Source organism: Colobus angolensis, unplaced genomic scaffold (genome assembly GCF_000951035.1).
Source record: "Colobus angolensis palliatus isolate OR3802 unplaced genomic scaffold, Cang.pa_1.0 Scaffold13, whole genome shotgun sequence".
Taxonomy (NCBI): domain Eukaryota; kingdom Metazoa; phylum Chordata; class Mammalia; order Primates; family Cercopithecidae; genus Colobus; species Colobus angolensis.
The window spans coordinates 4,992,813-5,052,278 of NW_012114252.1; the positions used below are offsets into that span (position 1 = coordinate 4,992,813).

The 59,466-nt window shown below is 41.5% G+C and overlaps 1 protein-coding gene and 1 non-coding gene across 3 annotated transcripts in view; both read right to left on the reverse strand.

Moving 5' to 3' along the window:
* Nucleotides 1-25,812: 25,812 nt before the first annotated feature.
* TRNAF-GAA lies at nt 25,813-25,885 on the reverse strand. The gene has a single exon. It is a non-coding gene; the product is annotated as a tRNA-Phe (tRNA).
* A 24,848-nt stretch (nt 25,886-50,733) lies between these two features.
* TGDS (TDP-glucose 4,6-dehydratase) overlaps nt 50,734-59,466 on the reverse strand; it is a 26,061-nt gene continuing 17,328 nt past the window's right edge. For both annotated transcript variants that reach the window (XM_011933789.1, XM_011933790.1), the window contains exons 6-12: nt 58,456-58,554; nt 57,277-57,336; nt 55,792-55,835; nt 55,045-55,210; nt 54,414-54,472; nt 53,354-53,451; nt 50,734-51,559 (exon numbers count right to left, since the gene is read on the reverse strand). In XM_011933789.1, the coding sequence (XP_011789179.1) occupies nt 51,489-51,559; nt 53,354-53,451; nt 54,414-54,472; nt 55,045-55,210; nt 55,792-55,835; nt 57,277-57,336; nt 58,456-58,554 (597 nt within the window). In that variant the 3' untranslated portion in view covers nt 50,734-51,488. The remainder of the gene's footprint in view (nt 51,560-53,353; nt 53,452-54,413; nt 54,473-55,044; nt 55,211-55,791; nt 55,836-57,276; nt 57,337-58,455; nt 58,555-59,466) is intronic.

A 59,466-nucleotide genomic window follows, 5' to 3' on the forward strand; every position in this document is an offset into this window, starting at 1 on the left:
GTTTCATTGACTATCTCAGTACCTAACACCTTTTGTAGTGAGCTGAGATCCGGCCACTGCACTCCAGCCTGGGCGACAGAGTGAGCCTCCAAAAAAAAAAAAAAAAAAACTTTAGTAATTTCAATTGCTGCTTTTGTTGTTGTTGTTAACAGCTTTATTAAGATATAATTCACAAACCATAAGATTCACTCATTTTAAGTATACAATTTGATGGCTTTTAGTATGTTCAAAGAGTTGTGCAACCATCACCACAATTTTAGAACATTTGTATTATTATAAAAAGTAGCCCTGTACCTAATACCTAACATGTCCCAATCCCTCCATTCCTCCTAGCCATAAACTTTCTGTGTCTATCGATTTACCTGTTCTGGACATTTCATATCAACGGACCCATATAATACATAGTCTCTTAGGACGAGCTTTTTTCACTTAGCCCAGTGTCTTCAAGTCTCACCTATGTTGTAGCATGTATCAAGACTTATTGCTTTTATTGATGAATTATATCCTATTGTATAGTGTGATCATTAATACTGTCAACTTGATTGGATTGAAGGATGCAAAGTATTGATCCTAGGTGTGTCTGTGAGGGTGCTGCCAAAGGAGATTAACATTTGAGTCACTGGGCTGGGAAAGGCAGACCCACCCTTAATCTGACTGAGAACAATCTAATCAGCTGCCAGCGTGGCTAGAATATAAGCAGGCAGAAAAATGTGAAAGGAGAGACTGGCTTAGCCTCCCAGCCTATATCTTTCTCCCATGCTGGATGCTTCTTACTCTCAAACATCAGACTCCAAGTTCTTCAGTTTTGGAACTCAGACTGGCTCTCTTTGCTCCTCAGCCTGCAGATGACTTATTGTAGGACCTTGTGCTCATGTGAGTTAATACCAAATTCCCCTCAATATTATATATATATAAATTAAATTCTGTCCCTCTAGAGAACCCTAATAAATATGGGTATAGTACATTTTGCTTAACCATTGCTATTATTTTTGGATTAATTTTGAATTCGATGCTAAGTTATTAAAAAACAGTAAGATGTAGTCCCAACTTTCATCCCTGTGGAGCTGCTTTGAAGCCTACAGGGTATGTTGACATACACAATTTCATTTGAACACCATAAATCCTCCCCTTAGGAAGATTCACAGTGCCTTCTTACCTTTCCCTGGGGGGTGGACTTCAATTGTCCTCCATGCCCCTCTCCTGTGGTATACAAGCCCTGAGTCTGGGGGGTAGTAGTACCGCTATCCACCATCTAGTCTTGCGGTTACCTGAGTCACAGACGTGGCCTTTGTACGTAAGTCCCTATTCAATGTTTCTGTCTAAGAAACAATCTCTTTCTTTGGCCTCTCAGCTTCCTCAGACTTTGGGATAGGTTTGCACAGACCTACTCACCGTGGAACAGTGTTCTGACTTCATATCTCCCTGGCTAAATCTCTACTCAAAGTTTTACAACTATGCCATTCCTAAGCAGCACCATTCTGATCAGAGACACCCTTGCCCTGCCCTAATGGGGGAGAAATGAGACTCTCATCCTGTATTTACAACCCCAGGTAAGCCCCCAACACCTTTCTTAAAATGTACACAATAACGTGCTTAAATTCCCCTGCTCTCTGGACTGGAAAGAAATGACCTAAAATTCTGAGGACTCCTTTTTTTTTTTTTTTTTTTACCATTTTGTATTTCCCCCAAGCCCAAATCTAAGTAATTTGCTAACAATAACCATGCTTGCACCCAGCTGAGTGCAAACGTATATATGACATCTGGAAACTACTTTGGGAGAGGAAGAAGAAAAAAGGGATTTGCAGTTCATCTGTGAACTTGAATTCAGCAAAATGAGCTAATACCTCCCCTTTTATATCAGGACAAGATGATCTCCATCCAAACTGTTTTATTCCAAAAAAAGCTTTGGTTGCAACTCAAGCCCATCTATGACCGGGGCGTAGAATATAACAATACATTCTAGGTAGCTCCACTTCTCTCAGAAGCTGTGGTAAACCCAAAGCAAGCTCCTGACAGGTGCAGGAAACTCAGTGGGCTGTGGCACCTTCAGAATGGCTGAAGAATGAAAAGCAGCACTGACAAGGATGCCAGGGAGCAGGCTGTGGTTACCGCCTTACGTCTGCTCAAGATGCCCTGCACGTGGCTACAGGGCATCCTGGGCCCAGGACAGCCTATGACCATCGCCACAGGCCGCCTGCCTATAGCCATCCTGGGCCAGCCCAGACCCTCCCTGGCGGTAATCCTCTCTGCCACTGGCCTGGAGACCCTTTAGATAGGCGGGCTCAGAATCCTGTGCGAGGAGGTGGGAAAGTGTGAGCAGAGCCAGTGACCAGGTGCTGGCTGCTTTGTGATTCTCCTTCCGTGAAAAGAGAGATTCTGTTGCATTTTGTGCTCATGTGCAGAGGGGCTTGCTGTCTTCCCCCAGAATTAATAGGGTCTTTTCTTGGTTCAGCCTTAGGGGTTGTTTCTGGATAACCCCAGTAGGATTTTGTTGTGGGTTGAATTGTGCCTGCGTGCCCCCAAATTTCAGATGTTGAAGTCCTAAGTCCCAGTACCTAAGAATGTGACCCTCCTTAGAAATAGGGTTTCAAATGTAACCAGTTAAGATGAGGTCACGAGGGTGGGCCCTAATCCAATATGATCAGTACCCATTCTATTAATCAAAGGGGAAGTTTAGATACAGATATGAACACAGAGAGAATACCATGTGAAGATGAAGACCGATCAGGTAACGCGTCTACACTCCAAGAAACACCACAGCTTGCTAGGAAAGTAGCAAAAGATAGGGGAACGGATTCTTCCTGACATCCCTGAGAAGAAACCAGCCCCTGAGATCTTGGTCTTAGACTTTGAGCCTCCAGCACTGTGAGGTGATACATTTCTTTTCTGGTTTTTGTTTGTTTGTTTGTTTTGAAATGGAGTTTCCCTCTTGTTGCCCAAGCTAGAGTGCAATGGCGCAATCTCGGCTCACTGCAACTTCCATCTCCTGGGTTTAAGTGATTCTTCTGCTTCAGCCTCCCGAGTAGCTGGGATTACAGGCACGCACCAGCATGCCGGGCTAAGTTTTTGTATTTTTAGTAGAGATGGGTTTCACCACGTTGGTCAGGCTGGTTTCAAACTCCTGACCTCAGGTGATCCACCTGCCTCAGCCTCCCAACGTGCTGGAATTACAGGCCTGAGGCACCGCGCCTGGCCAAGGTGATACATTTCTGATGTTTAGGCCACTCGGTTTATGGCATTTTGCTATGGCAGCCCTGGCAAACAAATACAGGCTCCATCCCTTGGTGTAGGAATTACTTCCCACCTTTCTTCTGTCTTTCCCTCACATCACAGAGACACCCTGTCTCCGTCATTGCAGCCTTATCACAGGGGGAGGGGGTGCTCCCTTTGCCTTTTAGGAGTTTGTGCCTCAGTGGATTGTGTCATATTAAATGCAACTCTTGAGGCCTCTGCACAGCTAAGATTACTGAAAAGATTTTCTTTTAATAAATTTTCTCAGCTGTGCATGGTGGCTCGTGCCTATAATCCCAGCCCTGTGGGAGGCCAAGGTAGGAAGGGGAAGATCGCTTTAGTCCAGTAGTTTGATACCAGCCTGGGCAACATAGTGAGACTCTGTCTCTACAAAAAGTAAAAAATTAGCCAGGCATGGTGGTGCCATGAATCTTTCTACTAGGAGTTTGCGTCTGCTAGATAACCACACAAATGTTTGGTTTGGCTGCATAAACATGTTGCTTCTGTAAACTGCTCTTCATTTGAGCCCAAAGGCCATGATGATTATAGCTACAAATTGGTCAGCACTACTTCATTCAAAGTTCAATTTGATGAAGACACTGAATTCTGGCCACATGTGCTGTCTTTAGGGCTTTTGACTCATGGGGCATGATTATCTATAGCAAGCTGACATAACTATGGGGCATATGGCTCCTGGGTCCCAGCTGTGAGTGCTATCATGGCAACAGCCAAATCAGCACTTACTGTATGCCCACTCATTTGGTTAACACACATTTACTGAGTCAGTACTGGAGTCAGGCCCTGTGGGATGCCCTGGAGCTGCAGTGATGAATAATGCACAATTCCTGTCTTTGAGCAATTGAGAACCAGATCAAAGACATTAAAAAGCCAGCACAAAGAATTTCCCGGCTGGGCCTGATGGCTCAAGCCTGTAATCCAAGCACTTTGGGAGGCCAAGGCGGGTGGATCACGAGGTCAGGAGATCAAGACCATCCTGGCTAACACTGTGAAACCCTGTCTGTACTAAAAATACAAAAAGAAATTAGCCGGGCGTGGTGGTGGGTGCCTGTAGTCCCAGCTACTCCAGGGGCTGAGGCAGGAGAATGGTGTGAACCTGGGAGGCGGAGCTTGCAGTGAGCGGAGATAGCGCCACTGCACTCCAGCCTGGGTGACAGAGCGAGACTCCATCTCAAAAAAAAAAAAAAAAATTTCCCAAACTGTGTTTGAGTAACACGGATATTCTAAGATATTAAAAGGCAATTCTGAGGCCAAGGTGAAAGGATTGCTTGAGTCTGGAGTTCAAGACCAGCCTGGGCAACATAGCAAGACCCCTTTCTCTACAAAACATTAAAAAATTAGCTGGGCACAGTGGCATGCACTTGTAGCTACTCAGGAGGCTGAGGTGGGAGGATTGCTTGAGGCTAGGAGTTCAGTGAGCTATGATTGCACCACTGCTCTCTGGCCCAGGTTAACAGAGCAAGACCTAGTCTTAAAAATAAATAATTAGGGGCGCTTCCAAGATGGCCAAATAGGAACAGCTCCAGTCTGCAGCTCCCAGCGAGATTGATGCAAAAAAACGGGTAATTTCTGCATTTCCAACTGAGGTACCTGGTCTATCTCATTGGAACTGGTTGGACAGTGGCTGCAGCCCATGGAGGGCAGGCTGAAGCACGGCCGGGCATCGCCTCACCTGGGAAGCACAAGGGGCAGGGGATTTCCCCTTCCTAGCCAAGGGAAGCCGTGACAGACTGTACTTGGAGAAACGGTACACTTCTGACCAAATACTGCACTTTTCCCACAGTCTTAGCAACCCGCAGACCAGAAGATACCCTCCCATGTTGGTGGGTGCCACGCCCATGGAGCCTTGCCCACTGCTAGCACAGCAGTCTGAGATCCACCTGCGACACTGCCGCTTGACTGGGGGAGGGGCGTCTGCCATTCCTGAGGCTTGAGTAGCTCACAGTGTAAACAAAGAGGCCAGGAAGCACGAACTGGGTGGAGCCCACTGCAGCTAAGCAAGGCCTACTGCCTCTATGGATTCCACGTCGGCGGGGAGGGCATAGTAGAACAAAAGGCAGCAAACAGCTTCTGCAGACTTAAATGTCCCTGTCTTACAGCTCTGAAGACAGCAGTGGTTCTCTCAGCATGGCGTTCGAGCTCCAAGAACAGAAAGACTGGCTCCTCAAGCAGGTCCCTGACCCCACTGTAGCCTGACTGGGAAACACCTCCCAGTAGGGGCCGAAAGACACCTCAAGCAGGTGGGTGCCCCTCTGGGACAAAGCTTCCAGAGGAAGGATCAGGCAGCAATATTTGCTGTTCTGCAGCCTCTGCTGGTGATACCCAGGCAAACAGAGTCTGGAATGGACCTCCAGCAAACTCCAACATACCTGCAGCTTAGGGGTCTGACTGTTAGAAGGAAAACTAACAAACAGAAAGGAATAGTATCAACATCCACAAAAAGGACATCCACAACAAAACCCCATCTGTAGGTCACCAACATCAAAGACCAAAGGTACATAAAACCACAAAGATGGGGAGAAACCAAGCAGAAAAGCTGAAAATTCCAAAGAACAGGGCGCTCTTCTCCTCCAAAGGATCACAGCTCCTCGCCAGCAAGGAAACAAAACTGGACAAAGAATGAATTTGACAAGGTGACAGAAGTAGGCTTCAGAAGGTTGGTAATAACAAACTTCTCCGAGCTAAAGGAGCATGTTCTAACCCACCACAAAGAAGCTAAAAACCTTGAAAAAGGGTTTGAATGGCTAACTAGAATAAACAGTGTAGAGAAGACCAAAAATGACATGATGAAGCTGAAAACCGTGGCACAAGAAGTTCATGACGCATGCACAAGCTTGAGTAGCCGATTCAATCAAGTGGAAGAAAGGATATCAGTGATTGAAGATCAAATTAATGAAATCAAGTGAGAAGACAAGATTAGAGAAAAAAGAATGAAACAAACAAAGCCTCCAAGAAATATGGGTCTATGTGAAAAGACCAAATCTACATTTGACTGGTGTACCTGAAAGTGACAGGGAGAATGGAACCAAGCTGGAAAACACTTCCCAGGATATCATCCAGGAGAACTTCCCTAACCTAGCAAAGCAGGCCAACATTCAAATTCAGGAAATAGAGAGAACACCACAAAGATACTCCTTGAGAAGGGCAACCCCAAGATACATAATTGTCAGATTCACCAAGGTTGAAATGAAGGAAAAAATGTTAAGGGCAGCCAGAGAGAAAGGTCAGGTTACCCACAAAGGGAAGCCCATCAGACTAACAGTGGCTCTCTCGGCAGAAACCCTACAAGGCAGAAGAGAGTGGGGGCCAATATTCAACATTCTTAGAGAAAACAATTTTCAACCCAGAATCTCATATCCAGCCAAACTAAGCTTCACAACTGAAGGAGAAATAAAATCCTTTACAAATAAGCAAATGCTGAGAGATTTTGTCACCACCAGACCTGCCTTACAAGAGCTCCTGAAGGAAGCACTAAACATAGAAAGGAACAATGAGTACCAGCCACTACAAAAACAGGGCACATTGTAAAGACTATCGACACTATGAAGAAACTGCATCAATTAATGGGCAAAATAACCAGCTATCATCATAATGACAGTATCAAATTTACACATAACAATGTTAACCTTAAATGTAAAGGGGCTAAATTCTCCAATTAAAAGACACAGACTGGCAAATTGGATAAAGAGTCAAGACCCATCAGTGTGCTGTATTCAGGAGACCCATCTCACATGCAGAGACACACATAGGCTCAAAATAAAGGGATGGAGGAAGATCTACCAAGCAAATGGAAAGCAAGAAAAAGCAGGGTTTGCAATCCTAGTCTGTGATAAAACAGACTTTAAACCAACAAACATCAAAAGAGACAAAGAAGGCCACTACATAATGGCAAAGGGATCAATTCACCAAGAAGAGCTAACTATGCTAAATATATATGTACCCAATACAGGAGCACCCAGATTCATAAACCAAGTCCTTAGAGACCTACAAAGAGACTTAGACTCCCATACAATAATAATAGGAGACTTTAACACTCCACTGTCAATATTAGACAGATCAATGAAACAGAATGTTAACAAGGATATCCAGGACTTGAACTCAGCTCTGGACCAAGTGGACCTAATGGACATCTACGGAACTCTACACCCCAATCAACAGAATATACATTCTTCTCAGCACCACATTGCACTTATTCTAAAATTGACCACATAATTGGTAGTAAAACACTCCTCAGCAAATGTAAAAGAACAGAAATCACAACAAACTGTCTCTCAGACCACAGGGCAATCAAATTAGAACTTAGGATTAATAAACTCACTCAAAACTGCACAACTGCATGAAAACTGAACAACCTGCTTCTGAATGACTACTGGGTAAATAACAAAATGAAGGCAGAAATAAAGATGTTCTTTGAAACCAATGAGAACCAAGAAACAACATACCAGAATCTCTGAGACACATTTAAAGCAGTGTGTAGGGAAAAATTTATAGCACTAAATGCCCACAAGAGAAAGCAGGAAAGATCTAAAATCAAAACCCTAACATCACAATTAAAAGAACTAGAGAAGCAAGAGCAAACAAAGTCAAAAGCTAGCAGAAGACAAGAAATAACTAAGAACAGAGCAGAACTGAAGGAGATAGAGACACAAAAAACCCTTCAAAAAATCAATGAATCCAGGAGCTGGTTTTTTGAAAAGATCAACAAAACTGATAGATTGCTAGCAAGATTAATAAAGAAGAAAAGAGAGAAGAATCAAGTAGATGCAATAAAAATGATAAAGGGGATATCACCACAGAAATACAAACTACCATCAGAGAATACTATAAACATCTCTACGCAAATAAACTGGAAAATCTAGAAAAAATGGATAAATTCCTAGATGCATACAGCCTCCCAAGACTAAACCAGGAAGAAGCTGAATCTCTGAATAGACCAATAACAGGTTCTGAAATGGAGGCAATAAATAATAGCCTACCAACCAAAAAAAGTCCAGGACCAGATTCACAGCTGAATTCTACCAGAGGTACAAAGAGGAGCTGGTAGCATTCCTTCTGAAACTATTCCAATCAATAGAAAAAGAGGGAATCCTCCCTAACTCATTTTATGAGTCATCCTGATACCAAAGACTGGTAAGACACCACAAAAAAAGAGAATTTTAGGCCAATATCCGTGAGGAACATCGATGCAAAAATCCTCAATAAAATACTGGCAAACTGAATCCAGCAGCACATCAAAAAGCTTATCCACCATGATCAAGTTGGCTTCATCCCTGGGATGCAAGTCTGGTTCAACATATGCAAATCAATAAACGTAATCCATCACATAAACAGAACTAACGATAAAAACCACATGATTATCTCAATAGATGCAGAAAAGGCCTTCAACAAAATTCAGCAGCCCTTCATGCTAAAAACTCTCAATAAACTAGGTACTGATGGAGCTATTTATGACAAACCCACAGCCAATATCATACAGAATGGGTAAAAACTGGAAGCATTCCCTTTGAAAACCAGCACAAGACAAGGATGCCCTCTTTCACCACTCCTATTCAACATAGTGTTGGAAGTTCTGTCTAGGGCAATCAGACAAGAGAAATAAATAAAGGGTATCCAATTAGGAAAACAGGAAGTTAAACTGTCTCTGTTTGCAGATGACATGATTGTATGTTTAGAAAACCCCATTGTCTCAGCCCAAAATCTCCTTAAGCTGATAAGCAACTTCAGCAAAGTCTCAATATACAAAATTAATGTGCAAAAATCACAAGCATTCCTATACACCAATAATAGACAAACAAAGAGCCAAGTCATGAGTGATCTCCCATTCACAATTACTACAAAGAGAATAAAATACCTAGGAATCCAACTTACAAGGGATGTGAAGGACCTCTTCAAGGAGAACTACAAACCACTGCTCAACAGAAGAAAAGAGGACACAAACAAATGGAAGAACATTCTATGCTCATAGATAGGAAGAATCAATATTGTGAAAATGGCCATACTGCCCAGGGTAATTTATAGATTCAATGCTATTCCCATCAAGCTACCATGGACTTTCTTCACAGAATTGGAAAAAAACAACTTTAAAGTTCATATGGAACCAAAAAAGAGCCCACATCTTTTCATGTATATACACTTTGAGTGTAGGTTGACTGATCAAAGGTGTTACATTTACTACACCTGTGATGCATCCTCTATGATTTCCAATGGAATAAGATCAAGACAATTGTTACAGAACAAGTTGGCTGTAGCCTCTGTCTACATTCACAATTTTTCCATATATATATTATTCATAGACATATAATTATATATTAAATATAAATTTATATAATAAATTAAATAACCTATTAATTTATCTCTATTAGTCACCCCATTGTGTCCAAATCTCTCTCTTACTTTTACAAAGAGAAAGTAATCAAGTAAGTTTCCCTTGAAATCAAACCCTGATGTCTCCTCAAAGGGAGAACTGCTAAGTTTTCAGGTCAAGTTGAATGGAACATACAATGAGTCAGGGGGCTGAGCCCTCATTACAGCTAAATGATGTGTTTGAGCTGATGATTTCATTTTATTAAGTTTTTCCAAGGCATTCAACTTAATTTTCTTAGACCACCAATTATTTATTTGTCTTTTGCTTTTCACACTTATATAGTAATAAGTACAACTGGCACAAACAGATGTGGGAACAAGAGCAGTTTTTGGCCAAGTATACAAGTCAACTACTGGGAGCAGAAGCCTGCTGGGATACTAGAGAGTGGCCATGGGCTTTCAGTGGACCCTGATCCTAAGTCGGTTTGTTTGAAAGAAAAAATGGAAAGCACAGGCTAATCAAGTTTCTGCTCTACTGCCATCAGCTGCTCTGGGCAGGGAGCGAGCTCTTCCAAGAACAATCTGAAGCAACATCCGAAAGTTGCTAAAGTACCTGCTAGGGAGGGTGGGTGTAGCTAACTTAAACACTGTTGTTTGAATGCAGGAGGAAAATTTGAAGGCAAAAGATAATTTCACCAACATCACACGTGAGAGTTGCTATTAGCTGTAACATCTGTCTTTCCCCAGTGCCATCCAAATAAATGTAGTTGGTTTGTTTTAGAGACAAGGTCTTGCTATGTGACCCAGGCTGGTCTCAAGCTGTTAGGTTCAAGTGATCCTCCCACTTCAGTCTCCCAAATAGCTGGGATTACAGGCAAGTGCCACTGCACCTGGCCCAAATAAATGTTGAATAAATATTCTGCAAACATCACTTTGAAGGTACTGCAGCCCACTTGATTAGGCTGCCTGGAATGTTCAAACATCTGGCCTTACTTAAGAAATTTGTTTTCAGCTTGTTAATATATATAATTTAGAACATATACTATATACCTGTTTTCATGCAGACTATTTTATATGTCCACATGTCCTCAGTGGTATGTACCACAGAGTTTCAGGGTATATGGCATGTTTGACTAAATGATGGAAGAGGTTCAAGACTAGTCAGCTGCATGAGTTGAATTGCAAAGGAACATTAGGCCTTTGGCTAAATAAGGAAGAAGCATTATTGCTATAAGTATCAGGGCAATAATATGGAGAAATGACATGGAAATAGTGTCTGTCACTCCACTCAGCCCAATGGAATGAGGCTCTGCCAGAAACTGAAGGATAGTTTTCATTCAAATCTGTCAGATAAGGATGCTTCAAGAGCTACCAGCAGCTCTCCTACGCAGATATGCAGAGCACAACACTCAGCACCCCTGTAGGCATTAATGTAGGTAGTGCCTGGAAACTACCTCATAGATAGAACCCATCAGGCCAAGCAAGAAATGAGGGAAGCTGGTAGACCAGAAGTCCAATTGTGATGCTCGCAATCTGAGATTTATTTGTGAAAATACATGCAACATTCCTGGACAGGTGCAAATGGGAATCTTTCTAGTTGCAGAGGTCCTCAATAAATAGTTGGAGCAAAAGCCAGAAAATTCTGAGCTATGGCCAGTACTGTGATTTCATCTATACCCTCAGGTTGGTAGGGCACAGTGAATTGCAAACAAACACTATTAATGTATTGGTGCTTGTAAATGGTGTAGCCCCTCCTAGGTTGCCCTCTTCCAGGAAGAATGCCTCCTGCCACTCATAGAGGCTCTATGGTTAACTAAAGTCAATCTAGCTCCTCATCAGGCATCTTAAAGAGATGTTCGCAAGAAATAGCCTAACCCCTAACACCACAGAAAAGAGTGCTTGTGCTTCCAAATGATCTCAAGAACTAGCTCAGAAGCCAGTAAATGACACAAAATCTTTCCAGATTTAGAAAAATTTAGCCCCTTATTTAAGGCCCAGGAGACAAAAGGATGTGTTCAGAAATGTGGCTGCAACCAGGAGCCAATGGTCGATACAGTCTAGGACTCAAGGTTGATAGGTCTGACCCTCAAGGATGCCATGTACCAATCGTGGACCCTGATCACAAGGATGTCATGTGATGATTTAACATTGACATTGGACAGAGTAAATATTCTGGGAGCAGCCAGGGCCTGTGATGCCTCCAAGAAGCTGCTCTTCAAAGGGGACCTCCCAAACATCCCTGCTAAAGACCAACCCAGTGTAACCTAGTGATGTAGTTTGAATGTTTGTTCCCTCCAAATATCATGTTTAAATGTGGTTCCCAGTGTTGGAGGTGGGGCCTGCTGGGAGGTGTTTGTGTTGTGGGGTGGATCCCTCATGAATGGGTTGGTGCCCTCCCCATGGTCATGAGTTAATCCTCATTCTATGAGTTCACGTGGGAGCTGGTTGTTAAAAAGGGTCTGATACCTCCTCCTCTCTCTTGCTCCCTCTCCCACTATGTAACACATCTGCCTCTGTGTCACCCTCTGCCATGAATAAAAGCTTCGTGGCTGGGTGTGGTGACTCACACTTGTAATCCCAGAACTTTGGGAGGCCAAGATGGGTGGATCACCTGAGGTCAGGAGTTCAAGACCAGCCTGGCCAACATCGTGAAACCCCTTCTCTACTAAAAATACAAAAATTAGCAGAGGTGTAGTTGTGGGAGTTTGTAATCCCAGCTACTCAGGAGACTGAGGCAGGAGAATTGCTTGAACCCGGGAGGCAGAGGTTGCAGTGAGCCAAGATTGCACCACTGCACTCCACCCTGGGCAACAGAGCGAGACTTCATCTCAAAAAAAAAAAAAAAGCTTCCTGACACTTCACCAGAAGCTGAACAGTTGTGGGTGCCATGTTTATACAGCCTGCAGAACCATGAGCCAAATAAATCTCTTTTCTTCATAAATTTCCCAGTGTCAGATGTTCCTTTATAGCAATGCAAAAACAAGCTAACATACCTGGTAACTGTGTAAGAATAACTGAATTGGTAATTGGCGGATCAGGTAAAATGTTTTCATTATTAGGACATGTCTCTATTTGTGCTAGACTGTTAGTTTCTTTATATTTCTCTGAACACATAATCTTTAGTTCAATCTCTCAGTTACTTCTGGAAGGTTTTCCAAATCCCATTTCTCTAGAAAGTTCTTTAAACCTTCCATTTAAAAATAGCAGTCAGAACATCTAGTAACTTGAAAGATGGGGAGAATGCTGTTGTTGCTAAGGTATTTTTTGAATGTCAGCCACTTAATGTGTGACTAAAACCCTGGTTCATGGGATTACAACCTAAATTAACCCCAGTTAGCGTCCTGGCAGATGGCTGTTCCTAACTGCCTCAACTTGTCTCTGTCTCTGTTAGACTAAGACAATCCCATGATCTTTTTGAAGCACTAACAAAGAGTTATACCTTCCTGCTCTCCTGTGCTGCCATGTTGAAGAAGATGTAGAGCCTTTTTTATTGTTTTCTACAAATTATGCAATTGAGAAAAAAAATGCAGAGAAATCAAAAAGAAAACACTGAAAATCATCCATAATCTTAAATTAACCATACAACCTTTTTAGTCCTGAAATAGTTGCTTACTGTTAAATCAATAGATGTTAACAAGCAATTCTTGAGAATCTAAAATGTTTCTGGCACAGGGCTAGGTGATATAAGATGTGGAAAAGGAATAAGAACCTCAGTGTAGGCTCTCAGAAGAGCTGATTCTCATGTTAGGAAATATAATAAAAACAAGTACAGCCATTATGATGCAGTGGTGGGCCACCACTGGCAGGATGAGAAAAGAGGAGATGTACTATTATTCATTCAACAAAAATGCATTGAGCACCTACTGAGTTTTCTGCTAGTCATGTGAATCCTGACCTTAAGGAGATAATAGCAGCCAGTCAGAAAATCAGACCAATAAAATATACAACCATAAAATGATAGCCAGATTATTGTATGGATAAGGTATAGGGAGTACAGGATGGAAGCAACAGCTAAGTTTTCTTAGGCAGCCAAGATGAGATGATGCTGAAAGTGACTCCTGAAAGAAGGGAGGAGCTTGTAGAGAGTGATTACTGAGCCTGCAGGACCTGCCTGACTACACACCAAGCACTCTTCAAGAATTATCTCATTTAATTCTCACACCAGCCCGATAAAATAAGGATTTTTATTTTTCTCCATTCTACAGACAGGGAGACTGAAACCAAGAAGAGTTATGGAACTTCTGGATATTACACAGGCAGCGGGTGAGCCTGGAGCTCTGGCCCAGGCAGCCTGCCTCCAGCGGCTGTGCTTCCCACCACCCCTCCCCGCCAAGCCGTATGCATACACGTAGCCCCAATACCTTGGTATTAGCCTTCTCCCCTGCCTCCTGTATACCACATTTCCCCTTCTTCATCTGTTGTAGTGAAAAAAGCAAATGGATTTGGTGCATTATCCGTCTTTGCTACAATATAAGAGTTCAAGGGTATAAACCATAGACCATTGTGATGAACCCTGAACTTGGATTTTTAGGTTCGTTCAGGTTATGGGCTGTCCAGTGCCCATCACGAATATGATTGAGCACTCAGACTGAAAAAGAATGAAGTTGCATTCAGGCTCTCTTGTTGCAGTTTCTCTCTTTGCCTGGGATGAAGATCATTTTCAGAAGCTTCCCCATCCTAACATGTTAGATCAACTGTCTGGGCTACTCAGCTGCTTCTCCTCCCTCACTCTCAGGATTTGTCTGCTTCTACCCAGAAGGTTTGGCTCTCCCTGTTGTCCTTGCCCTTTTCCTTTTGTTCTGAGAGCCCAGCACTACTCTAGCCTCTAGGGGTTATCAGCCCACACCCCTCTAGCTATTCCAGGTCACACAACCTCCTTCAGTCCCAACCACCACCAGGCGACACATTAACACCTGCATTTCCAAAGAACTCCAATAGACATTTATGACCTTTTACAAAATTCTTAGCCCCCAGCTTTTTTACTAGAATACGAAAATTCTTCTTCCTAAAATCAAACCCACCTCTTGAGGGGCAGTAGAATTTTGCCATGAGGAAGAACACACACGTTCAACACAGAGAAGGAAAGCTGGGACAGGATCACATGCCCAGAGCATAGCAGACTGCAAGCTCTCAGGATGGTCAGAGTGGAAAGAGCTGGATATTAGTTTAAACCATGGAAAACTTTTCATGAAGACTCAAAACCTGAGAGAACTTGAAAGATGAAGCGTCACCTTAAGGTGACGCTAAGGGAATAAGATATGAAATAAATAGGCATCTGAGTGCATTTTTCTATGAGCAATTTACCAACCTATTATTAGAAAATGCTTAAAAGAGGAATGTTTCTTCTGTGTTACTGTACACCTGGATTTCATTCCTGCATACTCAAAGCTAAACGTGCACAACAAATCAGCTCTTCCTTTTGTAAACGAAATAAAACCAAATTTTGCTGGTTTTATTTATTTTACAAATAACAGAATTATTGTTCATAAAATAATTATTATAAAATAATTGTTCCTGGGATAAGAGATCAGACCATTCAAATAGAGATATAATTTATGGATGTAATATTAAATTACTTTCCAATATTATCTTTAGAATTTGAATCAATTAGGAAACATAAACATGATTGCTATTGCGTGAGGCTGCCTCTGAATACAAAATATGGTTTAAAAGCTCAGTTCAGGTTTAGAATCGGTGAGAAAAAAAAAAAAGAAGAAGAAAGGAAAAGTATGGTGTTGGCAGCATTAAAAGGAGAAGTAATTTGCATCTTTAGGTAAAAGCTTTACAATGGTGTGCATAATAATGACACTGTTTGTTTGAAATGTGATATATATGTATATATGTGTTATATATACATATATGTGATATATACATATATGTGATGTATATCACATATATATAAAAATGTGTGCATAGACACACAACAATAACTTATGAACAAATATACTAAAAGCCAGTAACAAAGTTTGCCTCTGCAGAGGGGAACTTAGAGCTAAAGGAAAGACTGTTTTTCATTGTATACTTCCTTTTCTGATTGAATTTTCCACCATGTACCTCAATTATCAATTCTAAAAAAAAAAAATTATTTAATATAAAACATTGTTTCAAATTTCCAGCTTTAAAATGTGAGAATACATTCTCTGAGGTGGAAGAAAAGAGATTGAAAAAGAAGATAGGATGAGAAGGAAGAAAGAAGGGACAAATTGTGGAATAGATGCTCTGCTCTGGGCACTAAGGGTTGCAGAAAGAGAATAAACCTTTGTTCACATTGTCCACGTGTTAGAAAGACGTATTCCTTGGGCCATTTAAGACACCACCTGAAAAGTAGAATCAATAATTACAGATGCTTTGTAAAGATGAGAAAGACTGTGGGGGGATCAAATTTCAAAGAGAGCTAAAACATGTAAGGAACTCAAAGAACTCAATAGCAAAAAAGCACATAATCTGATTTTAATATGGGCAAAAGATGTGAATAGACATTTCTCAAAAAAAGACAAATGCATGGCCAACAGGTACATGAAAAAAAGCTCAACATCAATAATCATCCAAGAAATGCAAATCAAAACCCAATGAGATATGATCTTACCCCAGTTAAAATGTCTTTTATCAAAAAGACAGATGCTGGTGAGGGTGTGGAGAAAGGAGAACCCTCGTACACTATTGGTGGGAATGTAAATTAGTACAACCATTGTGGAGGACGCTATGAAGGGTCCTCAAAAAACAAAACAAAACAAAAAAGGAATATCAGATGGTCCTGCAATCCCACTGCTAGATAAATATCCAAAAGAATGGAAATCAGTATATCTAATAGATGTCTGCACTCCCATGCTTATTGCAGCATTATCCACAATAGCTAAAATATAGACTCAATGTAAGAGTCCATCAACAGATGAATAGATAAAGCAAATGTGGTACTTACACACTAGTCAGCCATAAAAAAGGATGAGATCCTGTCATTTGCAACAACGTGAGTGGAACTGCAGGACATTATGTTAAGTGAAATATCACAGGCACAGAAAGACAAAGAACCCATGTTTGTACTCATATGTGGGAGCTAAAAAATTGATTCCATGGAGACAGAGAGTAGATTGATGGTTTCCTAAGGCTCAGAAGAGTAGCAGTGAAGTGGAGATAAAGAGGTGTTGTCTAATGGGCACAAAAATACAGTTAGATAGTAGGAATAAGATCTAGTGTTCAGGCCGGATGCAGTGGCTCAAGCCTGTAATTCCAGCACTTTGGGAGGCCGCGGCAGGTGGATCACCTGAGGTCAGGAGTTCGAGATCAGCTGACCAACATGCTGAAACCACACCTCTACTAAAAATACAAAAATTAGCTGGACGTGGCAGTGGGCACCTGTAATCCCAGCTACTTGGGAGACTGAGGCAGGAGAATCACTTGAACCCGAGAGGCAGAGGTTGCAATGAGTCAAGATCATGCCATTGCACTCCAGCCTGGGTGACAGGAGCGAAACTGTCTCAAAAAAAAGAAAAAAAAAAAAGATCTAGTGGTTGGTAGCATTATAAGGTGACTATAGTTAACAATAATTTATTGTATAGGTTGGTGCAAAAGTAATTGTGGTTTTTGCAATTTTAAAACCGCGATTACTTCTGCACCAACCTAATATATTTTGAAGCATTAAGAGGAGTGGATTTGAAATGTTCCCAACACAAAGAAATGATACATGTTTGAGGTGATGGATACCCCAACTACCCTGATTTGATCATTACACTTTGTACACTTGTATCAAAACATCACATGTACCCCATAAATACGTATGACCATTATGTATCCATAAAAAAATGTTTTTAATTCAAAGAGAACCACACAAACGTGGAAGGAAGGGGCTCTGCGCTGGCTACGCACAGGGGTCATGGAAGCGACTCCAGAGGCAGGACCAGGGATTTTAGGAAAACATCAGTCCCATCATTTGCCTTCATACAGGTAAATGTATATAGTACCTCAATACCCATTTCCTAGGTCATTTTATGGAGTCTACTTGCCTATCAAATTTCCCTCCAGGTAATCATGAAACTGACATGAAACAGACTGGCAGCATGTATGCTTCCCCTTTACCAGGACACATCATTTAAATGTCTGTGTTACCATACAAGCACTTCAAACATTAGCATGTCTCCACATCGACCAAGAATTCTCGGGCATTTCATCTCTTTTTTTGAGACAGGGTCTCACTGTGTTGCCCAGGCTGGAGTGCAGTGGTGCAATATTGGCTCATTGTAGCCTCCACCTCCCAGATTCAAGCAATTCTCCTGCTTCGGCCTCCCAAGTAGCTGGGACTACATGTGCATGCTACCACACCCAGCTAACGTTTGTATTTTTTTAGTTGAGTCAGGGTTTCACCATGTTGGCCAAGCTGGTCTCAAAGTCCTGACCTCAAGTGATCTGCCCGCCTTGGCCTCCCAAAGTGCTGGGATTACAGGTGTAAGGGATTACAGGGCCACCGCACCCGGCCCGTTCCATCTTTAAATGCCTATTCCCTTCACACAAGGCCACTGAGGATGGAATGGCAATTTTCTTTTCTTAATTATCATCACATACTGCCTCCTGCTTCATGGGTTCAATTCCCCACCTTTCCATTTGCCTGAGGCTCAATCGAAGGTCTCTGATTTTCACTTTTCTAACACTGAGTCTATCTTTAAGCAGATGTTTTGTTCTGGAACCAGCTCTGTGAAAAGCATTTAGGAAAACAAAAAGTTATTTACTTGCATGAAAGTTAAACAAGGGTGTCCAGGCTTTCAAAAGTCTAGCTTAACCACCAAACAAAAATAAACAGGAAACCCTGAAATAAACCCAAAAAACCAAAACACACCCACGTTCCCACACAAGAGTACCAATGTTGCCAAGTTCACAACTTCTCTGTTCATGGTGGGAAAACAGCAATTTTGTCACAGTAGCTTATTTACAAAGGATGTTTTCATACATTAGCTTTGAACTGGTCACGGAAAAAATTCTTTGACATAGAAAAAATAACTTTCAGGAAAGTCTCACAGCTTCATTTATTATGGGGCCTCTAACTGGACAGGGTGATCCTGTTGGGGATTTCTTTTGGTTTATCTCAGGATGCCAAGTGCTTTCTGTTTTTGCCTGACTAGGGCACATGATTGTGATGTGCACACGAACTCATCACAGCCACAGGGACAGATGCTGGTTTTGCTTCTAGTCATACTTAGTGTTAAGAGATAACAAGGTAATAGAATTCATCCAGTGAGGCCACCACCCTTTTTGTCTCTACCCCTGTACACACCTCATGCCAATCCACCCTATTCCTTCTCGAACCATCAGCAGCAGCAAGCACAAAGGAAAAAACAACTCAGAAGATTTTTCAAACATGCCAAAAGTTGGCTAGCAGTCCTGTTTGAACACAGATATGGCTATTGGACAGCAGTTGTCTAGCTCACCCAATCTTGGATGGATACTTTCCTGTAACACAACTAGGTCAAACGATCTAATCACCCTGACCGAATGGTTCCTGTCCTTCTCTAACAGAAATCTCTCCTGCCTTTATCTAAGTGCATTCCTTCTTGTGGTATCTTCCTAGAAATTATATACTACTGAAAAAATAGTAATTTGAAAATAGTAACCATCATTCTCAGCAAACTATTGCAAGAACAGAAAACCAAATACCACATGTTCTCATAGGTGGGAATTGAACAATGAGATCACTTGGACACAGGGAGGGGAACATCACATACCCGGTCCTATTGTGGGGAGTGGAGGGGGGTCAGGGATAGCATTGGGAGATATACCTAATGTAAATGACGAGTTAATGGGTGCAGCACACCAACATGGCACATGCATACATAACAAACCCGCACGTTGTGCACATGTACCCTAGAACTTAAAGTATAATAAAAAAATTCAAAAAATAATAATAATAATCAAATTACCCTTAGCTTCTTTTCTCTCGGCAAATCTAGTTCATATCCATTTATTGTTGTATTTTAAAATGAATCTCTCTGCTAATCATGTTGTCATTCTTTCTTAACCCTTTCCTTTTGTGTTAATCAAAACTGAACAAAATGGCCAGGTGCGGTGGCTCACGCCTGTAATTCCAGCACTTTGGGAGGCCAAGACAGGTGGATCACCTGAGGTCAGGAGTTTGAGACCAGCCTGACCAACATGGTGAAACCCCATCACTACTAAAAATACAAAAATTAGCCAGGCGTGGTGGTGGGTACCTGTGATCTCGGCTACTCAGGGGACTGAGGCAGGAGAATCGGTTTAACCCGGGAGGCGTAGGTTGCAGTGAGCCAAGATCACACCACTGCACTCTGGCCTGGGCAACAGAGCAAGAATCTGTCTCAAAAAAAAAATGGATCTCATTAATGCAATGTATGAAAGAAGAACTAATACTTTATACTCAGAGCTCATGTTTCATTTTAGTACATCTCAGAATTATGCTGATTTTTCACAACAGCATTCCTAGTAGCATGTATTTTTTTCTATTTATTTGTATTCAATTATGCCTCCTATCTCAAAGGATTATTGATGAGTTTAATGGGATTGTGTATGAAAAGTGCTTATCAGAATGCCTGGCACATAGACAACACTCCATAGATGGTGACTGTCATTATTCATTATTTTTGATTCTTTGGACTAGGGAGTCAGTGAAATATGTGGGGAAAGAGAGTTTGCTCAAGATGCACTGTAGGAAATATTTAGGTACTGAATAGCAAAATATTTGTGCTCCCTGCTTTAAGACAACTCATTATAGGAACACTGGAATTTACAGAGCTAAAGTGTGCATTTGGTGTCTGAGACGAAGAGCTTTTCCCTTGCTCAGACTGTCCAGCTTCATTTGCAGGGCTGTCTGCGGGCCCTCGCCTAAGCAGGGACTGCAGACGATCCTCCAAGATAATCCATTAGAAAAGGAAGCTAAACAATGTAATCCATTGTGACACTACATATGAAGGATGATTGTACAGGAACTGTATATTCCTGGAACCTGTAACAAATCCACACAGAAGTTTTATTTCTGGCCAAGGACTCAACATCAAATAAACCTGAGATATGACAAATAGTATAACAAAAGTAAACTATAAACCACCATCCATTTAAAAGAGGACAAGTATGATCCAAGACTAATGAAATGAGCATTAATGTATGTACACATTGATTACACAAAAGGCCTTAATGAATTATTAAATACTCATCTGGTTTTATTATGTATAAAAATTATAGCAGCTTCACTATATCACAGTTCCGACCTAAAACGAATATAGTATCTAAAACAATTAAGAAATAAACATTCGCTCAGCAATACATTTGTGTGTCATCTTAGAAACTCCCCAGACAAGGCATATGTCCCAGGTTTCTTTCTAAAAAGCTTTCCAAGGAAATTTGAGAAAAGATGCCTTTCTGCTCCCACCCCGATAAATTGCCTGAAGCAAGAGGAGACATTCACAACCTTTCTGCTGACAAAATAGCCGGGCTGAGCATTAATGCTTATAAATGTTTAATGATGATGGTGTTCTTTCCCACTGAGAGCATTTCTTTTCTAAAGTAAGGGGTGACCCTATTCTCCCACCCTTCACCCTTTATAGCCTCCTAAGTTATAAAGTGTGATCATGGCATCAGTTGGGTTCCCAGGAGACACCTGATGCTCAATCTTTCTCAGCCTTCACTCCTGGGAAGTGACAGTGTTTGACATCTATTAGAGCACATCACACTTCAGAAGATAATAAAAATGATCAGATTACATTTTTAAACTTTTGCTCTTCAGGTAAAATATATATTATAAAATTGAATATCCAAATAGGCCATGGTCAGACCATACATAAAAACAGAACTGTGACCATAACCTGCCCAGGAAACCAACCCCTCATCTACAATAAACAGTCCAGCAAGCACCTCTGCTAACGCCAGACTTTCAAGAAGTCTGGGAAATAACAATCTGGGAAGCTAAACAATAACTTTCATAATAATTAATCCCAAACGGCCAGGAATTGATCAATAACTGACAGCTTTCCTCATTTTTGTCCTCACTTCCAACTTAGGACCAACCACAAAAGGCTCCTTAAATAATCACACGGCTGCCGGTTCTCAGTTAGCCAACTCCAGATTCCCAGACCAACACCCTCCAATCGGGGTACACCTGAAGCCATCCCTTGTGTCTGCTGTAAAGCTCTTCCACTCCCCTGCCTGCCTTTGAGTCTCTCCCAAATGCCAGTGATGGTGGCTGACTCCCTTGCTATAACAAGCTCTGAATAAACAGCCTTTGCTTTCTCACGTGGTGGTCTTCCTTTATTTCATATATATAACCGGTGTGTGTATTTTTTTAATGCTGCCCACCTGCTTCCTGATCACTCCTCCCTGCCACAAGTCCTGAAAAGCCTTCTCAACCAAAAAATAGAGGCCTGCCTAACTCCCCCACTTCACCCTCCCCTCCTCACACTTCTAATGACAGGGATTCTCTCCTTGACAAATGCTAGCCAGGGTTCTCTGAGCCCCCTTCTAGACCAGGCCTCATCCCCCTCAGAGTGCCTGCTTGAGAAAGCCCAAGACTGCCAAAAAAATTCTATGCACCATCTGATGAAAGGCTCCTGGCACTTTCTCAGAGCACTTACTAAAAAGGACTTACAATTGTGACTCCGTCCTCTGTCCCTTTGAGATGGCTGTGTATCTCCTACAAAGGCAATCAAGGACCTAAAAACCATTCCTTTACAATGTAATCATCAGGAAGGATGGAGCCAGTGTCTCCCAGTCTCTGGAAGGACAGAATCCGAACTTTGATCATTGCCAGCTAGCAGACACAGCTGCCTAATCAGCATTTACATGCAGCAATCCTTTGTCAGTTTTCACCTTCCTGACTCTGCTGAAGTCCCACTGGTTTCTCTCCCTTATCCCTCATTGTCCCTTCAAAATGCCCAGTCACCTCTGTACAAATCAAAGTTGAGTTCAGTTCACGCTGGACTCTCTTCTCTATTGCGATAGTACATTATGATTACCATCTGTCGTTACCACGTTACATAGTGTCTGGTTTATCTTTGGTACTAACCAGGTGTGCGCCTCCATCCTTCCCCCACCCACACCAATAGCCAGTAGCTGGTCTTACTGTTTCAGTAGGGAGCTAGTCAGGCACGAGCAGGGCAGGAGAGCCCCTCTCCCCACCAAGGAATGTCAGGAGACCAACAGGTGGTGGGCAGGTGGTTGTTACACTGTTTCTCTAAAATAGTAATTGGTCGCAGCCAGCACTAGGGAAAGGCAGGCTCCAAACAGAAAAAACCTGAAACTGGTCAGCAGTTTCCTGGTAAGATCTCAGGAGTTGGGCGAGTAGGCTGAGGCATGCGCACTAAGAGGCAAAATGGCGGCTTTTAACTGGTACGTGACCTTCTAGGAACATTCAGCTGGTAAAGGAAGAATGCCTCAAGTGAGCATGGGTACAACGCCAGTAAACACACTCTGCATGCCCCCCTCCCATGCGCTAGCAGGCCATTGTGCATGCGACAGCCCACCCCAAGGGAAGAATTAGGGAAGAAGAGATGCAAGACCCTGGAAATGCCAATGTATAAAACCCTACATCAAAGGTCAAACAGGGCTCTTGATCTCTCGAGTGGCCCACTTAGCCCTCTTCCAAGTGTACTTTACTTCCTTTCATTCCTGCTTCTAAACTTTTTTTTTTTTTTTTAAAGAGATGGAGTCTCACTCGAGTCGCCCAGGCTGGAGTGCAGTGGCATAATCTCAGCTCACTGCAACTTCCGCCTCCCGGGTTCAATGGATTCTCCTGCCTCAGCCTCCCAAGTAGCTGGTATTATAGGCTTGCACCACCACACCCAGCTCATTTTTGTATTTTTAGTAGAGATGGGGTTTCACCATGTTGGCCAGGCTGGTCTCAAACTCCTGACCTCAAGTGATCCGCCTGCCTCGGACTCCCAAAGTGCTGGGATTACAGGCATGAGCCACCGTGCCTGACCCTGCTCTAAACTTTTTAAAAACTTTCACTCCCGCTGTAAAACTTGCATTCATCTCTCACTCTGCCTTATGCCCCTCAGTCGAATTTTTTCTTCTGAGGAGGCAAGAATTGAGGTTTCTGCAGACCTGCACAGATTCACCATCGCTAACACTATCTTGGGCAGAGTGCTCAGACCTCAGGTTGTCTGAAATGAAAGTCACTGTCACCCCAGAACCTGCAACCTTTCCCTACTCTTTAGAAATGTGATAGCTGGTGGCACTCCTGTTAAATCTTTCCCTACCTAAGAAATCTTGACCGGGCACTCTGGCTCATGCCTGTAATCCCAGCCCTTTGGGAGGCCAAGGCAGGTGGATTACTTGAGGTCAGAAGTTCAAGACTAGCCTGACCAACATAGCGAAAACCCATCTCTACTAAAAATACAGAAATTAGCTGGGCGTGGTGGTGGGTGCCTGTAATTCCAGCAACTCGGGAGGATGAGGCAGGAGACTCCCTTGAACCCGGAACACCACTGCACTCCAGCCTGGGCGTCAGAGTGAGACTCCATCTCAAAAATAAATAAACAAAACAACAACTAGTACTCTCTCTATATAAAAAAAATAGTACATATAATATACACTATATATAGCATATATACAATATATACTATATTTTTGTATTATATATATTTTATATGTATATATATATATCTTCTCTGGGTGAGGACCCACTGCTCCATAGAGCCTTTTCTGGTGAACCAGATAAAAACTTTTATTTCCCTCATGCAAGTACCTGTATGTTTATTCACACCTTTCTTATGTATCTCAACAACTTTTCACTTACGGTAACATTTAGGAGGTAGCAATGTTAGCTGCCTAACAGACATAGCTTATGTTTAATTCTTGCAACCCTGCAAAGGCTGTTATGTGTAAAATGGGGATAATAATATGTACTTCATAAAGTTGTTATGAAGAGCAAATATGCTGGCTCGTAGTGGGAGGTTAGGAATTAACGTCCAATTAGAGAATGAATGAATAAGGGAGAACACACAGTAGTTCATAAATATGAGTTTCCCTTCCCCCTCAAAACAGCAGAACCAGAAAATAAGCAAGACCCTAATGCATACATCTCACAATTGTCCTTCATCTGCTGTCCAGCAACCCGTCACCTCACTAAACTGACTATTCTATTTTCCAACGACACAAATATATATTTCTTATTTTTAAAATTTAGATCTACATCCCTGCAACTTCTCCCCTTGGGTCTTGGCTCAGTTCCCACCAGTCATACAAGATAACATCAGACTTCTGGGCCTCCATTTTCTTGACAGTACCACACCAGTTTGGCCTTGAGGTGGGCTCCCACAGGTAGCCGGGAAGTTGATGCCCCTGCATACCCACGCCCACCCACACGTGAAAACAAAAAATCTCAGAAATAGTAATTTCGAGCACGTGTCAAACTTGTATTTCAAGTGTGAAAAAGACAGCAAAAGGCAGCAAAAGGAAAAAGCTGGTTCACAGCAACAGTCTTGGGAAAGCAAGGGCTCTTTTAGAAATAGAAAGGAACGTCTAGAGTCGTGGCTTGTTTAAACACCCGCTGCCGGGCCCCACCGCCAGAGCTGCCTATCCAGGGCCGAGAACGTGCATTTCTAAGTAGTTCTCAGGCGGTGCTGATGCTGCGTACCTGGAGACCGCACTTTGAGAACCACCGGTGCAGACCCTGGCTAACGTTCTTTAGTCTGATGCGTCGGGGAGCTGTAAAGCTGCCATCCTTCACCGCTGGGCAAGTAACCTGGTGGCACCACCCCAGGGCCAGACCCAGGGCGGGCCTCCATGCGCCTCTAACCAGAAATAACCAGCACTGGGTTCCGTTCACCGGCAACGCCAGGTGGGGGCCATCTGACCACGCAGCAGTTTTGCTTTTTCTTCAAAGTCGGATACTTAGAAGGAATGCGATGAACTTGGGATGAAGGTGTTTTGCTGGCCCCGTGGACAGACCAGACCTCCTCCCATTGGAGCCTCGGTTGTCACACCAGCCCCCCAGGGGGCGCGCGTCCTGTCTCGCCACCGCGGCCTGGGTCGTTCGCGTCTCTGGGCGCCCAGGGTGGCTCTCGGTCCCGGCCCCAGGCTCCGCGGCGGGCAGGCGCGGCAGCCTCTCCGCGCGCCTCCAGGAAACGGCCCAGAAGCAGCTGTGCGGAGGGATCCTGCTCCAGGGGGTGGCTGGGAACGCCTGTTTCATTCCTCGTTCACCCTTCAAGTCTCAGTTTTTGCTTGGGCTTGAAGGAATGGGCCAGGGTATCGTGGACTGAGAGTCTTACAAAATTTGAGTTCTTGAAGTCAGGATTTAAAAGTAGCTGCCGAAACCCGGGATCGAACCAGGGACCTTTAGATCTTCAGTCTAACGCTCTCCCAACTGAGCTATTTCGGCGCGCTTGGGATTGTCTCCGGAGTAAACTATCACTGAGAGCTTTGCGTCCAATTGTCATGCTTGTCTTTTCTTGGTGATCATTTACAGCATTTCTTCCTTGTCCTGTTAAACGGTGTCGTCGGAATTCTTCCTCCTCACTGCTTCCACGCTGCCACTAGGCGCACTGCACACACGCCTTTTTCTTAGATCGCTCTCGGCGCGCGCAGCCGGCACAGCCCAGGAGCTGAGGCCGGGTCCCCATGGCGGCTCCTCGGGATGCTGGTTCGGTCCTCCTGGGGCTGGTCCCCGCGAGATCCGGAGCAGCGGAGTCGCCTCGGCGAGCTCTTGCCCAGGCCTGGTAGCCCCTTCCCGTCGATCCGCCCCTGCCTATGACTGTGCACGTTTGTCTCCTTGCTCTCCGAAAAGTTCCAGGCCCCAGGTGAGGAGCCGTGTAGGCCCAATACGATTGGATGTACGGGGCAGGAATCGTTAGACTGGCCTCTGGAGAGTAGTTTGCAGCCGGGGAAATGTCCACCTTCATCAGCACCTGTTTGCATGGAGCCTGACTGGCAAATAAATGCTTAGTGAGCTCACTAACGATGATTATTCAGTCAATGCTAGTTCCCACACGAGTCAACAAATGTTTCTGAAGAACCCACTACGTGCCAGGGGCAGACATTCTTTACTTCCCAAACATCTTACTTTTTCCATTTTTAATTTTTGTCTCCAATTAAATTGTAATCTCTTAAGGCAGGGATCTTACCCTGCTCTTTAGAGCTTTGCATTTAAGTGGAAGCTTCACAGCCAATTTGGATGGATGGATAGATAGGATAGATGGATGGATGGATGAATGGATGGATGGATGGATGGATGGATGGATGGATGGATGGATGGATGGATGGATGGATGGCTTCAAATGCGAAAGAGAAAAAATACAAAATTAGAAATGTTTGCAATCTCTATTTTCTCCACCAAGCCTCCTCTCTTATAAGAAAGAGAGTTTCTTTCTGGGTTCCTTTATTGTGCCAAATCCAAAAAAGAGCCGAGGCGTTGATGGTGGTTAGCATAGCTGCCTTTTAAATTCAAAAAAACCGAAGAGATTCCGATTTAACAGAAGTCAGCAGCTAAGGATGAGAGAGAGACCAAAGAGAACTTGGGGCTGGACCGAGTTCAGAGAAGGGTTTGGGGAGCTTGGAGTGGAAGAGGGAGAAATTTTGGGCAGCCGCCCTGTGAGGATCGTACATCTGAAAAGAGATGGGAAAAGAGGCCTTTAACAGGCTTTCTTGTGTGTTCTGAATGTAGCTACCTTTCCCATTCTCCTCAAAACACTGCAGGCCAGACGAATTATTTTCAATGACTCTTGGGCTGCCGGCTGGCTACTCCTTACTGGATTGAATCATGAGATAGTTCAGCTTCTTAAATTTTACAAAAGTTGTGTCTTTGGGTTAAAATCAAATCTAGGAAGTCTCAAAATATATGTTAGAGAGTGATGGCATAACACATCTACGGGCTGGGACATGGTGTTAATGTCTAGCTTTCTTGTCTTCTGGTCACACCTGCAAACCAGCCGCTTCATGCATTGTCACCTAGGAAATAAAATCCTGGGTAACTAGGAAAGTGGTAGATAAGTTTTGATGGGATTTAGTCTGGGCTGGGGATGGGTAGCAAAGGTCCAAGCAGGATCTAATGGAAAATGGAGGAACAGGGTAAGAGAGAGAGGAGAAGGAAGAGTGCAACCAATTAATGTGATGAGATCCCTTGGCAAATTGTGAGATAATAGACACTACATTTTCATAGTGATCATTTGTTTAGTAAAAGTTGATTTTAGAAAGGAAGTGTTGTGAGAGATGTCATGGATAAGCTGGATGTCCAGAACAGTCTTTGTTTATATATGTTGTCCCAGAACTCTCCGTGGTAGTAGCCTTTTCACTGTTAAACAGTTAAAAGTAAGGTCAGGCGCAGTGGCTTATGCCTGTAATCTCAGCACTTTGGGAGGCCTAGGCGGGTGGATCACTTGAGGTTAGGAGTTCAAGACCAGCCTGGCTAACACAGTAAAACCCCGTGTCTACTAAAAATACAAAAATTAGCCGGGCATGGTGGTGCGCACCTGTAATCCCAGCTACTTGGGAGGCTGAGGCAGGAGAATCAATTGAACCTGGGAGGTGGAGGTTGCAGTGAGCTGAGATTACGCCATTGCACTCCAGCCTGGGCGACAGAGTGAGACTTTCTGTCTCAAAACAAAACAACAACAAAAATAGTTAAAAGTGTTTTGGAATGTCTGGAAGATAAATAAACAATGTGATCACCTACTTGATAAACTTTGTGAAAGCCTCAGATTGATGCTCTCCAGGTTTCTTCCCAGGTTTTCCTGTTAGTGAAAAGATCTTCAACATCAACCCAATATTTATTGTTGCTGTTTTACAAAGGAGACTGAAAGTTTCTGGGACTTAGTGCCATGGTTCCACAACTGCAATGAAGAGCCCTGGGTGGCTGCAGTGAATCCACAGGGCACTGAAGAATATTTTACATTTTGAGAGTAACATAAGGATGCTTGGCATCTGTGGAACACTATGCAAACTACCCAGTAGTTCATTGTTTCGGCAAGAGATTACATTTCTATCAATGATGTCATCTCTTTCAGCATGATAAAAGGTATCCATGAATCAACAGGGAATATGAAATTAGGGTTGAGATGTCCAATCTGTTTCCAAGCTTAAGAAATTGTACACTGTCCAGGATACACACATCCCACCAGTAAGTTAACTAGTTAACTGTGGCAAGAATGAAATTAGGGAGTCTCTCTGAGCCTAGTCTGGCTTGGGAAGCTGCCCTTAAAAAAAAAAAAAAAAGGAATGACATGAAAATGTAACTTTTCTTTCAATTATATGTACAATATTTTTGAAGTAGCTATGAAGTTGTTGGACATAAATCCTTATTAAGTTGTTTGGACCTGTGTACTTAATAAAATAAATTGTTCGGCATTTCTTTTGGCCTGGGGGCATTGGAAAAAATTACCGAGATAGTAAGAGCTGTCTGTGAACAGAGAAAGTGAATAAAAATTATTATGAGTTTGGGGAAAACCTTGCTTTACTCAGCAAGATTGCAGTGGCAAGAAGAACTGTCAGAACATCCAAGGAGACCAAGCGCCACAGGCTAAATAAAGTGAAGTGAAAATCTGTGCACGCACATCATAGTAAGAAGAGACAGGTGGTAAAGAAGTTGGCATTCAAAATGAGGATAAAGATGTTGAAGAAGACTCTGTGTTGAAAAGAAACTGTGTAAGCTACAGTCCTGTTTTCCAAATGAGCTCGTGGATTTTGGCCAACTCCAGTCTAATTACCTATGATTAAAAAAAAACAACTAATTATGAGAACTAACTAGCAGATCTGAGAATAATAAAACTAAAGAGAGTATGTTGTGTATAGTTAAAACAGCTAATAAATTTTTGTGGGTTTTTTGTTGTTGTTGTTTGTTTGTTTTGAGGCGGGAGTCTTGCTCCATTTATTGCCCAGGCTGGTCTTGAACTCCTGGGCTCAAGGGATCTTCCCAGGTAGCTGGGATTACAGACATGCACAACTGTGCCCCACTTCTGATAAAATTTTAAATGGCTGTTAATTAATCTCTCCTTCAGTTTGCTCCTTGGGATTCCACAGTGCACATGCATACACACACACACACACACACACACACACACACACATATTTTTGGGGGCCTCTGATTTTAATCAATATTTCTCAAAAGTATTTTTAAAATGACGAGGGTATGTCAAAAGGACCTAGGAACCAGTTTGAAGGGACTCCTACTGGCCAACACTGGGACAATCTGAGCATCAAAATAAATAAGAATATTAATGAATTATTTACCCTTTGAATAAAATAAAAGTCCTTTAGTACAATAATTGTGTGTGGTGGATGCAGGGAAGGAATTGAGGACTCAAAGCTGAATGAATTGTGCAGACTGACAAATTTGGAGGTAGTGGTAGCACTGGACATCACCATTTTCCAAACATCATAGTAAAGATTGATTCAGTCAAGAATCATCAATGGATGTGAAGTCTAGGGAGGGACAGCTAAACGAGGAGCAGGATCATTGCATGGCCTCAAAGTGTTTCTCCACAGATTGCTTAAACTGCACGGTGGAAAAAACGGACAATGCCATGATCCGGTCATCAAAATTACCATCACCAGTGCAGGACATTCGGTGATCACGTGCCTTCTATCGTGATGCCCTGGAAAAGACACAACACACACAGCGTTCCAGGCAGGGAAGCAGAACCTAAGTTTCATCATGGAGCAGCATTATACAAACCCCAAGTAAAGGTCATCCTAGTGAATAAATGGCCTATATTATTCAAAACTGTTAAATCACGAAAGCAAAGCTGAGGAACTGTTCCATATGCAAGGAGGTGAAAGAAACACAACAACTCAGTGCAATGCGTAATCCCTGACTGGTTCCTATTCTGGAGGAGGAAATGCTTTAAAGGGTGTTATTGGGACAACTAATGAAATTGGAACATGAGCTGCAGATTAGATGAGAGTGTTTTATCAATGCGAAATTTCCTGAAGTTGGCAACCATAGTTAGGTAAGAAATATCTTTGTTTCAGGAAGTACATACTGAACTATTAAGGGATGAGAGACAATCCACTCTCAAATAGATTCTGAAAATAAATAATAGTATGCATACATATGATTATATACGTAAACATACACACACACGCATGTGTATATATGAAGAGAATATAAAAAATAGAAACAAATATTAAAATTTGGTGTATCTGAGTAAAAGGCATATGGAACTCTTCTGTATCATTTTATAACTTTTCTGAAAATTTGAAACTCAGACCAAGCACGGTGACTCACACCTATAATCCTAACATTTTGGGAGGCCGAGACTGGAGGATCGTTTGAGCCAAGGCGTTTGAGGCCAGCCTGGGCAACAACTCTGTCTCTACAAAAAAAAAAAAAAAAAATTGGGCCAGGTGAGGTGGCTCAGGCCTGTAAACCCAGCACTTTGGGAGGCCAAGGCAGGTGGATCACTTGAGGTCAGGAGTTTAAGACAAGCGTGGCCAACATGGTGAAACCCCATCTCTACTAAAAATACAAAAATTAGGCAGGCATGGTGGCACTGGGCCTGTAATCCCAGCTACTTAGGAGGCTGAGGCAAAAGAATCGCTTGATTCCAGCAAGCAGAGGTTACAGTGAGCTGAGATCATGCCACTGCACTCCAGCCTGGGCAACAGAGAGAGACTCTGTCGTAAAAACAAAACAAAACAAAACAAATTTAAAAAATTAGCCGGGTGTGGTGGTACACACCTGTGGTCCTAGCTACTTGACTTTAATGGGTGAGGCAGAAGAATCGCTTGAGCCTGGGAGGGTGAGGCTACAGTGAGCTGTGATCATGTGATCACACCATGCACTCCAACCTGGGTGACACGGTGAGACCCTGTCTTTAAAAAAAGAAAAAAAAAAACTCAGATTTGTTTTTAAAATAAAATAAATAAATAAGAAACGTTTGGTGGTCTTCTTGAGCCAAGAGAATTTCAATTAGAATCATACTATAGCTAAGAGCTGGAAGAGAATTTGGCATTTATTTTGCCTGACCACAAATTTTACACTAACGCTTCAGAGACACTAATAAGTAACTTGCTTGAGATTACTGTATCGGTCTTCTTGGGCTGCCATAACAAAATACCATAGATTGGGTGGCTTAAGCAGCAGAAATTTTTTTTTTCTCATTTTGGAAACTGGGAAGTCCAAGATCAAGGCTTTGGAGGACTGGGTTCCTGGTGAGGGCTCTCTTCCTGGCTTGCCGAGGCCACCGTCTCTGTGTGCCCACATAACTTTCCTCCGTGTGTGTGTGTGTGTGTGTGTGGAGAGAGAAGATGGCCTTGCACATCTCACAAGGCCATCAGTCCTATCAGATTAGAAACCCACGCTTACAACCTCTTTAGCCTTCATTACCCCCCAAAAGCGCTATATCCAAATACAGTCACATTGGGGTTAGGTTGTCAACATATTAATTTTGGGGGGATATATTTTTTAGTCCATAGCAGTTACACAAACTGACATAGCGCTGACTGCTGACCCAGAGAGCATATTCTTTACCTTGCACCAAATGCTCTTAATATTTTTCATAAAGACTCTGTTTCAATGAAAAATTGGCATGAGAATCAAAAACCCAAACTTGAATCTAGGGTTAGGGACCAGTTTTTTCCTGCAGATGCTGTTTTATGGGCATGGTATGCTTTCTGAAGGAAGTTGTTTGATGGATACAAAGCGATTCCTCCGAAGTTATATATTAAAGTTGTAACTTAGGGGAGAAGTATTTTAAAAAATTAACAGATTGCAAAGATCATCAGTGTGCTGAATTGATCCAAAAGAAGTTAATTTATTTAAAGCCATTAAACCACAAGTCCATAAAGACCTTATTGTTTTTCATTTTTGTTGAATCACATACATCAACATCAAGCCTCTGGGTATACTTACCAGGCCAGAAACAATTAAGTAAATTATACTCAGAACAACCTACCAAGCTTTTCATATGTTCTAATCCAATCCTCCCACATCCATCAAGCAAACGCCTAGCTAATCATGTGGATTTTGCACAATACCCTACAGGCCAGAAAACTTGGATTCTAGAACTTGAGTTTCAGAGGCTTGGATGCTCTTTAAATACTTCTTAGCTTAATTGCTTGTCTCTGCCTTTTGATGAAGTGTGCCAGACTCCCAACTACGTTTCTGTCCCCATCTCCTCATCTTCCCACCCTATCCTTATTCAACCATGAAGGATAAGGCCTGATTATTCATCTAGAGAAATCAAATGAAATAAATTTAACACACGAGTTTCCTAAATCCCTTAATAATTCAAAAAAAAAAAAAAAATCAGAGAGCCTAAATCAGCCAGTCTCTTCCTTTAACCCACTGAGGTACACAGCTGATGTTCAATGACCAGGGGCTCAGAAAATGAGGCCACGACTCGGAGAAGCCTGTGCACTTTGGTCCTGTTTTCCTTTCAACCTCTCGGGGGCTTCACATTCTTGACTTTTGTAGGGACTTGCAACTCACCAAAATGGTACAAAGATTAAACTGAAGACATTTGAGATACAACAGATGCAGCAAGAAGCCTTTTCTGAGCTGCTCTTATCTGAGGAAAGGCACAGCCTTCCAAGAAGGAAGCTGCCATAGTCCTCTCTGTCTCTGAGGGAATTTCCAGCAAGGAAGGAGACTATTAGCACTGGGATACGAAACTGCGTAAACAAACATTATCACAGACTGTCCTATCTTCCATTATTTCCCTAAAGCCATTTGTCTCTCCTAAAAGCTCATATATCTCCCACAGAAGTCCTCTCTCTCCCTCTTTCCCCCTCTTAAGCAAGTATATAAACCCTTATCCGTAGCTGTTCAGCCAGCCTTTTCATTTGAATGTTCCCACATGTGTGTGAGTTAAAATTTTTCTCCCATTAATCTGTCTATTTTCAGTTGATTCACAACCCCTACCACCGCCCACTGAACCCTAAAGGCAGAGGGGAAATCTTTCCAACACTTTGTGTCGCTTTCATCCACTTCTCTAGTTGTGTTTATTTATTATTTATTTATTTGTATCCCTTAACTCCATCTCCTCTCACTGGCCTATTCCTCACACCCCTCACTTTTTTTTTTTTTTTTTTTTTTTCCTTTTTTGAGATGGAATTTCCCTCTTGTGGCCCAGGATGGAGTGCAATGGCACGATCTCAGCTCACTGCAACCTCCACCTCCTGGGTTCAAGCGATTCTCCTGTCTCAGTCTCCCGGGTAGCTGGGATTACAGGCATCCACCACCATGCCCAGCTAATTTTTGTATTTTGAGTAGAGATGGGGTTTCACTATGTTGGCCAGGCTGGTCTCAAACTCCTGACCTCAGGTGATCCACTCACCTCGGCCTCCCAAAGTGCTGGGATTACAGGCGTGAGCCACTGTGCCCAACCCACACCCCTCACTTTTACTCAGAAATGTAGTGTTTAGTATAAAAGTCTTGGAGTCAAGGCAGCTCTTCTCCACCCTTCCTCCCTATCTTCATTGCACACACAGGCCAGGATTTTTCTAGAGGACTTTAGTGTATGGGCAGGAGAGGGTGACAGGAGGGGATAGTGGAGTTTTGCTGCTTTGTGGTCAGGCCTCAGGCAGGACTCTAAGGGAAGCCTCACTGAACCCACTGTCCTCAGTCCTTCTGTGGTTGGAGTGGTCAGGGCACATGTCCAGGACTCTTCCAATTAGTGAGATAGAAAGCAGGACCCTAGTCCAAGATTCTACCACTCAGCTCTCTAGCCTATTCTCCTCATTTGCAGTTGGAAAAGTTGACTCCGATTTTCCCAGTCACACAAGCTTACATACAATTCAGAAGGGGATAAAACTGCAACCCAACCCCTCTCGTTCGACATGTGTTTCCCATTGATGCCTGATTCTTTCTCGACAGGCAGGAAGGAATCTATCAAACCACAGGCCAAAGAACCCTATTCAGACACCACATTTTACCCTCATGACAATAATTACCTAGATAGTTGGATAAGGAGAAATGCTTCAGTTTGGGAATGATTGATGCTTCCCTACTTGCCCCCCCCAAAAATGCAAGAAATAAAATTCAAGTGCTGTTCTTTGTCCTAATAAGAAATATACAAGGATATTCAATCATATTGGTGCTTGTGTAATATTTACAAAATGTAGGGGACAATGCCTGTACCCCATGTGTGAATCAATGAAATACCAGAGAGGTTAATGACTCCCAGTGTGACCCAGTTATCTGGTGACAGAGGTAGGACTAGAACTTAGGTCTCAGGCCCCAGGTCAGAGTTGTTATACTTGTTTATGCTTGTTTCTCCCTTTTAAGACCAACCTTATCAGAACAGAAGTTTGCTTTAATTTATGGTAACATACACTTTAGGGATATTAAGTTTTAAGGCAAATGGTCTTCCCAGATTTACTGAGTGCTGAATCTTGCTGCTTACACTAAACTGGCGCATTCCCTGAGCCCATGAAGAATTTCTATGCCAATCTTGTGAGATAGGAGAATAGGCTCTAAAGGCAGGGAACATAGGCCCATTCACGCTGACTTCTTAGAAATAAATCAACAGGAAAACCCCAATTTTCCACTTCCAAGTAACAAAAGGACCAGAGACTACTTCCTCTGCAACCCCCTCTTTTCTGCATGGCAGATGAAAAACTGAAAGTACTTTCGATGGTCCTCTCCCGCAACCAATAGGGCTGGTCGCAGGCCAAGTCTTCATTTGCATAGGAGTATAACGTTATAACTTCACTTTAGCCTCTGATTGGTCACTTTCCACAACCAATCATAAGTTTACATAGGGTGTAACTTTGTAACTTTGCTTCAGCCTCTGATTGGTCCCTTCTTGCACAGACCACTGCTTTATTTACATAGGGCGTACACTAAGTAACCAATGGGAAACCTCTGGGATTAAAACGGTATTTAAATCCCAGAAAATTCTGTAATCCTTGGCTCCCACCCCATGGAGTGAACTTTTGTTTTCAATAAATCTCTACGTTTGCTTCTTCTTTCTTTTCTTACTTTGTGCGTTTTGTCCAATCCTTTGTTCAAGATGTCAAGAACCTGGACATCCTCTGCTGTTAACACTTGTTTTGAGACTCTTGAGGCCTAATTACTTTCAATTAAAAATCTGGGGCCCAGAAAGGGACATGCTAGGAATCATCTATACTTCAGTGTAAACAGAGGTCTTTCCACCCTTCTTTGGGTGGGTCTTTTGATACACTGTAATGTAATATGCATAGCATTACCTATGAAGATTTCTTGCTAAAAATGTTCGATCTGAAACTACTTAAGCCTCCAGGTAGACCTAACTTTCAGTTTACATGAAATTGAGAAAATGGAGAAACGAGTTAGATGACACCATGAAGAAATAACCAGATACATCTAGAATATGAGGCATTCTCTAAGACATCTCGCCTGCTGGTGTATTCAAAAATGTCAGTGCCATGAAGAAAAAAAAGACCACATCAAAAAGATACAGAGACAGCTCTATGTTTAAGAGACTGAAAATACATTACCAAAAGTAATATGTGAACCTTTATTGAATCCTGCTATGAAAAAAAAAAAAAAAGCTGTAGATAAGATAATTTTGGGGGAACATGGAGAAATTAGAATATGTATATTAGGTATTAGAGAATAAAATATATGACTTCATTCTCTTAAGTATAAAACTAATATGGTCATTAGGTAGGAGTATGCTATTGGTTTCAGAATATTTGTGCTAAAGTATTTAGAAGTGAAGTGTCATGATATCTACAACTTATTTTCAAACACACACACATTTCCACATACATACACACAAAAACATCAATATGACAAATGTTAACAATTATTAAATTCAGGTAGAGAAAGATATCTTTCAATTTTTCTGTATGTTTTAAATTTTTAATAATAAAAATTTTAAAAAACTAGTCTTGTCTTACAGATTCTAGAAATTTTTGGATTTCAATCCTATTTTTCATTAAAGACCAAAGAACTTTCCTTCTTAGTAATAGGAGTTTAGGCATGGAAAAAGGTGATTAGAGATACATTTTGTGAAAATGAACGGACCCTTCCCCAAATCCACAAACAGCCTAAGTAGCCTCTTTATATCTTTATTGCTAAGGCTTGTCTTGCACATACCAAGATCATATTTTTAATTCTCAGGTCAGGATATGTGGTCTGGCAAATGATTTTTTTTTTCTTGCTTCTGCTTTTACATATATGAAAGCCTTTAAAAAAAGCATACAGATCAAAACATTTGTAGATATAATTTTTTGTTTAATAATGAATCATCTTTATTTAAAAATCACATAAATGAAATTATGCTGTTTCAAGGATTTCAAATATACAGTTTCCATGTCTTGTAGTCAACTCCAATGTAATTTACAGCAAAATCTTTAACTTTACAAGGTCAGCTTAATAATCTACCATAATGTATGTGAGAGGATAAAAATGTCTTCCTTGTCTTTTATTTTTAACTTTTAATTTCCTTTTTGAATCAGGCTTTGAATTGTGACCTTCACAATTACTAAGGAAAATCAGATTGCAGTAATTAGAATACTGTAGTAACATCATCTAAAACTATGGTTTGATTAGTCCATTAACTTAAGCAACCACAATTTCAACTCCTGAGAAATTTAAACCGATTTAATTTAAGCTATGTGGTACACTATTCCCTTTTTATGATTGCTGAAATACCTGCAGATTAAGTCAGAGGTAGCATACTTATTTAGAATATTAGCAAAAGAAAACCCTGCAGAGCAGCCAATCAATTTAAGAGAAATGTGCATTTTCTAAATGTTAACACACAGAGCTTTCATTTGACATCTACTATCCAAATAGCTAAAATGACCACTTTCCTTTAGAAATTTTTCTTCTGGGCAAAGAAACATTGTTTTATATTTTCACTTAAGTTTATTCAATTAAAAAAATGTGAAGGGCAGAGCTCCGGAGCCATTACAGTTTTAAAATTTTCTGGAAATAGAAATTTTTTCAAGAGCCTATTTGGCTTATTTTAGGTACAATTTCTCATCTCTGTAATTTCCATTCAGCCTTATAACCTAAAAATGTGCTTTCCCTCCTCTCCTATCCCTACAGTTAATTCTCACAACAATCTTCATTAAGAAAGCAATGTTTTCATTCCAAGTCAACAGATGAGGGACTAGGCAAAGTATAGAGCTGTTACTAGACATGCAATTGGAGAGCTTTCCAGAACAGGCATACCTTGGAGATATTGTGGGTTCGGTTCCAGACCACTGCCATAAGGTGAATATTGCAATAAAGGGAGTCACAGAAATATTTTAGTTTCCCAGTACATCATATAAGCTATGTTTACATGATACTGTAGTCTATTAACTGTGCAATAGCATTATGCCTAAAAGCTGAATGTACGTATCTTAATGAAAATATTTTATTGCTAAAAAATGCTAACAATCATCTGAGCCTTTAGTGAGTCATACTGGAAGGTCTGGCCTTGATATCGATGGCTGCTGATTTATCAGTGGTTGCTGAAGACTGAGGTGGCTTAAAATAAGACAACAATGAAGTTTGCTGCATTGACTCTCTTTTGTGAAAAATTTCTCCACAGCAGGCCATGCTGTTTGATTGCATTTACCCATAGTAGAACTTCTTTCAAAATTAGAGTCAATACTCTCAAACCCTGCTGCTGTTTTATCAGCTAAGTTCATGTAATATTCTAAACCCTTTGTTGTCATTTCAGCAACGCTCACAACATTTTCACCAGGAGTAGTTTCCATCTCAAGAAACCACTTTTTTTTTTTTTACTCATCCATAAAAAGCAACTACTCATCCACTGAAGTTTGATCATGAGAGTGAAGCAATTCAATCACATCCTCAGGCTCCACTTCTAAATCTCATTCTCCTGCTATTTCCACCACATCTGCAGTTACTTACTTCCTCCACTGAAGTCCTGAATCCCTCAAAGTCATCCATGAGGGTTGGGATCCACTTCTTTCAAACTCCTGTTAATACATTTTGACCTTCTCCCATGAATCAGGAATGTTCTTAATGACATTTAGAATGGTGAACTCTTTTCAGGTTTTCAATTCACTTTGCCCATATCCTTCAGAGGAATCACTCTCTATGGCAGCTATAGCCTTACAAAATTTGTTTCTTAAATAATAAGACTTGAAAGTCAACATTACTCCTTGACCCATGAGGTACAGAAAGGAAGTTGTGTTGGCAGGCATGAAAACATTAATATCCTTGTGCATCTATATCAGTCTTCTTGGGTAACTAGGTGTCTTGTCAATGAGCAATAATATTTTGAAAGAAATCTTTCAGTCATCTAGGCTTTGTTGTATAATTTCTACAGCACAGTCAGAGTAGATTTAGCATAATTCTTAAGGGCCTTAGGATTTTCAGAATGGTCAATGAGTATTGGCTTCAACTTACAGTCACCAGCTGCATTAGACCCCATTAAGAGAGTCCTCTGAAACTCTGAAGTCAGGCATTGACTTCTCTAACACTGAAAGTTCTAGATTTTTTTTTTTTTTTTTTCAGACAGAGTATGGCTCTTATTGCCCAGGCTGGAGTGCAATGGTGTGATCTCGGCTCACTGCAACCTCTGCCTCCCGGGTTCAGGCAATTCTCCTGCCTCAGCCTCCCAAGCAGCTGGGATTACAGGTGCCTGCCACCAAACCCAGCTAATTTTTTGTATTTTTAGTAGAGACAGGGTTTCACTCTGTTGGCCAGGCTGGTCTTGAACTCCTGACAGCCGAATCACCCTCCTTAGCCTCCCAAAGTGTTGGGATTACAGGCGTGAGCCACTGCACCCGGCCCAGATGGCATCTTCTAATAGAAGGCTGTATTGTCTACATTGAAAATCTGTTGTTTAGTGTAGCCATTCTCATCAGTGACCTTAGCCAGATCTTCTGGATAATGTGCCGCAACTTCTCCACCAGCCCTTGCTGCTCACCAAGCACTTATGTTACAGAAACAGTTTCTTTCCTTGAGTCTCATGAACCAATCTCTACTAGCTTCCAACTTTTCTTCTGTAGCTTTCTCACCTCTCTCAGCTTTCACAGGATTGAAGAGTTGGGCCTGGCTCTGGATTAGGCTTTGACTTAAAAGAAATGTTGTGGGGCGGGCGCGGTGCCTCACGCCTGTAATTCCAGCACATTGGGAGGCTGAGGCAGATGGATCACTTGAAGTCAAGAGTTTGAGACCAGCCTAACTCTTGGTCTCTCTTAGTGAAACCCTGTCTCTACCAAAAATACAAAAATTAGCCGGGTGTGGTGGCAGATGCCTGCAATCCCAGCTACTTGGGAGGCTGAGGCAGGAGAATTGCTTGAACCCGGGAGGCAGAGGTTGTAGTGAGCCAAAATCATGCCACTGCACTCCAGCCTGGGTGACAGAATGAAACTCCATCTACAAAAGAAAAAAAAAAAAGAAAGAAATGTGGATGGTTTGATCTTCTATCCAGAAAACCCAAATTTTCTTCACATTAGCAATAAGGATGTTTTACTTTCCTATCATTCATGTGTTCACTAGAGCATCTCTGTTAATTTCCTTCAAGAACTTTCCCTTTGCATTCACGACTTGGCTAACTGGTACAAGAGGCTTAGCTTTTGGTCTTTCTCGGCTTTTAAAATGACTTCCACACTAAGCTCGATCATTTCTAGCTTTTGATTTAAAGTGAGAGATGTATAACTCTTTACTTGAACACTTAGAGGTCGTTGTAGAGTTTTTTGTTTGTTTGTCTTTTAGAGAAAGAGTCTTGCTCTGTCACCCAGGCTGGAGCACAGTGGCACGGTCTCGGCTCACTGCAACGTCTGCCTCTTGGGTTCAAGCAACTCTCATGCCTCAGCCTCCCAAGTAGCTGGAATTACATGAGTGCCATCACACCGAGCTAATTTTTTTTTTCTTGAGATGGAGTTTTTACTCTTGTCACCCAGGCTGGAGTCCAGTGGCATGATCTCGGCTCACTGCAACCTCCGTCTCCCAGGTTCAAGCGATTCTCCTGCCTCAGTCTCCCAAATAGCTAGGATTATAGGCGCCCACCATGACGCCCAGCTAATTTTTGTATTTTGAGTAGAGACGGGATTTCACCATGTTGGCTAGGCTGGTCTCAAACTTCTGACCTCAGGTGATCCATCTGCCTTGGCCTCCCAAGTGCTGGGATTACAGGTGTGAGCCACTGTGCCCAGCTCATTGTAGGGTTATTAACTGGACTAATTTCAGTATTGTCTCAGGGGATAGGAAGGCCCAAAAAGAGGGAGAGAGATGGGAGAAAGGCCCATCAGTGGAGCAGACTAACATATAACATTTATCAATTAAGTTGGCCATCTTATATGGGCATGATATGTGGTGTCCCCAAACAATTATACTAGTAACATCAAAGATCACTGATCACAGACCACCATAATATATATAAAAATAATGAAAAAGTTTGAAATGTTGTAAGAATTGCCAAAATGTGACAGAGATAAGAAGCACGTGCAGTTGGAAAAATGGCACTGATAGACTTGCTCGACTCAGAGTTGCCACAAATCTTGAATTTATACAAAACATAATTATCTGTGAAGCACAATAACGTGAAGCACAATAAAATGAGATATGCCTGTCATTTGGAGCCAAGGGAAAAAGATGAAGAACTAGAATTGCTTCTTTTGCTCTTCAAAATTGACTTAAGTAGAGATAACACAAAGGGGCTTCCACTTCCTAAATTTGGGATAGAAAGGTTACATTGGTAAAATATAACATTTTTCATTGCTGAGTAACACTATTTTTAAGAGTATGCCAATTAAAACATAGTAAGTTTAGCTATAAAACACACCAGTATTAAAAATACTATTAAAGCGAAAGAAGGATCCTAGAACAATTATTCAAGGTTTCTATTCAAGAAGTTTCTATAAAGAAGCACCAAAGTGAGAATTAAAGATCAAGCTTCCTAAACAATAACAAAATATAAGTGAAATCGAGTATAAGACTTGCAAAACTGGTTCACCTCTTTCTTAAAGTGTGAGATTTGAGCAAGAAAGTAAGCTTTATGTAGTCAAATGGTGTTTGACTACAAACGGTGAAAATGCAAGGGATGAGGAGGGAGGGGGAAATGTGCATGTGAGGAGGAAGAAGGAAAGAGAGGCAGAGAGAAATTGAGAGACAGACAGACAGTGGCAAAGACTCTGCTCTTTAAAAAACCTGCAAATGAATAGAGATGCTGAGTGTCCAGGGAGGTGATTACACCCCCAGGAGCTCCACGTTTAGTGGAACACACACACCTATAAACAACACACACACCTATAAACAAATTGTATGAGTACAGTGTGATGATAATATAGAGGGCAGAACTTCAACATCTGCAGGTGAGGTCAAAGAGAGGCTCGAGCTAGCTAAAGATTCTAGAAGTGCAATAAAACAATTTTTGCATCTTTCGTACTGACAAAAATTAAAGATCTATTAATACCCATGGCTTGTTAGAGGGCAGGAATTTCATCTTTCAAATTTAAAGTGCATGTGCTTTTTGGACCCAGATATACCAAATCTAGGCATTAATCCTTCAGAAATACACTCTCTTGTGTACACACAGGTGTATATTGAGATGGTCAATGCAGCATTTTTTCAGCAGTTGTAAGAGTATAAATTCATGGCCTTCAAACGTGGCTGCACCTTCACTGGGCCGTGGTAGAGCTGCTGCTCTCATTTTCCTCTGAGATACTACAAAACTCACTTCTCTCCTGTTGCCTCCCCTAATTTCAGGAAGAAAATTGAGGCCATGGTGAATTCCCTCACCTGCCTCCCCAAAAGTCACTGTATCCAATCTCATCTCAACTCCTGTCATTACGGATCCAGAAAGATGAGATCAACCCTATCCCAAAGCGAGTCTTTCCCTAGGGAGTCCATCTCCATGGACACTGTACTCCATTAATTATGCACTCCTGAATATCATTTCTCTTTCTTCATCTATTGCTCATCTCTTAAAGTGTGAGATTTGAGCAAGAAAGTGAGCTTTATGTAGTCAAAAGGTGTCTGACTACAAATGGTGAAATGCTGACTACAAATGGCTTATAATTATACAGAAGTCCATTCTGTGCTAAAAACAAAATAAAGCAGCTTCTGAAGACCTTTCCTTAGCCTGTGCCTTCCTTAGGGCTGGCCTTATCTTGACTCTTCTCAGCTCCTTGAAAGGCTAAATTCCATTTTCCCATCCCTTGATTCTTAATTACTACTCAATCTTCATAATCCAGAGGCTATCTGCCTCTCCCCACACTAGAAAATTTGCCTGCATATTGCCAAAAACCAGCGGACACTTCTTGGTCTTTGCCTCACTGAACTTCAGCTGGCCATCTGTTGGTTATTGAATGTCTCTCCCTTTTGCTTTGGTGGCGTTATTTCTTCCTTTCTTCCACTCTCTGACTATTCCCTTTTTTTCTTTTTTCTTTTTCCTTTTTTTTTTTTTTTTGAGACGGAGTCTCGCTCTGCCGTCCGGGCTGGAGTGCAGTGGCCGGATCTCAGCTCACTGCAAGCTCCGCCTCCCGGGTTCACGCCATTCTCCTGCCTCAGCCTCCCGAGTAGCTGGGACTACAGGCGCCCGCCACCTCGCCCGGCTAGTTTTTTGTATTTTTTTAGTAGAGACGGGGTTTCACCGTGTTAGCCAGGATGGTCTCGATCTCCTGACCTCGTGATCCACCCGTCTCGGCCTCCCAAAGTTCTGGGATTACAGGCTTGAGCCACCGCGCCCGGCCCTTTTTTCTTTCTAAGACAGAGTCTTGCCTTGTCGCCCAGGCTGGAGTGCAATGGCGCAATCTTGGCTCATTGCAACCTCTGCCTCCCGGGTTCACACAATTCTCCTGCCTCAGCCTCCTGAGTAGCTGGGATTACAGGTGCTCACCACTACGCCCAGCTACTTTTTGTATTTTTAGCAGAGACAGGGTTTCGCCATGTTGGCCAGGCTGGTCTCAAACTGCTGACCTCATGATCTGCCCACCTTGGCCTCCCAAAGTGCTGGGATTACAGGCGTGAGCCATCATGCCCCACCCATTCCTTTTTTATTTCAAATTTGATTGATTGATGGATTGATTTTTAAGGCTAGTCAAGTGAAGCAGTGGGAGTAATTTTTTTTTTTTTTTTTTGAGTCGGAGTTTCACTCTTATTGCCCAGGCTGGAGTCCAATGGCGTGATCTTGGTCACTGCAACCTCCGCCTCCTGGGTTCAAGCAATTCTCCTGCCTCAGTCTCCCAAGTAGCTGGGATTACAGGCATGCACCGCTACACCCAGCTAATTTTTGTATACATTTTTTTTTTAGTAGAGACAGGGTTTCTCCATGTTGGTCAGGCTGGTCTCGAACTCCCTACCTCAGGTGATCCGCCCGCCTCGGGCTTCCAAAGTGCCAGAATTACAGGTGTTGAGCCACCGCACCCGGCCTGTAATTTTGTTTTTTAACCATTCCTTCCTAATTTCCTTGGGCTGCTTGCCTGCAACTTACATATTAGTGTTTCTTATGGCTTGTGTGTAAATCATTCCACCCACCATCAACTCTGTCATTCTATATACTTTCCTTGGGGGAATTTAATCTGCTTTCAGATGTTAATAGTCACTTAACTCCCAAACATGTGTCTCTAGATCTTGAGCCCTGACCACCAATCTGAGCTTCAGATTCTCATACTTGACTGTTCACCAGGTATCTCCACTTAACATGTTCCACAGGCCCTTAAAGCTCAACATCTCTCAAAGCTCGATGTCTCCTAACTGTAATCCACTCTTTCCAGTTCAACACTGAAAACCTTAAAACACCACTCACATCAAAAAACAGCACCTCCAATGTATCATCAATCAGTAAGTTTTTAAATCTAAAACGTTCTCACGTCTGTCCCAGACTTGCCCTGTTTACCGTGCTGTGCTTTAGGCCTTATCATCGCCAGCCTGATTTACGGCAACAGCTTCATAACTTCAATCCCTGCAGGAACTCATTCCTGTCTTCCTTAAATTCATCTTCCATGCTATTGCCAGAAAAAGCTATCCAAAACGTAATTCTGCAGTCAATAAAAATGGCAAAAGATCTCATAACATGTAAAAATGTTCATGATATACTGCTGCATGAAAAAAAAACAGGCTCCACAACAGTATGTCCATTATGATCCTCTACTTGGTTTTTAAAATGTATGTATATATGCACAAAAAATTAAATGACATACATCAAAATATTAACAGGAATTATCTTCCAGTGTTAGATTATGGGTGATTTTCTTTTATTGATTAGTTTTCCAAGTTTTCTGTAATAAGCATATTATTTTTGAAACTAGGAAAAAGATAAATCCTACAAATCTAACCATGTCAATTTCTTCCTTAAAATCCAGAATTAGCTCTTGGCTGGTAGGATAAAGTCCAAGCATCTTACCATGGCAGACAAGGCCCTCTGTGAACTGGCTACCATATTCCTCTCCAGCCTCACCTCCCCATCTCACGTTATGGAAGAGTGGCTTTCAAACATTAGGGGGCTTCTGAATTACTGGGCCCCACTCTCAGGGTTTCTGATTCTGTAAGTCTGGGAATTTGTATTTCTAACAAGTTTCCAGGTGATGTGAATCCTGGCTGTCCAGGGCCACATTTTAAAAAATTATTATTATGGCAAAATATACATAATGGAAAAGTCATGTTCAACCACTTTTAAGTGTACAATTCCGGGGCATTAGGTAGACTCAATGTTGTACAGCCATCACCATTATCTGGTTTCAGGACTTTTTTCATCATCCAAACAGAAACTCTGTACACATTAAAAAATACCTGCTCCTTCCCTCCTCCCTCAAGCCACTGGTAAACCTCTGATACTGTATCAATTTGCCTACTCCAGGAACCTCATTTAAGTGGAACCATACCACTTTTGTCCCTTTGTGCCTTCAAGAGTTATCCATGTTGCAGCATGTGTCAGAATTCCACTCCTTTTTCAGGCTGAATAATATTCCATTGTATAAGCCATTTTGTTTTATCCATTTATCTGCTGATGGACATTTGTGTTGTTTCCACCTTCTGGCTATTGTGAATACTACTGCCATGAGCATTGGTGTGCAGGCATCTTAGTCTCTGCCTTCAATTCTTTTGGATATATCCCTAGAAATGGAATTGCTGGATCATATTACAATTCTATGTTTAACTTTTTGAGGAACCACCATACTGTTTTCCAGAGGCTGCATCATTTCACTTTCCCACCAGCAATGCACCAAGGTCCCAATTTCTCTACATCTTCACTGACACTGTGTTTTTAAAAAATAATAGCCATCCCGATGGGTGTCAGGTGATATCTCATTATAGTTTTGATTTCCTTAATGAAATGGAGACACATTTTGAGAATGACTATGCTAGAGTAAAACTGATGGCCTGTTGTTCCCTGAACACACAGCACTATTTAAAACTTCGTGCTTTCACTCTGATGATCCCTCTGCCTGGAATCATCCTCAGTTTCCTCACTAACTCCCATTCAATAAGTCACAGTTCAAATGTCATCTCCAGTGAGCCTTCTAGGAACCTCCAGATTGGGTGAGCTGACCTCACAGAACCCGGCAGCAACTGGGGCAATGGAAGGTGGAGGTAAGGGAGGTAGGGGAAGGTAAGGCATTGGATAAAAAGCAAGTGGTGTGGCCAGGCGCGATGGCTCATGCCTGTAATCTCAGCACTTTGGGAGGTGGACGGATCACGAGGTCAAGAGATCGAGAGCATCCTGGCTAACACAGTGAAACCCCCATCTCTACTAAAAATACAAAAAATTAGCTGGGCGTGGTGGCACATGCCTGTAGTCCCAGCTACTTGGGAGGCTGAGGCAAGAGAACCCGGGAGGCGGAGGTTGCGATGAGCCAAGACTGCACCACTGCACTCCAGCCTGGGTGATAAGTGAGACTCTCTGTCTCACAAACAAACAAACAAAACCAAGTGGTTTGGCTGAAAGTCTGTATAGAGAGCAATTAAACTCCAAGACCCCGTCCTCCCCTACAAATGGCAATTATCAAGGTCTACCATCTGGATTTCCCTTTAAGAAAAAGCTTGCCACTCAGCTGGCAAGAGTGCAGTTAGCCAGCAGCTTCCACTTGCAATGCCTTCAGGATCCACCTGGCCGTTTCCAAGTAACCCCTGGCCAGTGGCTGAGCACAACAGGGAACCCAGCCATCTCTGCCCAGGTGGGACTTTTTTTCAGGAGATTTTTGCTCTGCAGATCCCTGCTGAGCTGGGTAAGATTCTGAGGCTCACTCTGCCAACCTTCTTCCTCACCCCTTCCTTTTCACAGCTGTCTGATATCCTTTAAAACACAGCTGTCTGATCTATGCTGCAGCCTGAAGGTTTCTTCTTCTTTTGTATTTTTCACAAGCATTAACTCCCCATCCTATTAATAAACTGCTAGCAGCTGTAATTTGTCCTCAGCCCTACTTCCCAGAGGACCCAAACGACACAGTCACTTCTAAGCATGGTCTAACAAAACAGTTGATAAGATGGGTTTAGACTGGATCACTTTCTGCCTGGCTGGTCATAAGAATACCATCCTGGGTGAGGCAGGGACATAAATAGTCCCTAGCATAAGGTAGCGATGTAGTTGCTAAAACTTTCATAGTGGTGACTCGGGGGAATGTTCCTGGGAAGGGACCACCCTGCCCTGCTTACTGCAACAATCCAGACACTTGAAAAGCTCAGGAGAACAAGTCTTACAAGGGCAGTGGAATTGTTGGTCTTTAATAAGTTGTACTGATGCCCTCCAGATGGGTAATGAAAAGCTAAGAACAAGAAATAAATGACAAGTAAGTGTGAGGGCCTTATCATGAGGTGGGAGAACAGAAGAAGCCCAAGACCAAACTCAGGATTTAATAGTTTAAAAGCTGCAGACATCTTTAAAGGAATCCACTCGGACAAGCTCATCCTTGTGTCAGAGTCCTAGATTTTCCCAGCCAGTGCCCTAACCTTGGCTGAAGCAAACTTAACAAACCTGCCTCAGCTGGGCCACTGCTCTGGCTGAGATAGTAAATCAAAACCAAAATCACAGCTGGGAGCAGTGATCACATGAGAACTATCACGAAGACAGTGTCAAGAAGCCATGAGGGATTCACCCCACGACCCAACACTTTAGAATCAAGGCTGAGGCAGGAGGACCACTTGGGTCCCAGAGTTCGAGACCAGCCTGGGCAACACAGTGAGACTCCCCACCGACCCCCCGTCTCAATTTAAAACACAAAATCACACCTTAGGGGAGGTGAAGATGATGCCACCCTGGAAGATCTCAAGGATACAGAGAGGCCCCCACCAAAGCTCCATTTAATTCACCAATGTGGCCACTGCTGGAACTGGGTAGATCCTGGTAAATTACTGCAATCAAGGCCAGCTCAATTAAGGAGCGGCTCTGCTGTAAAGAAATACCTGTGATTGGGTAATTTACAAGAAAAGAGGTTTAATTGGCTCACAGTTCTGCAGGCTGTACAATCATGGTGCTGACATCCCTTGGCTTCTGGGGAGGCCTCAGGGAGCTTTTACCCATGGCAGAAGGCAAATTGGGAGCAGGCACATTACACAGTAAAAGCAGGAGCAAGAGAGAGAGGCAGTGGCGGGGGGTGGGGGGTGGGAGTAGGTGTCACACACTTTTAAACAACCAGATCTCATAAGGACTTACTATCTCGAAGAAAATGTCAAGCATGAGGGGTTCTCCTCCATGACCCAAACACCTCCCACCAGGCCCCATCTGCAGCACTAGGGATTACAATTCAACATGAGATTTCGGCGGGGACAAATATCCAAACTTATATACCAGGTTCTGATGGCAAACTTACATACCAGCTGCTGTGCTCAAGTGACATCTTCTTGGCTGAAGTGGATTAGAAGGCCTCTGGAATAGTAGTATCCAGCCACTGATTTGCTGAATGTGTTCTTTTCCATCTCAACCATGAAGGATCAGAAACCGGGAGCATTTGCAGTATCACCTTAGGGCTTGTAAGTTCTGCTCTCCTAAGAGACTCAGGTCTCCTGAACATCCTGTAGAATGTCACACTGATCTATCACATTGATGGCGTCATGCTGATCAGGCAGAATGAGCAAAGGTGGCTGGCACCCTGATGGCTTTGGTAATTCACATTCACCCCAGAAGGTGGGAGATAAAACCTGATGAAGATTCAAGGACTTGTGATTTCAGTAACATTTTTAGGAGTCAAACAATCAAGGTGTGCCAGGACATGCCCTCCAAGTTGAAGTCAAACCGCTTTATCTTATATCCCCTTTCTCAAAGAAGGAAACACAGAGCCTGGCTTTGGGTTCTGGAGGGAAGACATTCCACACTTAGGGATACTGCTCCAACTTAGGTACTGAATGACAGAAAAGGCTGCCAGCTTTGAGGGGTCTGGGGCGGGAAAGAGGTCTTGCAGCAGGTCCAAGCTGGGGTGCAAGCATTCCTGCCACTTGGGCTATATGATGTGGTAAACCCTGTGGTGCTGGTGGTGTCAGTGGTAGAAACAGATGTAGTGTGGGTTTTATGGTGAGCCCCAGTGGAGAATAACTATGCAGGTCCCATGGGTACACCTGGGAAACACCATTTCAGGCTCAGTGGAGAATCATTCCTTTGTAAAATAAATGACTGTGCCATGGCAGACCCAGAATGCTTGACCACAGGACACCAAATGACCATGCATCTAGAACTGCCCATATGTGCTAAGTGCACTTGGACCCACTGTTAAGGGCTGAAATGTGTCTCCCCCAAATTCTTATGTTGAAGTACTAACCCCTGGTACCTCAGAAAGTGACTATACGTGGAAACACAGTATTTAAAGAGGTATGTTAAAATGAGATCTTTAAAACACACCCTAATCCAATATGACTGGTGTCCTTATAAGAAGAAAAAATTTAGCTACAGAGTAAAGATCATGTGAGGACAGATGATGGCCATCTGCAAGCCAAGAGAGGTCTCAGAAGAAACCAACCCTGCCAACACCTTGATCCTGACCTTGGTCTTCTAGCTTCCAGATCTGTGAGAAGATTAATTTCCGTTGTAGAAGCTACCCAGTCTCTGATATTCTGTTATGGCAGTTCTAGCAGAGTAATGTGCCCACCCACTCAGAGTCAGGTGGAGCCAGCAGCTGTCCACTGGAAGATGGAAACGGCACATCTGGGATCAAGCATGAGCAGAATGGGAGAGCACAAGTAAGTTGTAAGAGCAGGTAGGCCAGACTCCCATGTCACCACCTTAGTTCTTTATACCTGTGGCCATACAGAGGGTACCATACAACCAACTGAAAGGAGAAGAAAAGCTGATCTTAGTTTACAGATGGATTGGCCTATTATGTGGGTGCGAGCCAAAAATGGAGGGTGGTTGCCTAAAAGCCATGCAGGGGTGGCCTTAAAAAGAATGTGGAAAAAGAAAACCTTTCCAAGAAAAAAGCTTTGAGTAGTATACCTGTTCATGCACTATGTATGGTAGTGACCTGTGGTGAGAATATACATTTAGTCATGAGCAGTAGCCTGGCTAGCTACTTTGGGACTTAGAAGGAAAAAGTCTAGAGGAGCAGGAAACAAGGAAGTAAAGGCTGGAGAAACATGGATAGGCCTATCTATGGGAGAGGGCGGCGAGTGTGAAGATCTGTGTATTCCATGTTAACACTCACTAGAAAGCAACCACCATAGCAAGAGGCACTGAACCACCCAGTAGATAAAATGACTTGGTCAGTTAACTTTAGCCAGCTTTCATCATCAGCCACCCCAGAACTACCATGATGGGCACCTGAATGGAATAGGCCTCACTGTACAGATGGTCCCTACTCTTGGGACCCACAGCATGAATTCTCACTTACCACGGCCAATGCAGCTATTGCCACCTGTGAATATCCAACCTGCTGGCAATAGAGACAAATACTGAGCCCCCAATGTGGCACTATTCTTCAAGGAAACCTACCAACTACCTGGTGGGACATGAGCTCCACTGGGCCCTTTCCACTGTGAAAGGGCCAATAGCTGATTCTCACAATAGACATTTTCTCCACATGGATTTGCCTTTCTGCCTGCACAGCCTGCCCAATTTTGCTTCCTTCCTCTTTTACCATTATAGTCATTACTTTCTCTCAGCATTTGCTTCCTGCAAAACTTAACTGACACACATGTCTTCCCTCTCTTTCTCTCCTGAAAGGTGAAATTGGAGAAACTGAAGAGAAGAGGGATGGACTTGGGGATCCCTAAGCACAGTGGGAAGCTGGTATTTAAGGGTATTTTTGAAGTATAAGACTTTCTAATGAGGAATTATGACGCCTCCATACCAAAATCTGCACTCTTAATAGGGAGGGTCACCCAGCTTATTTTCCCTTTCTCAACCCAATAGCCAATCAGTCACTTTTTCAAGTCATCTTAAAGTCTTTAGGGCAAAGAAGGATTAAAAATACATAATCAAATTTTTTAAATTTTTCTACAGCAAAATAAAAACATATTATTTTAAAAAGCAATATTCTACATTAAATACATTAAGATATTGACAATTTTATAAATAAAATCATTTTAAACAGTAAATACATGATAAATTTCTGATACAAGGTTTTACATAGGTTAATTGTGAAAATATAAAAACTTTACATCCTTCTCTTAAAAAGCATTCAACGTAATCAATTTTACAAAATTATCAAAAGTTAAAAAGTGCTAGATATGCTTTTATTTTGTTCCATTACTAAGGCAATGATAGCATATCAGATCTTAAAGAAAGAAAAGGTGAATTAGGACATAAGACTCATCCTATATTGCCTAAAAACAAACATTTCAGACTTTCTCAGACACTGGAAAAGGCTGGGAAGCTGACTGAGTTCAAAACCAGTGAAGGTTGCCATCTGCCTAGCACCATTACCCCTCACGGTTGTCAGAACCAGGAGACTTCTTCTTGGCTACCCGCAGGGAGAGCCTTCTACACCTATTATTTCCTAGTTTCCAGGAGAAAGGGTTTCAGAAAGAATTTTGACATTTAAATTCTATGCCAGTACTGAAACTCTCCCAAAGATTGAGGCATTCTGCATTTGAATATTATACAAAAAGTCATGAATGTAATTTCAAATGAAAAGAGAGCACTTCATTTGGTCACTTAATTTCATACCACTTGTAGAGGTAGGATAATTTTCTTCTTTGACAACTGTCTTGACTATATAAATGGTGATTATACTGGAAAGGGTTCTAATGCCTTTTCCGCATTCTTCCAGTTGTGAAAATTCTCTCTGTACCACTCAACTAATAGGAAAAAACAAAAGACAAAAAAAGAAAAAACTAAACATCAGTTAACCAACATTTTCTGAGTTCTTGCTAGCTAAGTCTTGCCCATCAGCTAAGCAGCAGACCAGGGCTACCTAATGATGTAAACAATTTGATTTTGAACTTAACAATGAAGTCAATCAGAAGACATTTAAATCACCTAAAAAGTTTATAATTAAAAATCAGTGATTTTTTTTCTTTTTAACTTCAAAAGTCATTCAATACTGAACTTGTTGGTATAAATATTTAAGACATTCTGATTTTAAGGAATTTGGGGTGTGGGAAGTAAGTCATCTGCTCTGATTTTAAGATTATTTTATATAAAAAAGTATAATACAGTGTTTGGTCATATAAATATGATAACACTGCATCAGAGTCACAATGAGTTGATGTGAACTTCCTTGCATTTTTTTTTTTAAGAGAATGGGGTCTCGCTGTCACCCAGGCTAGAGTGTAGTGGTGTGATCGTAGCTCACTATAGGCCCAAACTCCTGGGCTCAAGAGATCCACCTACCTCACCCTCCTAAATTGCTAGGACTATAGGCATGTGCCACCATGTCCTGCTGATTTTTTTTTTTACTTTTTGTAGAAATAGGGTCGCGCTATATTTCCCAGGCTGGTCTTGAACTCCTGGCCTCAAGTGATCCTCCCACTTTGGTCTCCAAAGTGCTGGGATTACAGATGTGAGCCGCTATGCCCAGCACCTTTCTTCTAGTAATATGTAAATTATTTTATATGCTATACTATCAGTAAAAGCTTTTTTAGTTTAAAGAAACCTGATAGTTTTAAATTATTTTTTGTTTTTTAATATTTGACTTAAGTATTTTGTATTTCAAGCTCTGAATCAAAACTTTTTTTTTTTTACATCTGGGTAGAGCTTTTCTCATGAATACATTTCTAAATAGAGCTTTAATATATATACACAGACTTTATAAGCACTTATTTTAATAGATTTTTCTGCACATACTAAATGTATTACCTTTGTTGGTTTCAATATAAAAAGCCTCAAGATACAAAAAAGACTGCAGCTCTATTTTACCAACTCTAAGATGCCACTGATGGATCATTATTTTACATACATGTAAAAAAGAAAAAAGCTACAATAATAAATGTAAGACACTAGTGATTATAAAAAGACATACCTTTTAGGAGTGTGAAGAAAGTGAAAAAATATGTACCTCAGAATAAATAATATAGGTGTTTGATTAATGCTAACAAGATATGGGAAGACTGATCAGAAGTTGGTTTATAAAATTCAAGATGCGGCCGGGCGCGGTGGCTTAAGCCTGTAATCCCAGCACTTTGGGAGGCCGAGACGGGCGGATCACGAGGTCAGGAGATCGAGACCATCCTGGCTAACACAGTGAAACCCCATCTCTACTAAAAAAAAAAAAACACAAAAAACTAGCCGGGCGAGGTGGCGGGCGCCTGTAGTCCCAGCTACTCGGGAGGCTGAGGCAGGAGAATGGCTAAACCCGGGAGGCGGAGCTTGCAGTGAGCTGAGATCCAGCCACTGCACTCCAGCCTGGGCGACAGAGCAAGACTCCGTCTCAAAAAAAAATAAAAATAAAATAAAATAAAATAAAATAAATAAAAAATTCAAGATGCTTAGGAAACACAGGACTATTACCAGAAATATATGAAATGTGGCAATCTGAAAAGTACAAATGATTCAACACAATATTCCACTGGTTTGTATAATGTTCTGGAAATAAGTTATTTTTCCTTTAAATTTTCCTGACTTGACCCCAAAATGATTAATTGATAACTTACTTGTTTTCTTTATTCCTTCTTTCCAAGGCACTTTAGGTCTCCATCCCAATCCATGTATTTTTTCTGACTTCATTGGATATCTCATGTCATTGGTAGGTCTTGGGAAACAAAACAGATTTAAAATGATATTGTAGATATATATTTACAAATGTAGATACTAGGAGATATGTGTTTATGCACCACAACCCAACTTTTCTCTTGACAAAAAATTCCCAATAGGTTTTCTGCAGAAAGTTTGTAAAATCAAGTATATATTAAAAAAAAAAAAAAAGTCATTCATAATGCCAGGTGCCTAACCTTCTCTGTGTCTTATCTTCTTCTTTCAGTCACGATCTAGATATAAGTGAAATACCTGACACACAAAAAAAACTCAACAAATGTTCAATGAATGAGTAAACAAATACACAAAACCTTATTAGGACTCACATGCCAAGGCTGTGGGTCAGGTATTTAATATACATTATAAATAAATGTTAAAATACTTTCATAAGAAAGATGTTATTATCAGCTGGGCATAGTGGCTCACGCCTGTAACCCCAGCACTTTGGGAGGCCGAAGTGGGCGGATCACGAGGTTGAGATCGAGACAATCCTGGCCAACATGGTACAACCCCGTCTCTACTAAAAATACAAAAATTAGCTGGGCATGGTGTCATAAGTCTGTAGTCCCAGCTACTCGGGAGGCTGAAGCAGGAGAACAGTGTGAACCTGGGAAGGTGGAGGTTGCAGTGAGCCAAGATTGTACCACTGCAGTATAGCCTGGTGACAGAGTGAGACTCTGTCTCAAAAAAAAAAGAAAAAAGAGAGATGTTATTATCCCTATTTCACACTGGAGGTTTGAAACCTCAGACTTGGAAAGGGTCAATAATTTTTTAAGTCATACAGCTATTAAGTAATAATGCTATACTTAATCTGTATGGTACTTATGATTATGAAAAAAAATGTTTTACCAGAAAATTCAAAAGAGATAAACTAGTTATTGGTCAAGTCCACATATTTTATAATTTTAAAGGTACCTAAGATTTCACAACCTTTCCCTAATGTTTTAACTTGTTACTCACCTATCATTAACATAATCAACCCAATTTTCCATTTCGGACTCTGAATTGGTCTCTTTGATCTGTCAAAATGGAGAAGGCTTTTGAGTCAAATTATAAAATGAGATCAGAGAATAACAATGGTATTTAATGGCTGATTGAAAAGAAAACAACTGCTTCATAGCAGGGAAGACAGCTAAAATGAACATCATTTTAGTAACACTTTCTATACTTTATACTAAATTCCATCTGAAGCTCAGATATACACATTGGATTTTGGTTATTATTCAGTCCCTCTTTCTATTAAATGAATTTATAATTGATGTCCCCTAATATATACAGATATTCATAACTACTGATATAATTATTTTATATGTCACTGTTATTTATTTTAAGACACAATTTTCTATTTCTAAAAATGAGTTATGTCTTACAATTAGGGACTGTACATTTAATGAATTATTTTTTCCTGAAAAGCTGTTACTAAATAGGCGATAAAACTTAAATTAAGACACATATGGTACACATAATCCATTTCATTTTCTACTTGCTTACTTTTAAATTAAGTAAACTGTATGCTTCTGATTTTGACTAAATTAATGGTTACTGCCACTAACAATTTTGAAAATACCACCCTTTTAAAATAGATACATACCAGTTGTATTAGTTCTTTGGCAAGCTGGACAACTGACATTTCAAAATTGGTTCCGATGTTATAAATTTCACCTGGTTTCCCTTTTTTGAGGACAGTGAGAAATGCTTCTACAACATCAGTAGCATAAAGGAAGTTTCTTGTTTGAAGCCCTGACCCATGAATGCAACTGAAGAGATTAAATGAAGTGAAATCATGAAGTGTAAAAAGGTAAAGTTTCCTAAAGCATTGAATGGGTACTACAACTGCAGAGAAACCACTTCCCATGGGGATCCCAGAATCTTTTACTGAAAATACAAATTCTCATAGCTTTTCTAAATTTTGTTCATATTTCTTAAACAATTTCCAAACCTTCTGAGGGTACTTAGTAGGAAAGTGGCAAATATATTAGTGACCCCTGTGAAATGTGTATTCAATTTTATACCATAAGTTCATTTTAAAGAAATATCTACAGTTCTATGAATTAAATAAGTTCTTTGAGAAAGTAAAATTATATAAAAATAGATTTCAAATGTTAATGCTATAATTCAAAGTTCTCTGATAGGTTATTAAGATTTGAAATTATCTCAAGTAAATTACAAAAATAAGATACAGATTATTTTAAAAACTATTACACTGGAGAAATGATTCTTAAATTTGGTGGGACATTAAATTTTGTGGCCTTTAAGACTTTATGATATTCAAGAAAGTGTCACCAAATACTCTAACATACCAGAAAAGCATATGGGTAAAAAGGTAATAATAACATACCATTTCCTGTTGTGTTGTAGCAAAGATATAAATTTTGGAATAACCTAAAAGAATATTTAAATATCATTTCAGACTGGAAATTTACTCATTAGTAAGAATCTGAACTCATACCAAGATTAAAAGATTATTAAGAAATATGCATGTGGATTGCTTCTAATTCTTTTTATCAGTTCATTTTAAAACCTACTATAATATTTGATAAGTAAAAGAACTCTTAGTTTGCTACTTCATGAAGACAGGTTACTTGAAGATAAAATGATCTAAATAGTGGAAAAATGCAGAAAAAGTCTTCATCAGACAGTTGGTCTCATCACAAGGCTCACCTTTGTGCTAACTTCATAAAGGCAGACATTTGTATCTTACTGGATTACATATAGCACCTATGCATTAAGTGCTTGAGGAATTTATAGAAAGTAAATTCCAGTGCTCTTGGATTCAAAGAAAACTTAAATTAAGCAAAATAAATATTAATACCTGCAGGTCATGACATGGCCCTTTCCTTTGGGCAAAGAGATCAATGCAACCAGTTGGGAAGCAAGAAAACCCAGCCGGGCACGGTGGCTCACGCCTGTAATCCCAGCACTTTGGGGGGCCGAGGCATGCGGATCACGAGGTCAGGAGATTGAGACTATCCTGGCTAACACAGTGAAACCCCATCTCTACTAAAAATACAAAAACTTAGCTGGGCATGGTGGCAGGCGCCTGTAGTCCCAGCTACTTGGGAGGCTGAGGTAGGAGAATGGCATGAACCCGGGAGGCGGAGCTTGCAGTGAACCGAGATCACGCCACTGCACTCCAGTCTGGGTGACAGAGCGAGACTCCCTCTCAAAAATCAAAAAAAAGAAACAAAAAGAAAAGAAACAAGAAAAACTCAGTCTCCAAATTTAGGCTGAGTGGCCAAAGTTATGTGAAATCAGACTTGATGATACAGAACCAACCGCACAGGCATTTTCAGCCTCTAAACTAAATTTTTTTATTCATTACTTGTAGTACTTTCTGGAAGATATTCATGTCTACACCATAAAGATAAGTTGAGGCACAGTTAGCCAGCTGACACTAAGACAGTTAATGTATACAAGCTTCTTGCATCATTAGCTAGCTAGCTTTTGACTTTCTGTATACCCTGACATACTGGTCTGACTGCAAACAGGGAGTCAACTACAGCACGTCAGTAGTGGTAGAAGTATACTACAATGCTTTAAAGTCTTTAAAAGTACCAGGTATTTTCACATATATCATTCTCATTGGATCCTTCAAAATCCCTGCCAAGTGGTGAAGCCAGCTGGTGAGTGTCAGCCAGCTTGAGACTTAAAACTCATCTTCAATCTCTAAGTCTGAAGGAATCTGCAAGAGGTGTTATACAGCATATAAAATTATGTAAAATTTACAACATATTATTTTGACAAATAACTGAAAAGAGGTTATTTCAAATAATGAGAAGTTACAATCACTGAACAACACCATGAATTAAGAAGTAAAGTTTACCTTTTCTGGATATTGATGTGGTCCATAAACATTACTGCTTCTTGTGATAACAACTGGGAACTTAAAAGAATATTCAACATTAAGGCTTTTGAAAAGGTCTAATAATGATGACTATTTTAAAGACGAGCAGAATTTCAAAATATGGGCACCGTTGCCTAAATAATTCTACACACCTTAAGGTCAAAGGGAAGAGATTTTTTTCTAACATAAGGTTTCTAGAAAGGAGAGAACAGGATTCAGTTAAAGGCAGAGGTTCCAAAAAAATGAAGAGGAACATTCTTTTATTAGTACAAGAAGATGAGCACAGATGGCACAGGTTTATAAGTCTGACTGATAGCAAAACACTGAAGAACTTTCCAGCTGATTATTTTAAAGACCACCTCAAGGACTCTAAATTGGCTCTCTTCATCGTACCAATCCCTACAAATAAAAAGAGCTACTATCAAAGTGAAAAGGACCGATGCCACCAGAACCCAAATGGTGAGAGAATCTTTAGGAATTCCAAGGCTTGCCTCTCTGACCCACACCCTAAAAACTCACCAAGAGCAGTGGGAAGCCAAATGTAGGAGATTCAAGGTGAGAATTCATATGGGGTAAGGCTCCCATACTGACACTGTCAGAGCCACCAGGGGCAAGTCTACTTCCCATTCATGAGGAGCCACGAAAGCCAAATCATGCAGAGAGAAGCACACAGCAGAAAGGGGATCTGTCCTCCCTCTGTCTTCCTCCACTCACAGGACTCCAACCTCATTCTGACTCTAGCTGTAACACTACCTATTACCGAAATAGAAAAACAATGTATATTCAAGTTATTCCTTTAATGATGAACTGAATAAGAAGAGGTCGGTCCTATTTTGTCCACACAATAGAGAAAATTAGTTTTTAAAATTCCGTAATATGTAAATTTTCTCAATCTATGCCTTCTACTCTAAGCATGCTGCTAAAAGCTGACTTGGGCTGGGCGTGGCTCACGCCTGTAATCCTAGCACTCTGGGAGGTCGAGGTGGGTGGATCACTTGAGGTCAGGAGTTCGAGACCAGCCTGAGTGCCAGATCGAGACCGTCCCCGAAGAATAAATAGAAAACTTAAAAATCTTTAGGAAAAAAAAAAAAGCCCACTTGGAGTTTTAACACTTGTCCAAAGGAAAATGTTTCAAGAGTTTCTGCAATCAGGTCTTACCTTATATCGTTCCCAGTAAGACTGTACAAAACATTCAGCAGCTGCTTTAGATGATGCGTAAGGATTTGTAGGTTGTTTGGGTGAAGATTCATCAAATTCCTAATTTTAAAAATACATATTTAAAAAATTATGCATATTTTAAGTATAAAAATCAGAGCATATGTTAAAACTTGAAATGTCAATCACCAAATTTTAAAAGCCACTTCTTAAATCCTATGTGCCTGGTGTTTTCCCAAGGACACGTAGTAACTTCTTTAATGTGCACAACAATCCTATATAGCAGAGAGCGAGAACGGCAAGTTAAGGGCCCTGAGACAGAAGCGTGTCCAAAGGAATTGCAGGAAGGCTGATATGAGGGGAGAGACCATGGGAGAGGAAGTCAGAGAGCTAGAGGAAGGCCAAAACCTTGAAGGCCACCGTAAAACAGTGACTGATTTTTGAGCAGAGTAATGCCAGGTCTGACTTACATTTTAAAAATCACTCTGGTTACTGTGTCAGATCTGATGTAGGGTGGCAGGGTGCCTGAACAAAGAAGTTTACCTGATAACAACTGCAGAGAATTGAAAAACAGTTACTTCTTGGAAGCAGAATTAAGAAATGAGAAGTAGTCAAGGTCTTTTTCTCACTGTCAGTCTTTTCGGACTATTTGATTTTCACTGTGTATGTGTCTTGGTAAAATAAGTAAATTCATAAATAATAAAATGAGGTCACTGCAGACACCAACTATAAAAATTATAGATTGGACAATGGAGTTTCATTTGCATAAAAAGTACAATATTTATGCATGATTTATTTAAAAAAATAGATTCTAAGGCTGGACACAGTGGCTCACATCTATAATCCCAACACTTTGGGAGGCGGAGGCAGGCAGAGCACCTGAAGTCGGGAGTTCGAGACCAGCCTGACCAACATGGAGAAACCCCATTTCTACTAAAAATACAAAATTAGCCGAGCATGGTGGTGCATGCCTGTAATCCCAGCTACTTGGGAGGCTGAGGCAGGAGAATCACT